General features: G+C 42.5%; 1 protein-coding gene and 1 pseudogene across 1 annotated transcript; one reads left to right on the top strand and one right to left on the bottom strand.

Annotated features, from left to right (window-relative positions):
* Nucleotides 1-36,725: 36,725 nt before the first annotated feature.
* SUB1 (SUB1 regulator of transcription) lies at nucleotides 36,726-55,607 on the bottom strand. The gene is made up of 5 exons (XM_054583917.1): nucleotides 55,511-55,607; nucleotides 52,348-52,420; nucleotides 49,804-49,926; nucleotides 38,682-38,790; nucleotides 36,726-37,049 (listed from the first exon to the last, which is right to left on the bottom strand). The coding sequence occupies exons 2-5, from the start codon at nucleotides 52,417-52,419 to the stop codon at nucleotides 36,970-36,972; spliced, it is 384 nt and encodes a 127-aa protein (XP_054439892.1). The 5' UTR covers nucleotide 52,420; nucleotides 55,511-55,607; the 3' UTR covers nucleotides 36,726-36,969.
* Nucleotides 47,670-47,951, top strand: LOC129078976 (acyl-CoA-binding protein-like; annotated as a pseudogene).
* Nucleotides 55,608-72,089: the final 16,482 nt, after the last annotated feature.

The following is a 72,089-nucleotide window of genomic DNA, read 5'->3' as shown; positions in this document are numbered from 1 at the left end:
TCATGAGATATCCAGGGGCCTCTTGTTTCTATTCAAAAACAATAAAGCAAAATAACGGATTAATTTTTTTAAGATTTTATGTATTTATTTTTAGAGAGTGAGGAAAGAAAGGAGAGAGAGGGAGAGAAACATCAATGTGAGAGGGAAACATCAATCAGTTGCTTCTCCTACATGACCTGTCCAGGACAAGCCTGCAGTCCAGGCTTGTACCCTCACCAGGAACCGAAGCAGTGACCTTTTGCTTTGCTGGACACCACCCAGCCCACTGAGCCACACTGATAAGGGGGATTTCTTCTTTTATGAACATGGAAAAAATATGAAAACCCGGTAAAAAAGAAAAAATACCAGAAAATAAAAACAGGTTGAAACAGGCAAAGAGCATTTGGTATTATGGAGGGGCGGGGGGGAAAGACTCGTCCGCAGGTCCTCCAGAGCCTCCAAGGCACACCGTGTGGACCTGTGTCCCTGCTGCAGTGGACTAGGAACACGTGCGGAGCACCGGCACAGGATGGGGACCCCAGGCAACTCTAGAATGTTTATGATTGAGGAGAGATGGATCTGTTTTAATCAGGAATGGTGAGGCGACAGACAGAGACAACTGCCTTTGAGAGAAGAGTTTATGACTCACATTTCTCAAAAGAAGGGTGCCGGCCACAGCACTCAGGGCCACCTGGGGGAAGCACCAAGCTCCGTGGGTCAGGAGGCAGAGAGAGCAAAGGAAAAGGTGTGAACCGGAGCTTTCACTGTGGTTTCTGAAGGAAGGAAAGGGAAGGACAGGGCAGAAAAGTTCGAGCAGGTTCAGGGTTGAATTGTTTGAATAACTTTGTGAGGCTAGGGGCTGTGGGAGCGGCCTCCAGTTGTCTGGTACCTGATTTAGGGCAGGGGGAGCCTTGGTTTGGTGCCTGAGAACGAAATAGGGCTTTGGACTGGTTGGTTGGCGATGAAAGGTGTGCTCGCAGGAGAGTCATTTGCAACCTCTAGGAAGCAGCTGGCCCTGGAGGCGCCGCCTCTCCCCCACCCGCCAGGCCCTCTAAGATGCCCAAGGGTTATAAAATGTAGAGAGTGAAGCACGTGATTAATAGAGAAAGTAACAGTTAGACAAGTTGTTTTTAGGCAGTTAACCAAAACAAAATGTCATAGTAGAACTTTATGGAAAACACAAGAGGAAGTCTGTACAACCTGTGGATTTTCCACATTTCCCTGTCCCAGGCACTGCTCAGGATGATCGGATGTGTTACTGAACTAATCACCTCAATCCCCCCATGAAGTGGAATGAGGTTCAGGGGGTTGTACATCGTTGCCAGAACAGGTAGATGCTTCACCATCCTCCTCCCCGATTACAAGTATATGTATATATTTCTTTTCACATTAGTATTTTTTCATTTGAAGATATACTTGTATCACTTTTCAGATAACAGTTTTCTTTCTTTTCTAGCATGTGGTTTTAGTTTATTAGAATAAAAAAGAAAATGTGTTGGTCAGCAAAGCCTGCCACAAAAGCAAGAAAGTAAAAACAATCTAAAGATCCAAAACTTAGAGATTCCGTGCATCATGAAATATACACACAACACACCATGAAACAGGTATTTAAAATAATGTTGCCAAAGAATGAGTAAGATGGGAAGTGCTTTCAACATACTTAATGAAAAATGTAAGTTATAAAATTCCACGTTATATGATCTGCTTTTCTGAAGAAAAAAGAAAAGTATTTACAAACATAAAGAAGAAAGTCTGGGAGGATGTGCCCAAGATAAGAACCATAGTTATATCAGTTGTGGGGTTATAGTTGATTTATTTTCTTTTTTCCTCCTCATTTGTATTCTAAACGTTTCTATAATAAGCATGTATTATTTTACAAAATTGAAAAAATAAAAGTATTTATTTTTATAATACTGGAATTTCTTTTCCCAAAGAAATTTTCTCTTACTGTTGGTCCTGAGGGGTCATAAGACTCCAGTCACAGGGCAGCTGGGCTCCGAGCTTCGACCTGCTGCAGAACCCTTTGCTGCTGCAGGCCCCGCTCCCAGCTGGCGCCCTCTGGGCTACGCAGGCAGTGAGGGAAAGCAGCATGCCCAGACGGGGTGTCTCCGCCTCCAAAACCCCAGCAGGCTCCCCATGCTGTGCACTCATTCTCAGTGGTAGGCAAGGCAAGCGACAACAACACGTCTCTCCCTTTAGAGGGACTATCCCTAAATGCCCCGATCACTGGCCTCTAGAAACTCACCAAGGGGGCAAAGCCCTGCACTGTCTCGGGGCTCACTGTCCGTCCCGCAGCACGCCACGTGTCTTGCTAAGGCATCGAGGAGTTTGCTGCTTCCTGACCAAGTCCCCCTGGCACAGCTCTGTCAGTGGCGGGATAGCATAGATGATCGGTGTTCCTCCCAGCTATACTGTAATAGTGAGCAAATGAAGTGCCTTAGCCCTTCAGTGGGATATCTACTCCAGACACCTTGGGAAGTACAATCTGCTGCCCCATAGCTGAGTGCGGATTTGGATTAGCCCAGTTAGCACACCAACGCCAACGCATTAGATCTGGAATCCTGGAAGAGCACGTCAGAGTTAGTAAATTCAGGCCAGAGAGCTTTAAATGCGGTCTTTTTTGGTCTAACACCTTTAGAATCTACTCCCACGTGTGCTCCTCAGACACCTGCCAGCACCGATCATTGACATCTTGGAACAGGTGTATGAGCTCCCTTTCCCCGGACAAGCCTTTGTCCCTCTCCATCGGGGGACTAGAAGCAATGAGCAGGGAAATGAGGTTTGGGAGGCAACTGTCAGGTGTTCCCACTTAAAAGGCTTGTAGCGGAGGGAGGCTCCTTCCCTGGGGGGGGGGGGGGGGGGGGCTTTTCTCCACTCCCAAGGGAGTCGAGGGAAATGGACAAGTTCAAAGTTCTCAGCCTTGTTCATGTCACCCCAAATGTCTTCAAGCCACGCCTCACATCCCAGTCCAGCCCCACCGGTGCCCTGGCCCTCGAGTCAGGCGCCCAGCAATTTTAAGCACTGAATTGGCTCTGTAACTCTTCACCCCTCAGCTGCATCAAGCCTGCAATTGCGAAAGATGGATAAAGCTGTCTTTGGTTCCCTATGTGTACTAAGTCTACATTCAAAGCTTTTCATTTCTCTTGGGTCATCTAGGGTTCTCAGAAGCAGCCAGGTAACTCTGCAAGTTTTACAAACACTGCTGGCACTATAGCAACAGAGTGCCACAGCCGTGTGATCTCCCCCACACCTTGTCTGCCCCGTCACCTCACTTCACTTCTCAGCAGGATGCAGCGATAGTTTTGAGGGGTCATGATGCAACCACATTCCAGGAGCTGCCCAGGTCCCATCCTCCCCTCCCCCTGTCAAGGGAAATCTCTGTTTCTTGAAAATAGGCACAACCCAATAGCAAAATCCCATTTCAAGGGTCTGCTTTCTGAGTATACAATGAACTAACATAAATTAAAACTAGGCGTTGTCCCTTAATCAATAACCCCACACAGAAAGCCAGAAGGAAAGCACAGATGACAACTGTGCCCTCATTTGACACAGATTGGATTATATTACATCACTTTTCACTCTAAAATCTCCAGTCTGTCATTCTTTGGCAGATTGGAGATTTCTCTTTTCTTCCCATCTTCACTTAACTACTAATTGAACATTTCCTTGCAGGTGCTTACTTCCTTGTTTTCTACCTGAGGCAGAACACCCATGTAGTTCTTCAAAGTCAAAGTGTTTTATAAGATTACAGGTGGATTTAATTTCTTTTCTCTTATTCCTTTTGCATCACCAGAATATAGCTCAATGATTGTCATGTGGAACATATCAAAATTATAATAACAAAATAATACTGTATACAGAGTAGGGCAAAAGTAGGTTTACAGTCATGAGCATGGGAAACGCAGAGTTTATTCTTGTATTATTATTTATTAATGGATTATTTTCCATATGAAGAACTGTAAACCTACTTTTGCTCCACCCTACATAGTTGAATGTTTACTATATATATTTATATGCCTTATTTTAAATCATCACAATACCACATGGCATAAACTATTCTTATTATTACTCTTATTATTCCCAATTTATCTGCAAAGAAGCTTGAGCCTTCAACTTTAAGTAACATGCTCAAGGCTACACATGGCTGGTAAGCAGAGAACCAGCTCTATCTGACTCTAAAGACACCAGTGCCCACAGCTGTTTTCAATGTGTTTATATCATGAATAGCCAGGTGAGGAGTCCCGATAAATCCTACAGGTCTGACTTGATTTCTACATTATTTTGTTGACCCCAAACAACATTTCCTGGCCTTGTCACTAACCAGGCTGCGTTCTTATGACTCCATCAATGGTTGCATGTAACAAATCGGTACTGGCTAAATTAATCAAAATTAAAGAGATTTGTTGAAAGATAAGGATTAGCCCACAGAATTAAAGCAGCAGCCAATCAGCTAACAACGGGAAGCAGTAGGCAGCCTCTTTGGGCCTCCACCATGGGGATGAATCAGCGTCAACTATTTCCAGTCCTGTGTCCCTCTGCTTCACGCCTCACATGCCAGCAGGAGTCTGACTGAGAGCGTTTGAATGCCTGACCAGCCCTAGGCTGGGCGGGAGGGTGGACCAGGGACAGGACACCGGGAGAGACAGTCCCATCAAGAGTGCACTCAGGGAAGGAAGCCAGAGAGACAGCAACGAAACGGAGGCCCCGTGGGTGCTAGGCAGGCAAATGCAAACGTCTGCTACTATGACTTTAACACATTTGCGACCAGAGGAGAAAAATGCACTCCAAGGCAATTCTTAAAAGTCCAAAACATGTAGGGCACTCTTTCTTCCTTTTTAAAGAACAAATATAAATTTTTATTGACATCATTCGGGAAACTTTTGTCTAAAAAATAGATCCAAGTTAAATATAGTATATCCATTACATATTAGTAAACATTGCTATGCATTGTATAGGATGGGACAGCTTTTCCTGTTATGTGTTACATGTTACGTGCACGTTGACACTTAGTGTCAAAGTACTTACTGACAGAAAAAATAATGGTGTGTCTTTTCTTTTAGGGAGTTCTGTTGCCATCCCATTTTTTTTATTATGTAAAAAAGATTTTTAAGGATCACTTTTAATTTAAAAAAATAAAAGATTTCCAAGAAAAGCTCTCACAAACCATCTAGCATTATCTAAAATTACTTTTTTCTGCAACATTACTTAGATATGTACAAACATAACATTAGGGGGATAAGAAAAAACTTTAGATTAATAGCATCTATTAAATTATAAAGCCCCAACAAATTTTAAATGTCAATTCAAGTGAAATGACGTAAGCACTGTAATTCAAATCACTTACGTAACTTGAACTTGCCAGATGACATTTTTCTGGAACTGAGCGGCTGCTCCCAGCGTGGCTGCAGCACCGAGCACCGTGTGGCAGGCACTGCTGTGCATCGCATGCCTTGTGCTGACTCGACTCTCCTGCCACGTTTATTCCTTCAGTCCAGTGGGAAACCGCGGGGCAGCAGGGCCGGGTCATGACTGCGGCAAGTTTAATTATTTGCACAACTCAAAAGGAGTTAATAGATGGGTTTAAAAAAATTTTTTTTAGATGTTTCTACACTACCCATCACTGCAAAATGCCACCTTTTATAGTACCTGATAAGAGAAAAATTAAGAAATTGTACCGATACAGTATCAGAACACCTGTGGATTGTCCGTTCCCTGCAGAAAGCGTCGAGCACGTCTGGGTCCTCATTTCCTCACGGGATGTGAGCTAGCTGATAAGCATCGCATGACAGAATATAGAGGGTGAGCTTTGAAACCAGCCAGGTCTGGGGTTGAATACAGGCTTTCCCATTTGTAAACTGTGTCATCGGCATGTCCTAACCACTCCGAACTTCAGTTTCTTGATCCAAGAAAACAGGAGAGTAAAATTTACCTTCAGGAGTTAGAGGACTCGGTTTTTTTTTCTGGCTCTCTAATTTTCTCTGTAATTTTGGTAAGTCATAGGACCTCTTCGACCTACATGTCTATGAGTGCAAATGAAGGTTTTAACGGTTCTCAACACAATATTATTTTTCCCACTCCAGGGACATTTGGAAATGTGTGCAATGTTTTTAGGTTGTCACAAAAATGAAAGACACCAAAAATGCTGAATGCCCAGTCACAGCGGGGCCAGTCCCATAAACACATCATTGCTTCATCCCAAAAGCCAACACGGCCTTATTGTGAAACTAACCTGAATCACCCCTGAAGTTCTTTTCACTTTGACGTTTAATCCTTCTACTCCATGTCATTGTCTCTTTACAGTGATGCTGGATGACCCAGATAACCAGCTGCCCTGAGCCACCACGGCACGCACGACCGTGTTTATCCAAATGGAACACGTGGAGGAGGGGTTGGCTTGCTTCGTTGGAGTGGGGTGCTCGCGGCAAGCCTCAGAGCGTATGAGACGGAGGCTTCCCTGGAAATAGCTCCGAAAGTGGCTCACTGCGGAAAGCGAAGGAGGCGCCCACTGAGCGAGTGCAGCTGCAGGCCCCTGCCCTGGGTCACCCCACGTAACCCACACAACAACCCTGTGTGCGAGGTCGCATTTTCCTCCTTTTGCAGGTGAGGAAATCTACCCAGAGCTCCAAGGATCTTTTTTTTTTTTTCTAGCCTAGGTGACTTAACTTGTGTGTGTGTGTTTACAAAATCATGGAAAAGAAGTAAAACATAGAGGACAGATTAAAATCCTGCACCTTGTCCCGGATGCATCCCCATCTGCCCTTGGGCACGTCTATTTGCCAACATCCAGGCCAACCTGACCCTAGGCCTCAGAGGAAAAAAGGATGCCTCCCCCCCAGCAGGCTCCCCCTTCCCTGGGATCGCCCTCTTCCCAGGACAGCTGGTGGTCGGCTTGGCCTTTCATTGGAGGGAAACTCCAGCCTCCACCCCCAGGACAACAGTATTGTTCTTCAGCCCCAAAAGACGTCAGAACACATTTCTCTACAGGAACGTTTGCCAAGTGGGCTATTCAATTTTTAATAATACCATGTAGGATCAGCCATAATCCCACCCTGTTCCCTCTGCTCCCAGCCAAGTTCCTTGGCACAGTCTGTCCTCCAGCGTAAGGGAAGAGGAGACGGTGGCCTATGTGGGTTCCCAGACTTTTCAGGGTCTCAGCTTCTGATACGGGAGCCAGAACATGCACGGCTCCAGTGTGTGGAGCAGTGACACGCAAGACATCCCGGCCTGGATCTGGACCTGGGAAAACCTCCGCTACCGGGAAGTTCACGGCGGGAGACAGCTCTGCCCGTGAACAGTGCTGTGTGCGTAGCTCAACAAATCACTTGGCTCGCACCGCTCCCTTCTAGAAAGCCATCTATGCTCCACTTTTCATTACTAAAAACCTGTCCTGAATGGTTCCCCCGGGACAAAAGAACAAATTAAAAGCCAGGAGACTGAAAATGGCAGTGTCTCTAGTTTCAGCTCTTCAAGTGCTCAAACGCTGTTGAGTATAATATCCATCAGCACCCTTTACTACGATCTGGCAAACATATTCCAATTGCCTATTTGTGGCAGGTAAAATGCCAAGTCATACAACCAAAAATAATTGTGGAAAAAAGCCCCAGACTCAGGAATAAACACAGAAATGCAGCCACAAGTCCCTGATAAACAAATTCTAGCAACAAACCTGGACTACTGCTATACATCTCTTTGGCAAGCCTGAGAACTTCTATTCCGGTAAGCAAGCCTACGTTGTTCCTGACAGGCATATTTAGAAAAGGAAGGCCAGGGGTGGAAGTGGGGTTGTCGAAAATAGAAAATGAAGGTAAATCATAGTACATTTCTGCGGTGAAGGCTGAGGAAGGAAAGGAAGCTGAGAGAAGCCTACTTCCTCGAGATTGGGCTCGGCCTGCCCCGAAGGAAGGAACTAAGACATACATAAGGCGGCTTGACAGCCAGGGCGAAGCCGAGACACCACGAGGCCCGGGAAGGCCAACAGTGTAGCATGTTTTCAAAAAGCTGTTTTTAAAAACGGCTCAACATTTATTTAGTGGGGTTAAGATTAGGGGCTTTTCATTATTAAAAATTACCAATAATTCCTCCTCCTCCACCATCACCTCCTCCTCTCCCTACCTCTCTTCCACCCCCTCCACCTCCTCCTCCTCCTCTTCCTCTTCCTCTTTCTCCACTTCCCTCCCACCCCGTCCTCCTCTGCCTCCTCTTTCTCCTCCGCCTTCTCCTCCTCTTCTTTCCTTCTCCTTCCACTGCCCTCCTCTTTGCTTCTCCAGCGGTTCAGCCCTCACGCCATCCCGCGGGGCCGAGCCAGGCAGACCTCAGCACCGCGAGGAGGAAGAGCCGTGGTAGGCAGAGCAGAAAGGGTGGCGCAGCTCGGCCCGGAAAGCCCGGTGTTTGCACACGGGCCCAGCCCGGGGGTGCGTCAGGGTGGAGCGACACCAGGTGCGGAGCTGGGGCAGAGGTGAGAAGGGCCTCCCTGCGGAAAGGCAACCCAGCAAACAGGGACAGCCTCGTAGGAGAAAGGACATCCGGGCGGGGAGGGGTGGCGGCCTGGTTACAAACAGGAGGGTTCATCAAAGGAGTAAATAAGGTAAAGGTAATGGAGCAGATTTCTCATGCAGATAAGAAGACTGGAGAAATAGCAGAAGGTGATAGATACTTGCAGAGTAAAGGGTGTACAAAGCACTGGATGACTAGAGAGAAAGGGGCAGGATTGAATAAATTCCTAAATGGCAGTTACTTTGAAACTTGCCTGTAACATATTGTATAAGGTAGAAAGGTGGACCTGGTGAAGCTGGAGTCTCATATCATTATTTGGATATTCAATATTATCATAGTAAAGAGATAATTCTGTATTTGTTATAAAAAATTTCTCTAGCACATATTTCCATCTAGTTCCACAGAGAAAATTAATATCTGTTGCATAAGTCCCGGGGGGCGGGGGGGGGGGGCGCGGAGAGAAATTTGGAACATTGACTTCACCCTGCAAGTTCATGCTGAACGTATCCAACCAGAGAGGTTTTTAGTAAGAATTGGTGTTGCTATAAAATCCCGTTCTCCCCTTTTCTAGTGACTTTCATATAAAAGGAAAATGAGAGAATACATTCTCATTGACCATGCTGTTTAGAGAGACAAGGAGGCAAATCTCTAATTACATAACAATTGAAGAGCTTGAAGTCTGAGTGCTAATCAATTTTTAGTTAGGGTGCAGTGTTGAAAAGCTGTAACTCATTCATGGCCTCAGTATGTAGTTTGGCTCCCTAATGGGACTATTTCAGATTTCTTTTTAACATTAAATTATAGAAAACAATTGCTTTCTTAAATAACCCAAATAACTACACTACATCTTATGCTTAGAATTTTAAATTAATTACTACTTTATTATTACATATTTCAAAACATGCAGGGGAGTCTAGAGAATGACATAATAAACACATAGTCCCTACCACGTAGCAATAACAAGTATTTTCATTTTGCCATACTCACTTCTACATTTTTGTTACAAAAGTGAAAGGTATAAATGTGGCTGCTGTTCTCTGCGTGGCCTCATCCAACGCCATTCCCACCCCTCCAGCCCAGAGGTGGGACCCACTAATCTGAAGCTGGAGCATCTCTCCCAAGCACATTTTTACACTTTTACATCCTATGTATATAAACCATATAATTCTATTGTTTTCGCTTAATGTTACATTTTAATATTTTTCCATATCAACACACATACTTCTAATTCATTCATGCTGATGGCTATAGGGTCCATCAATAGTTTATTTATCCATTCTACTAGTGAAGACAATTTTAGCTGTTTGCAGTTTTGCACCATTGCAAACAAGACGGCAATGAGCATTCTGCCTTTTCCCCAGAGCACAGGCATCAGAGAGCTATATCCAATCCATTTGTATAAGGGGCTCTTCGGCTGTTGCTATGGACCAGAGGTTGCTGAGCAATCCTTCCCCTTGTGAAGGAAGATGCAGTGGCTGGCAGGGTTCTCTGGATAGCTTGGGCCTCCAGCACGTGCAACAGCCCCGACAGGAGCCCGCCTCCCTTGGGGGAACAGCGCGGCCTTCCAGACCTGGCGTCCTCCACAAGGAGAGCCAGCACACCCAGGCACGCAGCCCTCGCCCTGGACATACCCAGGCAGGTGCTTCTAAAATCTGGAACAGACCAAAGGAAACATTGTGGAAATGATGTGTGCCTATGACAGACAGCCAAAGCTGTTGGGAGGTCTAAAGGTGAACAGGACAGCTAGGGTAAGCTGATGAACAGCCCCCCAAAGATTTCCACATCTAATCCTTGAAACCTCTGATCATGTTTCCTCACGTGGCAGAAGGAACGTTGCAAGTATGATTAAGTTAAGGGCCTGGAGAAGAGGCGATTATCCTGGATTACCTGGGAGGGAGCGAGGAGAGGGCAGCGGGCAATGTAATCACAAAGGCCCTGATGAAGCAGAAGGCGCAGTTAGAGAGATGCTGGGAGATGCTAAGCCGCCACCTACGAAGATGGAGGAGGGGGCCATGAACCGAGGAATGCAGGTGGTCTCTAGAAGCCGAAAAGGGGAAAGAAAGGGGTCATCTCTAAAGCTTCCAGGAAGATTGTATAGCTGGCTGAAGTAAGTCAGTGTGCCCTTTGTGTTGACTTTCCCTTCTAGGAATCGGAGGAAATTCTCTCTGGCATCACTTGGCTCCATAGTCAGACCCTGAGTCTGGAATCCGAGGCATTGTTTTCTGTCTCCTGTCCTCTGTCTGAGGGCTGCTCCCTGGCCTCACCTCGCTGGGCTACTGCTCTCCAGCCCCCTCGCTTGAGGCTGGACCTCCTGCCTGTTTGGACTCCTGCCTGGGCCCTCTCACTTAGATTGGCCCTGTGGATGTTGTCGCCTGGCCTCTTCCATCTGCACATGTCTGTGCTGTATGACAATTTTGGATCTTGCTGCCCCATTCCCTGGACTTCTGACCTGGTTTTGTTTGCATCCAGCTTGGTCTGGCCCCTGAGACTTAGACCTTGCCCTAATAGGCACGTCTTGTTCTAACTCTGTGACTTTCATACAAAGCACACTTCCTAGCTGGTTCTTCCACCTGCTTAGTCGAGCATTCCTGAGTAAAAGGAAGGTCTTTTGCTTCTGCAGCCTGAATAAGAGAGTAGCCATGATGAATCCACAACTTCCTCCCATGCCAGAAACCCTGCTGGCAGCTCTCCTTACACATCCCATTCAATCCTAAAAGATTCAGGGTATATCAGAGTTTGGAATATCACCAGTGCCCAACGCCTCCTCTGGAAAACACACCTTCTTTCTTTCTTTGCTCCCCATGACCCTATTGAGGCCCTGTTGATAGAGTAGATGCAGCCAATCCTTAGTCTCTGCTCTCCCAGCCACTGTAGTGACATGTGAACTGAGCTGATTAGAATGCCCACCTGCTCATCAAGATTGGGCATGTGACCTCAAGTCAAGGCTAGTCATAGCCTTTCTCCAAAATGTTTTAAACAGAACATTAAGCAGGAGGAGCCCTTTCCTGGGAAGGAGGTGAGGGGGCAAACTAAGAGGTGGGAGCCAGGCCTCGAATCTCATGGGGAAAGCCAATTGAACAGAATGAAATAAACCCAAGGACACGAGAGTCACACAGAGAAAATAAACTTTGACAGCATTTAAGTCCCTGGAGACACACAATGTACAGTGGTTCCAAGTGTGGGCTTAGAGTCAGACTGCTTGGGTAACCTTGGGAAACAACACCTCTAACCTAAATGTCCATTTTTGTAAAAAGAAGATAATAATAGCACTTAACTCTCTCTCATTCATTCGATGATCGAATGAATCAATGCGTGCAAAGCATGTTGAATGGTGCCTGTACATGGTCGTTGCACAATGAATACTGTTGCCACTCCAGTTGGCCGAGGCTCTCCCCATCCTTGTCCTGCCCTTGACCTGATTACCAAAAAGAGCAAATGTTTTCCTCTTTTTGCCGTAACTAATGTTTGGTCTCTATTACTTGCAACCTGAAGAGTCCTGAGGAATATAGTAATTATTTCTCAAATTCCTGAACTCCATGTGATGCTTTATGGGGAAAAGTATATATAGATTAAGTCTCGGCAACTCTTGGATACTCACTGTGTTTTAATATTTATATGACTTCCTCTCTGATAGTTTCGTTGTACTTGAATATACTAAAGGCTCTGTATGACCCTTCTGCAGAGCCAGTTGAACTTTATCCAACCTAGCACTTCCCATACTATTTAACTTCAGTTCCCATTTTCCTTCCTGGGATCTTCCTTTCCTCGTCTACAAAATCAGTATTCCACAGAATATAATCTCCTGTGATGAAGAGAACATAAATATGAGATGATTGAAGGATCTTCTGAGTGACAGGTTGGAAACTTATACTCTTCCCATAATTCTGTGCACACATCCACAAATACAACACAAGGATTATTAACCATTTGGAAAACAAGTGTTAGGCCTACTGATTTTGAGTTTGCTTCTCTGCTTTAAGTGTTACCTTCCCAGAGAACCAAGTTTTAAGTCTTTGCTCTTGAAGATTCATATTTATCAAGTAAAATTAAGTAGAATTAAATCTTTTAAAATGATTTTGAACAAAACTTATCTGAGGCATGCAATGAATGATCTCTTTGAAAAATTACAAGAAATACAGCTTTGCTTTTTCTGGTTGCCAGGGCCAACTGTGAAGAACACTAGCCTGGGAGATGTTTTCATTTGAGTTCACACTGTCAAATACCTTTGTCTTCATTTGTAGGTCGGCCAAATTGTTGCACAAGTACTCACAAGTCCCTCTGGGCCAAATTCTAGCTTCTGATTATCCAAAGCTGCGTTTCTTGAACTGTAGGTCAAATCTAGGCAATGAATATTATTATTATCCTCATCAGCATTATTATGGATGGACATTGATTGTTGGGTCCCACGTTCATCAGAGAGGACTTTTGGACCAAGGAAGAGACCTGGTTCACTCTGGAAGCCTTACAATCTAAATTAGACTGAGTTGTATAACAGTTTTCGGCATCTGATATGGGACTTGCCAAATTTTATGGCTTCAGGCACACGGAATGCACATCCCTGTTCCAGGGAGGCTAAATATTTTTCCAAATCAGTAGATAAAACAAACTCCCTGACCTCAACTTACTTCCTGGCGCCTGGAGTCCTGAGTAGCCGATGAAGAGTGTCTGTCTGCTATCAAGTGACAGGACACATTCAGACTGGCTCCTACGTTCAGGACCATGTGGTACCTGATCCCATCTCCATCCTCACAGCTAAGATTTTGGCTACAACATAAAGATCTAAGTCCAGAGGGCAATGGGCCAGGGGTAGATACCATTAAATGCCATTGAGTCAGCCTGGAAGGGCAGCTGTGGCTTCTTAGTACATGAGGCAATGTACTGCCTCCAGAGCCAGCCAAAGCCAGCTAGCGTAGACCCCGCACAAACACGTCTCCAGCGTCACATCTAAAGTGAAGAAGTGGCCACAGCACTGCCTGAAGTAAATACTATGCACAGATTTCAGACTTTACAGAACCAACCAAGTAGGGAGCAAATCCATCAAAGGGAACCTGAAGCTTCTGGCCTAAGAGCTTGGTTGGATGGACACCTTAACTATTCGACAGTGACATCTACTGACTGTGTTCGACACTGCCACCTTACAGATAGAAGAATGAGCTGAGCTTGGAAGACTCAAAAGAAAGTTAAATGAGATGGGGAAATGCCCATGGATGGTCTGGAGAGAAATTAATAGCAGAAGTGAGAACCAGAGACTTCGAAGTGTTATAGAGCGTTATAGGTGATGAAGATTAACTTCAGAACACCATGACGTCCCTTGAGTTGTTTTCAGGAGAAACGCTCCAAACCCACCAGGCACCCTGCCAGGGACTTTCTGTCCTCACCAGGGCATCCCATCGCCCTTACCTGGAGGTCCCCCTTCCTACTCAGTGACATTGGCCTGCTGGACTCTCCCGCACGTGCCCTGATGTTCCTACTCTTGCTTTTCTCCCCACTTCTCTCCCTGCCCCATCCTCCTGCCAATGAACCATGTTTGACCAACAAGCCAGGGTTCCTGGCTCCCCTTTTCATTCAGTCATTTAAGTCATTTGCTGATGTCTCCTGCTGAACCTGGGGAGTCTGCTGCTGTAAAGCAGCCATCGGCTCGGATCCTGAGAAACACACAACCTCGCTCGTTCCAAACTGCTCTAAACCTCGCAGCTCCCCTTCTCTCCACCAAGCTGGCTGCTCTTCTGCAGTGGGCTCCTTGCGGGAACTGTTCACCCCACCGGAAGTCCTGACTGTTCACTCTCTGGAGGTGAGGAGCACAACACGCCCCACTTCTGCGTTCCTCAGGACCTACCCGATACACTGCTGCACATACAGGGGGCCCTTGGAAAAAAGCCCACTGCAGGAATGAATGGTTGAGAGGCTTGTTTTAATTCAAGGACATCTGTGGCCTGAAAATGTTTCTCTCATAGCTATCACAATGCCCTGGTAGTCAAAATGGGAAACATGGAAATTAAAAATTTTCAAAGAACAATTGAGTCTGTTTTCCTGCTCTTTTCTATCTTTATTTAAAAAATTACCTATATCTCTTATTTATCTATTAAAAACACACACACGCACACACAAACCTCCTTTTGAATGTGTCTCAACAAAGATCACAGCACAGTGCTCTAAGTTTCCGTAACTTTTTCTTTGAGGAATTGGGCTTAAACTTATTACTCTCATACAGATATTAAATGAATCTGTGTCAAAGATTTTATTTAACTCATCGACTGAGGCAACTAATAAGATGATATCACTTATTCCAAAGGAAAAATCCAAGGACCACACCTACATAGGCAAATAAGGGACGCTGAAGGCAACCTACAAACAGATGCAAAGTGGATCCATCCACTTGGTCATGAGCCTGTGTGCTGAGAGTGAGGCGCTGGGTATGGGGTTGGCACCGTCTCCCAGACCTCAGACCCGGGAACTGTTTTCAAGAGTGAGAGCAGAAGGCTGAGAGGTATACGTTCAACTGATTTAGGGAAATAAATGAAACCTTGGTTGCTGTTGCTAAAATTCTCCTTCCCTGGGGGAAAAAAAAAAAAACATTTTCCATCAATTCTTATTTGGTAGATAAAAATGCACATGTACAGAATGGTATTTTTGTAACGTACTCCCACAAAGAGCAGATGCTCCCAGTGGCTGAGTGTGAATATGGATTTAATCCTTTCATTACTGCTCTGTGACTATGGGGGATCCCATCAGGTTTCAGCACAGGTTTTCATGTTGTCTGAGGTTGTGTAATGATTACAAGAAATAAACTCTCCAAGATCTGATCTAAGTACTTGGTCTTGTCCCTTTTGACTTCTACACTGGGGGCATCTGATGTCTGTTGGTTGGAAAGAAGGATGATGCCCTAGTGCCCAGATCCAAGTGCAAGGCAGAGATCAACTCGGGCGCAGATGGAAAGATGGCCTGTGTGCAATCCACTCCACGAAGGTGCCTAGCGCATCTTGGTACTTAACCTGGAGCACTGAGAAGATTAAGGTGACTCATCTTTTAGCCACATTCCCAGATACACGGACGCCCATGAATAATGTCCTGTTATGAAATGCTGAGGGGCTTTGTGACATGGTTTTCATGTTGGGGCTCTGCCTGCATGACTTTCTCTGCAGAGGCGTGGTCCCTGCTGGGGTGACCAGCTGGGGGGAAATGGAAAATAGAAGAAAGGAGCTTAGGAATTCTCTTGGGATCAAATATGGAAGGTTCAGGTATCTTTAATACCCTAGGAACTAAGACGCGAGGCAGGTCACTGCAATGGGCCATACAGAGAAGAATTGGCCAAAGAATCATTGTGCTTTCTATTGGAGAAAGTAATTCCTTGCCTTTTGTCACTTCTTAGCTCTTAGGAAAGCCTCCTGAAATGACCTGACGTTGGCTCAGTGGTGAGGCAGGGCGTGAGTGGAAGGGCTGTGCCTCCCTGCTGAGGCTGGTCTTGTTGGAAGGAAATGACACTCCCCACTCCCACCTCGAAGCCACCCTGAGTGGAGGTGGTGGCCAGGGTCCGTCTGAAAGAGTCCCCCAGGACTGTGGAACTTGGGGCCCAAACAACAGGGCTTCTAGGGTCCCACTGCTCCTCCTCTCCAGAAAATTTTCTTTCCAATGTTCACCTTGAAGGATCTGGTCGTGTCTTTATACAAAATTGGGGGTGGAGCATAATTACTTACAGGCACTACTGTTTCCTCGATGCAATGATCTTACATGTAAAAGAAGTTATGGATTGAATTAAGCCTTCCCAACATTCATATGTTAAGCCCTCCCCCTACCCCTCCCCAATTAACTGTATTTGGAAGTAGAGCCTTTAAAGTTCAATGAAGTAACAGGCAGGGGGCAGAGGGGTTGGCGGTGTACCTAATTCAACAGTACTGGTGTCCTTATTAGAAGAAGAGACACAAGAAATCTCTCTCCCTCAGCCCCCGGAGAAGAGGCCATCCGAGGACACAGCCAGAAGGTGGCCATCTACACGCCAGGGAGAGAGGCCTCCCCAGCAACCAGCCCTGATGGCACCTCGGTCTCGGACATCTAGCCTCCGGATCTGGGAGGAAGTAAATGTCTGTTGTTTAAGCCATTCGGCCCGTGGTATTTTGCCAGGGCACCTGAGCAGACTAATACAGAAGGCAAGACCCCTAGCTCCTGGAACACTCTTGCCCCTTGCTAAGTTGCGTGTTAAAAGTTAATGTATTCACAGGCTGAGCAAGGTGTCTGAGGACCAACCACTCCAGGGAACAAGGCATCTCCACACACTCGCTAACAGTTTGAACAAAGTACACAGCACGTCCAAGGCTCCAACAGGAGGGACTCCATGATCAAAGGACAACAGCACCGTTGTGGTCGAACAACATTTCCTTTTCCAGAAAACATCCGCCTTCTCAGAGAGAATCTAATTTTCAAGACTGTAAACACCTTGCTGGTATTTTATGGTCTTACTCAGTAAGCTACGTGTTTCCTGTAGGGACTTTCACATTCTGAGCCTGTTGCCTGGACCACAACAGGCCTTCCGCCATTATTTGTCAACTTCAGCTGAACTTCAGAAGAAAACTATCAATGGCTATATTTCTGAATTTCAACTCTGTTGAGGGCAAGAATGAGTGTTGAATTTATCCCTGCGCCCCAACCATAGGGCACTTCATAGAGGGTATGCAACAGTCACTCAATAGATGTTGGCTTATGCTGTGAAATTTAACAAAACAAAAGCCCAGCCATTTGAAATCTCTGCTGGACCCTGCAAGTTCTTTCTCACTTGGATGAAGTGTGCTCGCGTTTGCCTCAGTTTGACTAAGGTTTCTCAATCTGGTTTTTCTTTGCAACATTCCTGGCATCCGGTCAGAAAAACATTATAAAACAGAAGTTTTAAGACAATCAGCAGAACATGAGTCATAACTAAGACATAACCCAGGAATGTGAAATGCAAATAAACCATTTTTTCCTTGAAGTATCTGAACCAAAAATACATAGTAAATACAATCTAAATACAGATGGTTACAGAGACTGGAACTTTAAGCTATAGTTTTGGGGGGTTTTTTTGCAGTGTTGAATTCGTAAAACAGATACTTTCCATGTGATGCTCGTCAATTTTGGTAATTTGAAAGCTGTCTGTCCACCGTCTAAGTCAGAACAATGCGTTGAGTTGGGTGTGCGGTAACTTTCATCACGGAACGGCAGAGTGATCACTCGTTAAGATAGTGGACATCTCTATAAATACACTAAACCATTCCCCACACATCCATTCCTTTGACTGAGATGTTTGGATTGTTATCTTGAGGTGGCTTCCATGCTTTAACCTTGCATTTGTACAGTGACGTTTTGGGGGCCAATCACAAGGGTCAGTGCCCTGGGACAAGGAAACCTTTCCTCTTCCTCTCCTGTGGACGAGCAGCACAGACGAAATGTCAACACAGTAAAACTTAAAAACTTTGGAGAAAATCGTTGCCTCTCCTTAAGGCTCTTCATATTTGGGAATCAATCCCCCACCATTGCTCTCTATCAACCTGTGTGTATATTAGAAATTTCTGTGACTTTTGACCCTTAAAAAAAAAGATAAGGATTAGTTGCTTTTGTTTTCTCTCTCTTACCTCCATCCTCTCTACCCAGCCTGCCCATGGCTGAGGCTCACACCCAAGATCTGTCCCCCTGCAGCCCGGCTCCTACCGCCTCTCACCGCACCGGGAGCTGGTTCCCCAGAAGCTGTTCCGAAGGACCTGGTTTGGGTCCTCGTCAGAATTTGAAATTTGGTGCTTCCTGGGCCATGTCAAGGCTCCAGTGTGGTTAATTTGGAGGGATGTTTTTGGCTTTTGTTGTTTTCTAACCTACATAGTATTGAATTTTTCAAAATTCACTATTGAGATTGAGAAAAGAGAAATGATCTGGAATTCCTGAGCCTGCATTTCCAAATGGCCACAACTGGCTGCAGGCGAGCAGCAGCTGCCCTTTGGACAAGGCGCGCTGTCCTCGGTCTTACCCAGTCCCCACCACTCCCGTAGCCCACCAGGCCTTCCACACGCATTTTCTTGACCTGTCTGGCTCCTCGCAAGCCTTCCTTTGGGTGGTTATAAAACAAATTCCAGCCAACATGGGCTTGGAGGACAAGCTCGTGAACACAGGTGCAGGCGGGAATATGACCGGTTGCAGCACGCAAGGAGCTGGTCTGATGACTGCTTGTCTTTTTACATTGCCCTAACCTCCCAGAAGCAGAAGAGTGAGAATAATCGTATACACACCCCATGTGAGAAAACAGTAATTTCACTTCGACAATGCTGTTTCCAATGCCATCCTCTTTCCACAGGTGAGAAAATTGAGGCCCCGAGAACTTAAGCAAATTGACAAAGACCCTGCGGCTACAGAGTGGCACACCTAAGACTGAAATACGGGTCTCCTGAAGCCAAATCCTCTGTGTGTCCCAGTGAGGACATGATCAAGAAGGTGACACTGTACAACAAGCACACGAAGCCAACCTCTTGTAAAACACGGAGCCACTTCTGAAAGCAAACACCATTGCAGCTATTCAGATGAATTCTAAGGCATTCCACAACCCACTGGTGTCTTGAAAGGCAAGTTTAGTCCATGCGATGCACCACGGTGGACATGTGGCTTCTGTACTAACCACTGGGCACTCATACTACGTCCGCAATCCCTGGCAATTGAGTCTACCAGCACAGACCTCAGGGAGGCCCTGCGGCTTGATGTGAAGCACATGCAGTGCCTGAGTTTTCCATTCAGGGGCTCCCGTCCTTCCTTCAAAACAGTCCCCCTGCTGGGGGGAGAATTCGTGTTTCATGAGTTCACCGATGCACAGCAACAGCAACAGTCTGTAATTCTTAGTTCTCCTCACAGCCCAAAGCCCAGGACTCTGAAAAACCCTCACCCTGTGCACACTCGGAGGTGTGCCATGCATTGTAACATGTTTGAGGACTTCCACGAAATTCCCTGACTCTTGAGACTTGTGAGACATTGCAAATTAAGGATCCGTTGCCAGAGGAGTCTGCGGAATCTTGTTCAATAGAAACAGAATGACAGAATTTTAAGGCTGCAAGAAACCTTCCAAGTCCACTTCTGCCAAAGGCAGGGAGGAATTCCTATCGTGGCTGGTAGATGCCACGCCTATTAACTGCTGCTCCCGCCAGTCCGAATCGTTCACTCCCTGAAGATATATGTAAGAAGATATGGAAGTATTTTCCTTACTCAGTCCTCTTCTTCCTCTTTTCCTTTTGTTATTTCTTTTTGTTTTCGAGACAACAACTGTGCCATAATAGGTTTTCTCTTCCCCAATGTTTTCCTGTTGGACAATGTGTTGAATGTTGTAATTGGATACCAAATGGCATGCAGTTGTGCAAATTCATAGAATGCAGTGAACTTTATTAATTTACCATTCATTTTACCTTTTATTTTTGACCTCTTAATTCAATAGAGAGTAGTATTAACAGGGTAGAAATTTAGTTTCATAAAGAGGCTTGGACTCAAATAACTTTTTAATAATCATTCATTTCATCAAACTTAAGGAGTAACCATCATATTTATTTTATAGTTTTTTCTTCCAATAATACTGAGTTCTAAAAACAGGATTATAAGTTAAAAATCAAGTAGTAAATAAGCAGGTGACATTTCATTGTTTTCCTGCTTTCTCTCCCTCTCTCTCTCTCTCTCTCTCTCTCTGTTTTCATTGAGTGTTGACAGTGAAAATTTTTACCCATGGTCTGATTGTAACTTTGCTACCACCTTCTGGCAAAATAATGAACAGCTTATGATTTTTGAGGAGAATGAGATTCCACAATTTTTCAAACTTCCTGTTGTACACTTACTTCACCTGCCTCTATCGTGGCTAAAAACAGGCGCTGTTGAAAGGCAAAGATGGCAGAGGAAAATAAGAGCACAGTCCCCCTTCTGCAAGACCTGAAGAAATGATTTTTCACATGTTTTTAACACCCAATATTCAACAATGGCAATACAATATCAAAATGGTAGCCAAGAAAAGAAGCAGAAAACCCAGAAGGAAAAATTTGAAGTGAAAATCCATATTGTAAGTGTATAGACAAATGAAGGAAAAGCAACAGCCAGCGATCCAGCTGCCATCCCAGTGGAGCAAAACAAAGGGTCTTAAACTAGTCAAGGACGTCAAGGAGGATTTCCCTGCTCACAGAGGAAGAAACAGATTTGAGCAGAATTGCCCATATTGAATATAAACAATGTGCAGACAAAGAGGGCAGGACAGAAGACTAAAACAATGAAAGTGAGCAATTTCTAAGAACTACACACACAACATGGATGAATCTCATTAACCAAATGCTGAGTGAAAGAAGTCCGGTGCAAAACAAAGCATGCTGTTCAATGCTGTTTACATACCATCAAAAACCTCCCCAGAAAAACCAAACGCCACTGGTAGAAGTCAGCACAGTAATTATTGTGTTCAGAGCACGAGAGTGCAGGGGGTTTCTGTCTCTGTCTTTGTGGTCGTCTCATTGATGTTAAGAGAATAACAAATAACTTATTACAAAATACAATTATTTAATATGAAAATGTAAAAATTTTATATACAAAAATGGCGCATGCATATATCAACTCTGCAACAAAATATATTTGGAAAAAATATAAGATCACTTTATTCACTCATTATAATAAAGACATTGTGCAGTATAAACAGTATTGAGTCAAGAAAGTCTGTGTGGGAGCAGCTGTAGTAGTTGTATTAGTCAGGTTAGGTTATTATAACAAACTCCCTTAGCCTGGGGGGCTTAAACAGACATTTATTTCTCACAATCCTGGAGGCTGAGAAGTCCAAGATCAGGGTGTTGGCAAGGCAGGTTGCATTCCTAGACCTCTTCCTTCCGCTTGCAGGTGACTTGTGTGGCACTGAGTGCTCACATGACCTCTCCTTGAAGAGAGAGGTGGAGGGGTTGGGGGAGAGAGAGCTGGCTGGTGCCTCTTCTCAGAAGGACTCTAATCGTATTAGATCAGGGCCCCACCCTTATGACCTCATTAAACCTTAATTACTTCCTTGGAAGCCTCATCTCCAAATGCAGCCACACTGGGGGTTGGGACCTCAGCATGTGGATTTGGTGAGGACACATTCAGTCCCTAACAGAGAGGCCAGCTCATGGATGGAGTTCCGTGGTCTCCAGCCCATGGATTTGCTACATCCCATCTCTCAAATTCCTCCCTCCAGGGAGAGGAGAGAGGTTGCATTAATCACTAATGGTCAATGATTTGATCAATCTCACCTACAGTAATGAAGACTTCATTAAAATAAATAAATAAATACATTTTTAAAAATCCTAAATGTAGGCACACGGAGAGCTTCCGGGTCAGTGAGCAGGTGGTAGAGATGCTGGGAGGATGGAAGCTCCAGCCCCTCTCCCCATCCCTTGCCCTAGGCATCCCTTCCATCTGACTGTTCCCAAGTTGTATCCTTTTATAATACACGGGGATCTAGTAAAGTTTCCTGAGTTCTGTGAGTCATTCCAGCGAGTTGTTGAGCCTTTGACTTCTAGCCAGTCTGACAGAAGCACAGGTGACAAGCTGGACTTGCCTGCTTCGGGGATGGGAGATCAGCCCTGGGGGCTAAGCCCTTACTCGCCTGTGGTGTCGGAGGCTAACTCTGGGTCGTGTCAGGATTGAATCGAACCTGGCATTCACAGAGAACTGGAGAGTTGCTTGGTGTGGGGAAAAAACCCACGTGTCTGGAGACCACAGTGTTGTGTGTAGAGAAGGAACACAGAGGAGTTTTTCCTGCAGTCAGTGTCCTTTACACCCGTGCCAGTCTAAGGTTGGTACTGGGCCACACTGAGTGCGGCACAGAAATTGAGAGTGGGTACCTAGGAACACTCACAGGAGCCTGACATTGGTGCAGCATCCAAGCATGGCATCTGTCCCCAGCTGCACAGTCCACGCATGTGCTGTCCCACTCACGTGGTGACTGCGCGCCACGCAGGAGTCAGGAAGAGCAGGGCCACATCACAGCACGTACTGTTTTACATTTCTTTGTCAACAGTGACCTAAAGCATGTATAGAAATCTTAGAAAACGTAAGCTCTTCTTATTATAACCTGTAATTTTCACATTTATTTTATTCTTTAATCAAGTTAATTTTTTTTTAATTTATGGTTGTATACTACCAGCTAAAGGAGAGAAGTAATTTATATTATTTATTTATTTTTACTGTATGAAAGGATTTAATAATGTTCACAATCATGATAGTAGACAAACTTTTGGCAGTTTGGTTACTTCCCAAATAGTTGAATAATCGTCTATTTTTACTGGGTTTTTTAGTTTTAAATAACTTCAAACTTTCAGAAGCATTGCAAGAATAGTACAAAGAATCCTTACATATCCTTCCTTTACCAAGATTCACCGATTTTTAACATTTCACCAATTTGCTTTATAATTTTGTCTCTGTGTGTGTGTGTGTGTGTGTGTGTGTGTGTGTGTGTATAGATTCATTTATACACAGTTTCCCCTAAATCACTGGAGATCAATGCCTCTTTCTCTCTTATCCTCTTGTATGTTCCCTTGCAAATCACTACAATGTATTCCTCCCTTCCCTGAGAAGTTCTTGCTATTTTTTTTAAAGTTGGATGATTGTAATGTTTATTGGTTTATTGACGTAACAAATATTGTGAATTACATAACAGCTAATCCTTTGACATCAAGAATGTTTCTCTAATGTGTGCTAATTAGAGAAGCTGATCACAAACAACTAGTCTCACTTGCTGAAGTACAGTGGTTGCTGAAGAGGGGAGTTCTGTTGAGAACATTTATCTTGTATTGTTATATTTAAATTATCTTTTGATAAAAGAAATGAATTTCAGATCCATCCCTAGCTTTTGATAGAAAATAAAATTCAAAACATTCTCTCCTGTATTGAAAGTATTGGTAATTATTGTTAAATTATTGAGAAGTCAGGAAGAAACTTACTTTAAAAGTTGGTTTCCCTTTTGCACTGCTGGTGGGAATGCAGACTGGTGTAGCCACTGTGGAAAGCAATATGGAAGTACCTCAAAAAATTAAAAATGGGTCTGCCTTTTGACCCAGTGTTTCCACTTCTAGGAACATAGCTGAAGGAACCCAAAACACTAATCCGAAAGAACATAAGCACCGTATGTTCATTGCAGCATTATTTATAATCACCAAGACACAGAAGCAGCCCAAGTGTCCATCAAGAGATGAGTGGATAAAACAACTATGGGACATTTACACAATCAAATTCTACTCAGTCATAAAAAAGAAGAAAATTTTACCCTTTGCAACAGCATGAATGTACCTGGAGAACATTATGCTAAGTGAAATAAGCCAGGAGATAATACCATGTGATTTCACTCATACGCGGACTCCAATGAACAAACTGAACTAACAAGCAAAGCAGAGATAGAATCATAGATGGAGAGCAGATGACAGCTACTGATGGGGTGGGGGCGGGGTAGGTTAGGGGGTGGAGGGATTGAGCACAAAGGAAAAAGGACTCATGGACATGGAGAACAGTGTGGAGATTGCTGGGGGGAGGGGGGCAGAAGGGGACTAAATGATAACAGGAAAAAAATACAATAAAGGTTATATACTTAAGGAAAAAAGTGGTGTCTACTTTTTAAAGATGTTGCTTGAACAAAACCATATATTCTTCTATGGCAAATAAGATCTAAGGGCAAAAACAAAAGTTATCATTTGGAAAGGCAAAATTTATATATGTAGACTATAATAACATTTACCATAATTTAACAATAATTACCAATACTTTCAATACAGGATAGAATGTTTTGAATTTTATTTTCTTTCAAAAGATAGGGATGGATCTGAAACTCACTTCTTTTATCAAAAGATAATTTAAATATAACAATACAAGATAAATTGTTAGAATTTACTACTTATGAATGATCAAAGATGACTTCTGAAGATATAATGTCACTTAATTCTGCATAAAAATTAAATTAATATCCTGAATGTGCTGAGAATGATTTAAAGTATCCTCTCCCTCTTCCACTAATAGGCCTCTGTGAGCTGGTTTCTCTAATCTGTATGTCATTAAAATGAAACTTTATCCCTTGTGAGTAACATTTTCATTAACTCAATCTACATTAGATGTTTTAACAGGCAAGAAGTTCATCACATTAAAACTTAAATTTTTACATAATTTAAATATTGGTATATATTTGTACAAATATTTGGTACAAAACTTAAATATTGGTACATATGGTGTTTGTTCAGAACTGTGTCTAGGCATTTAACATTGGGAAATAGCTATTTTACTCTAACTTCTTGTTTAGCTTTGTTTACACTTGCAATGAATGATGGGCGCAGTTTTTATTCCTTTTCCCTACATGTTGCTCTTTCTGATTATATTTATTAAAATTTTATTCTTTCTCTGTTGAACCTAATAATAAAATTGAGACATACTTCATGTGTATTTGTTTGTTACATAATTTTTCTAATAATTTTTTGTTGTATTTTACAAAAATATTGGTCAAGAATCACTTGAAAATTACGTCTTTGACCACAGATGATTTGAGTAGCACTGCTACTCCCTAGGTGGCCACTAGGTGGTGCCCAAGGAGCCTACAAACTTTCCCAGAGCAACCTGGCAGAATTGTCCTCTCTTTCCCATTTGTCAAGCCCACACAACTCAGTATCCCTTGTATGGGACATTTGTAAATACTGAAGTTGACTTATACAAATGAACATGTTTTGCTAATTATTGATCGGTTTCCCACATGAATAGAGGCCATCTACGCACCAAAGCTGTTAGCACTGCTGCCATCAAGAAGACTCTATATGAGCCATGGCTGGTGTGAGTCAGTGGATTGAGCACCTGACTACAAACCGAAAGGTTGCAGGTTCAATTCATGACCAGAGCACCTGCCTGCCCAGGTTACCCAGCATGTGAGAGGCAACAAGTCAACGATGTTTCTCTCCTTCTCTTCTTTCCCCTGCTTCCCTTCTTTCCAAAAAGTAATTTAAAAAAAAAAAAAAAAAAAGACTATTTGAGATCCTTTGTCCAATAACAACAACAGGAGCCAACTATACCCAGGCCAAATTATAAAGGAAGTCTGTAAGTCCTTTTCAATGCCCACATCTCCCAGAATTCTGAAACTGTGTGGCTGAAATCAGCCCATAGAACAGACTCAATCAAGAGGCCAGGGGCCTTGTAAGAACCTCTGCATGAGATGCACAGCCAACAGAAGGACAGTCTCCCTAAATTAACACGACTGTGAGAGGCCACACAGTGCAAGAGGAACAAACACACTAAATAGCTGAACATAGCTCTTTGCAAGGCCAAGGACAGGATACAAGACACACAGTTGATCTTCCTTTGACTTTAATCTTCAAGGCCAGGTAACAGATTTCTCATCCTGATAATAGTTTTCTGCTAATCCTATTCGCCCATTATCAGGTTCCCAATTTGAAAAGACATACTCAAAATAAGTTAATTCGAAGACTATGTTTATTAAAATGTTATTTCCAAAGATGTGAGCAAAGGCTTAGGAAAACCAAAAGGTAATCATGCCATAACCCTGGGGTAGCAATAATGGAAGAACTGTTGCTGTCCCACAGCCAAAAGGCAAGAGGAAGGAGCAGTTACTAGAACCCAAAAGAAGAAATTCACACAGAAGTCACCTTGAGTGGAGCAGAGCTGAGAAACACTGTCAGCCTGACTTGACCCTGCTCCACTTCACTCTCCCTTCACCATGGACCAAATCCAATGAGAAACTAGAAAGCACAGCCCAAGGATACAATCCATACATGGAAGCTTCCCAGGATAATGTATGACAGATCTGGAGGGATAGACAGAGTATATACATGGCACCTAAGCCTTTGCATTCAGCATCTTCTCTGGTCTTTCATCGTTGGGAACCGTCCTGCCTAGTTTCAGGGACTGTAGCCTTACCAACAGGTGAGAGGGCCCCAAGGCTGGAGCTGAGCAAGGAGGCCTTGGGAAAATAGGCCACTGAGGAGACAAAACCTGTCCCCCTGGCAGGGGTACAGCCCCTGCCTCCCTCCCATCACCCTGTTTGGCCCCAGAGGATAGCAGGTTAGTCAATGACGGGTAAGACCCCTCGATGGCAGAGGCAACCTAAGACAGGCACAGTCACAAACGGGCCATCAAGGAAGGACTTGGGGGACATGAGAAGGGGGAAAAGACCCTCATCCCTTGGCTTTGATATGGCCGGAGTCATTCTCTCTGAAAGAAGTCTCCTTGTCTCTTGGTGGCTCTGTCCCGCCAGCCTGGCTCAGGCTTGAAACAATACTAAAGGCACGTACAGCCCTAAACTGGATTGGGCAGTTCCTGGGGCAATTAGGCCTGGCAAAGGAATGCATTAGATCCTATGAAACTTATTTTGCTAAGAACGCCCTCGAGTTAATGACTACTGATGTCTAGGGTTGAGCATAGAATGTGATTAGTTTCCCAGGTTTCAGGGCTGAATGGACACCACCCTGTCTACCAGACCCTGACTTGAGGCAAATCTCTTCTGTTCCTTCAGCTGTTATCTGTCATTTCTGTAAACATAGCCTTTTGACATTGATTGATGAGCTTTGCAACCATGCTGTATATCCCTGAGCATAGGTTCTCAATAAAAGCCACTTCAAGAGACGAGCTCAGGGCCTTCTCCACTAGAGCGAAGTGCCACCCCTTTCCCTGGCAGACCAAGAAAAGTGGCTGGGGCGACTTATCTCCCCATCCATGACGACCCCAAGCAGCCTCTGCAGGACAGAGTCCGCCATCCACCTCAGCTGGTGCCCAAACAGGGACCTCTAGACTCTGCCTCGTTTCATCTGCTGAAGGACTGAGTCCCCAACACAGACAGGCATGAAGTTCTATCACCCACCATGTCATTGCATGTTGGTATCAATTTTCTCATACTCTCACCTAAACTTAAAACTTTCGGAAACATTGGTGTTATCCATATAACTTATTTCGAAGAAAACAGAGGGAGAGGAGAAACAATTACATTACATAAAACACAGCTGGGACTTCTGGAAGGGCTGTGCTGGTCGCTGTAGCTGCCTTTTCCTTCTGCCCATTCCCCGGACTCCTGAACCTCTCCCAGCATATTGGCTGGACTAGGGTTCTATACCAGGTAGGGAGTCCAAAGTCTTCTTTGTGAGTTGTCTTCTTTGTGAGTTGTTGCAGTTTTTCACTTACCAGGACAACTGATTGAGGGAGCAAAAAAGATCACCAATAAATCCCCCAGTTCCCAAACATAGTTTTCCACAGACCAGGCTCCTCCAGACAATCCAGGTTGGTGATCCCAGTCCATACAAAAACTCTGCCTGTTGGTTCAGTGGCCTGAGAAGCCTAAGGTGGCCAAAGGGCCATCTCCACTGCCACTTCATAGGAACCATCCCTCCCTTCCGCCCTGGGTCTCCAAAACTTACATGTTTTTCAAAGAATTAAATGTAAAGGGTAAGGGAAGTTGTCTTTAAAATGGCGAGATCTGGCAGTCGCCAACCTTAGCTGACCTGGTGACCAGACAGAATGAAGCAGCCTGGCCTCACGTGCCTCATGGTGTCACGCAATAAGAACTTCACTTCTGTCCCTGGCCCGTGTGGCTCAGTTGCTTGGAGTGCCATCCCATACACTGAAAGGTTACAGGTTTGACTGCCAGTTAGGGCACATACCTAGGCTGCGGGTTCAATCCTTGGTCCAGGTGCATACAATCCTTGGTTCAGACGTGTACAAAAAGCAACCAATTGACATTTCTCTCTCATATCAATGACTCTTCTCTCCCCTCCCCCCCCACCTTCTTCCCTCCCCTCTTCCTCTCTCTCTAAAAGCAATGAAAAGATGTCCTAGGGTAAGAAATTTTTTAAAAAGCAGCTCACCTCTGTAGTATTCTTGCAAAAGACATGTAATATGATTTGAGTCATGAAGAAAGAGACAACTCCAGAATGTGGATCCTAATACTTGGTTTGGACTCTTTTAAAAAAGTCGATGTTATGGAAAACAAAAATAGTCGATAATTATTTCAGATTAAGAGACTAAAAACCAAATGAAGGGCGTGAGCCTTGATCAGGTACTGTATCAGGGGAAGAAACAAAGGACATTTCGGGGAACACTTGGGGAAATTTAAATATACACTGAATATTAGATAAAATAACTGAATTTTTCTCAAGTTGTGATCATTGTCAGGTTAGGTAGAACAAAGTCTTCACTCTTGAGAAAGGTGGAAATGGCTGCCTCGAGGAAAGGCATACACATAACTGTTTGGACTGTGAACTGACTTGTTTTCTCCCACAGAGTGCCATTCTTACCTGTAGGAATGATTGACATACTATGACAGACCTGTGGACCTGGCAGGCATTTCTCCGAGGTGAACAAAACAAGCCTGTCACTTCAAGGAGGACAACTGGCAACTTTTGGTGTCAGGGGTAGAAACTTTCAAAGAAAGTTCTAGTGCAACTAATCCTTAAGAAACTATCACTTGTCAAGTTTTGTGGTTATCAAAATTAACCACAATTACCTGAAAAGCCTATTTTAAAACACTCCTTCCATTTCTAACTGTATGTTTCTGTGAGGCTGAATTTTCTTCACATACTTCAACCCAAATAACATATTATAAAATGGTACCTGCACAAGCAGATAGGAGAATCCAGTAATCTTCTGTTAAAGAGATTGGTGATAGATAATGTGACTCTTCTTGCTAATTTTTTTAAAGTATGATTATTTTCCATTACAAGTGTTGTGTTAATGTCTATTCCTAAGAAATGCATACTGAAGTACTGAGCAATGAAACAATGTCTATAGTTTACTTTCAAATAGGTCATCCAAAAAGATTTGTGTATTATGTACGTATCTTCGAATGTGTTTATGTATGTATATATGTATATACGTTATGTACCTATAATTTACTTTCAAACAGTTCAGCAAAAAAAAGAGAGACAGAATGTCCTAAAATAATAGGTGAAAGATATAAGGGTGTTCTTTTATTATTCAGCTTTTCTGTATTTTTGGAATTTTTCAGAATAAAACATGTGGTGGGGGAAATCAAGTTCAAGACACTGAGATGGAATGTAAACATTCTTCAAGTGGTTACTAAATTGAGAGAGACCATGCTCATCTCTGACCCTACTGGTCTAACACACGTAGGAGCTTCTCCCACAAACGTCCCCTGGGCTCCTCCAAGAGGTTGGAGAAGTCTTACAATTCCTTCCCTTGTTTCCAGGCCCCCTCTGGGGGCGGGCCCTGCCACCCCCACGGGGAACGCTGGTTATGGGCCTGCGGGCAGTAGGGAGGGGGCGGCCTGCCCCTGCGGGCTGTGGGACTCCAGGAAAACGCGGAGGTCCCAAGTTCTGTGGCCATCACCCCCTTTCCCAACTCGTGCCCTTCGGGCTCTGGCGGGACTGAGCATTTAACTGGAGCTACAACTGCACAGCCCTCACAACCAGGCACGGTCTTCTCCCAGAACTGCTCTGTGACCACAGATGAGACCCTGTCAAAGCTGCAATGGAGGCTCTCCAGCTTTAAGTGTCGTACTTTGATGTCGATAGCTTTTACTTTTTCTTTCCCATGCACCTTCCTTCTTCAGGCTGTCAGAGTAAGGTCTGCAGAATCTTTGAAGCCACAACTTGCCCTGATGATGAAGTGCCCCAGCCAACTGGCCTGTCCAGTCTTGACCTCCCACTACACTTCATCCACACTGCTGCACTCGAAGCACTGGTGGCACCACCGCCTACCAGATTCCTCATGTGCCGTTGCCCCCACACCGGCATTAGCCCTGTCCTCTCCGAAATAAGGGGCCACCACACCAGAACGCAACCTTAAGCATCAGTTTCGTGGGGCCATTTCTGGTACCTACTGCTGTAGCAGCCACGGAGCCAACAGGAAGCAGATGGCACGCTCAGATTGTAACTTGCAGGTGGTTTAATAAAGACCACTTAAAAATACATGTGTAGGAAAACCACAGGGACAGTGAACTCATTAGGCCCGAAGGGACAAGGTTAAGGGAGTGACCATTGGAAATCAGAAGAGAATTGGGTAGAGGTGCCCTTAAGAGGTCACCTTTAGTAGAACACAGAGCCAGGCCAAGGTGACCTTAAAGAGAGGGAGCTGGGGGAATAAATATCTGACCTCTGCCCTTCCTCACTCCAAGTTTCCAGCAGGGCTCCGCATGGGCCCAAGCCAGCAGGGAGGAGCCAGAGAGCAGAGGAGCGGGCTGCCTGCCGCTCCGGGCCAGGGCTGAGGGTGGAGCGCAGACCTGGGGGCGGGGGCCCGAAGTCCAGTGCAGAGACTCTACACTGAGCACGAGATTCCTGTTCAGTTTGAACTTCACTATACCCATTAAAAGGTCAGGAGGAGGGAAGAGAGAAAGGTCAGATTTTATATAATTCTTTTTCATGGCATTATCTTCATTACAAGTTTTTCTTACACAATCACAAGGTCCATCCATGGCACCTGAAAGATGGTAGCAATTAGGCCAAAAGGAAATCCTAGTCCCTGTCCCTCTTTGTCCCTCCTTTCCTTTCTCTCTGAAAATACACTAAATTTTTTTAAAAGAGTAAGTCAACCCACCTTTATTTCAGGAGTTTTTGGCCAGGGGCAAAACTGAACTGGTAAAACCAGTACAGACGTTCTTAGAATTTAGCCTTGATGGAAGGGTTCAGCAGGTGACGAGCACGCAACCACGCACTGGGGATGCAGGTGCGGACAACTGCCTTCCTACTGCTGCTGGGAAGGGGGTGCAATGCTTTTAAGAAATTCTGAACGAGAGGCGCTGGGTCAGACACTAGTCCTAGCTTACGATGCCAGTAAAGATCAGGGTGAGGGTGGCTTTGGTAAGAGTCCATTGCTAAACCAACAAACCAAGAGAGAACTGCCCATTGTCCAAGGTCTGTATCATGGGCACACAGTGAGGACTTTTTAAATATGGTCTCAGGTTTGAAGTTGGCCAGATGTGGATTCCAATTCTGCTTCTGCCATTCGTGTTGCTACAACCAAGCCAACTGCTCTGTGGGAACTTCAATTTCCATTTGTAAACTATGAATAAAGAGAGTACCTCCTCGTGGAACTTAAAGCACGGTGCTTCTGCCTTTCCTAAGATAAAAATTCCCAAAGATGAGTCTAACCCAAATTCTTTTCAGTACTTACAGAAAAAATTCGTAGTCCTTGAGTTTTTCCCCTTGCAGATTGCTGGAGTTGAAAGTTGCAAAACCCAGACGTCAATGCATTTTTAAATTTCCTTCAAAGGCACCATGCCGATCAGCCTTCCGCAGGCGGTTTGAGCAGCTGCAGACAACGTTGCTCTGAAGGCCTCTTACAGCAGCAGCTTGCCCTCCACTTCAGCACTCGGGAACCGCCGTTCCAGGGCTCCGGTGTCCTGAACATGCGCTCAATCGTTTCTGAGGGCTCTGACTACTGGTTAATGACTGTAGTGAGCAAGAAGCCTTTCCCCATATTCAGAAACAGTCACAAATCAATTAAAAAAAAAAAAAAAGCTATTTATGAGTGCTTGGATACCAGAAGACATTTGTTTCTAAATAGAGAATTTTAGGGAAAACCACAGGCTTCTGAAATTACTTTTCAGTTAACACAATGCAAAAGGGTTAGTCCTCAAACCTGAATGCCAGATTAATTTTGATCCTGGATTGAGGCTAAAATCCGCAAATTCCTCAAAATCTTCAGGGTTCTGCTATATGTCTTCTCACCACCTTTTGCTCCTTTTGTATCACTGAAGGGTAAAAAAAGGAAAATGTTCTTTCTCCTTTTCCGCTTCCAAGGCCACTAATGAAAGGAAACAAGGCTCGTGCCTCAAAAAAAAACCAGGCGGCTCGTGACTGGCCCCTGCGCCACGCGCACCCAGCTGCCCACACGCACCGCTGGGCGAGTCCGTGGTCTAACCTGGAGCAGCTCAACTGTAGGAGGGAAAAGTGGTTTGAGAACCAGAATGACCCGATTCTTGATGTTACAATGAAGTAGGTATATATTTTCTTTAAAAATATTAAAATATACTCACGGTTCCGGTGACACTTAGGAAGAAGTCACCAGGCAACAGAAGTGGGAAGTGATTGAAACCGCAGGGGACACTTAGGTCAGTTTAAATAGCTACCGAACACAGCCAAATCCACGCCGTCAACTACATGTTGCGCACTGTGTTTAAATCACACCCCCTGCTCTGTCCGTGGACCCAATGTCCTCCCGTAGCAACCATCTCATCCCTCTTTATTCTGCACAACCAAGCTGCCGAGTCTGCACACCTCACTCAGACTCTGCCTTCCCCGGCCATCAGCATCCCCAGCGACCTGCCAATTAACGAACTTCAGAAATGTGAATGTTGCAAAAATTAAGGAAAAACGCATGACCTGTGTCAGACTTAAGACTGGAGAGATGTAACAATTAAATGGGTCGAAAGCTTTTGCTATAGATACTAGAACAACTGGCAGAGTCTGAATGGGGTCTCTGGGTGAAGAGATATATGGGAGTTCTCTGTACCATTCTAGCAACAGCTAATTATTTTTAAGGAGGAAAAAAAGCCAGAGTAGGAGCTATCAGAAGACTCAGCAAAAAACAAAAAGTGCAACTTTACATCACTTTCCAAGACGCCTGAGCTACTACATACACAATTACAGGTTAGCTCTGACTTTGATGGAAGGAGAACTCTGTATAGTGTTTTTCTTACCCAGAAAGGTTAGTTATAATATCTAAATGTTGAAATTCAGCGTGATTTTTTTTCCTGGCAGTTAAAAAATGGAAGTGGCCTAAAACACTTCCAACTTAAGTTATCCAGCAGAAAGGTCATTTAAAACTCTCAAAAGCCACAAAGTGAAATTAGAGGAGAAAGGATGTGTTTCACTTTGGTCAGAAACAGCAGGTCACTGTTAATCTAGGACTAAAATGGCTGTAAAATCATGTCTGGGAAGGTCTGAACTCTGTCAGACTTTTATATAAAACAGTTGGGGGAAGGGGGGAGTCCTGAGTAATACTATCATTTACACAGACGGACATTAAGTCTTGTGTATACTGTTATATAGTAAGTAATTCTATATAAATTTTTAAATGCTTCATGCTTCTAAAATGCCTTTTCTAATCCCATTACACCTTTGAGCTATACTACAAAACTGTAAAGTTAGTGATTCCAAGTACTTTTTTTTTACTGAATTTTTGAGTCAACGTTTCACAGTTCAGTGGGTGGGGCAAGTTGAGAGGCTTAAGTGGTGTCCCATGGACTTTTCTATCCCTGCCTGAAGTTTCCCTAAACAGACATGTAAACAGTAAGAGATCTCAATATATAACTAAGCAAAGGTACTGATCAAGAAAGGGAAAATAGACACTTTATAAATGAAAATGTGCGTTTGAAAAACGCAGAGAAGTCTATTATACAGCTAGGTATTCCACAGAGTAGCAGACTGCACAACGTTCACGGGGGGAGGAAAAAGGAGGCTGTGCACACCTTCGTGTTTGCATCTCCCTTTTGGATCGGGCGGACCGCCCAGTCCCAGGGATGCTCCAAGACTTCACCGGCCAAAGCTAATCCACGTGCCAAAAACACTCCCACAGAGAGGCGCTCTGTCTGTTAATAAAACCCACTCAACAGATAACTTAGCCATTCACCTTCAGGTGTGTGAAACTGGGATGACACAGAGGGCACATTTCTTATTTTTTATTTCAACATTTAAAATATTCACAGATGGAGTATTGTAGTTGTTGACATCTCCATGGCAGAGGCACCAAACAAAGCATACAGGTATTCCACAATCACAGAGTTACGTACTGGTGACCACGTAAGTGTTTACCCCGAAAAGTTATCTGGAAAAACACCACTTAAAAAAAAAAAAAAACCACACACACACACACACACACACACAGTTTTGAGTGTTTCACTGAGTTAATTTCCATAAAAAGTGAATAGCGAAAAATAGGAGAAATACGTAAATATTAGCCAGCACTTTAATATTTCAAGCTTGTGTAATATTCTCACATATCCATGTCAGGAACACTTAATTCTCAATTCTTTTTCTTTTCCTCTCAATAGCCAAAGCCAAGATGTACCTACTTTTTATTTTCAAAGTCTTTTTTCCAAAAGCATTATGTGGAATAGGTTATCACAGGATCTTGACTAGCTAATGAGGTAGGAACAGTCTTCAAAAGAAGTTCTTAAGCACTTATGAAGCGAAACAGAAGAAAATAATCAAATTATATACAGTATTTCTTTTTTAGTAGTTGTTCTTTTAACAACATGCCAAGAGCACTGGAAATTGGTCCAATGCTGCTTGTACTTTAAAAGACAAAGAGTAAAACCCCACGGGAAAAGCCCTGCTGCTGCTGCACATTCAAGGGCTGGTTTTATTCAGTCCCTTCTGGCCTTGTTTACAAGGTGAGAAACGGCTGCTCCAAAGTGCCTCACTTTCTTCCTGAAGAAATCTTACCAAGAAGGTAAAGTAAAAACAGAAAACAGAAGTACTCTTTTTTTCGGTACAAGTTAATTTGGCTGTTATTTTAACTCAGTTCTCATCCTTTCCTACACACAAAAATAACCAATAATTTCTATATATTGCATATCCAGTAACATTATTTCAATGAATTTAGCAGTCAACGTACCAAATTCTGCCAGAAAAAACACTCCTTATATGAAGGGTTTAAGCTAAACAGCTAGAAAATGCCTAGGTAATATAATAAACTTCAGCACCATCTCTTTATTAGCAGATTGTTTCAAAATGTATACACCCCTTAAATTCATATAAACCTAGGAAATTCAACCATTAGTCCCTCTCCATTCTACAACAAAATCAATGTTCTGTGTTCTAACTGTCCTTTTTGTGTATGTAGGGAATACTTTACAATCTACCCAATTAAGCTAACAGGACACGTTTCCAAAAATGGGGGAAGTTATCAATAAAAAAAGTTATTTACACACTTTAGTACCTATTATTTGCTGAAGGCTAAAATACCAGAAGAGAATTTATTTCCCTAATTAAGTAAATATTATAGTGCTAAAAACACTTAAAGAAAACCCTAAAAATGAAAAAAATATTTAAAATAGAACAGCTGTCAGATAACTGATAAATTATATGTGGACTGGCAGATGGTTTTAAAATCAAGTCCTTGACAATTCCATAAAATGTTCTACACATCGTTAGCAATCAAACTTGGTATAATAGTGCAACTCTCTGATAGGGCAGTAACCATTTTAAATTTTATTTTAGCTACCAAAAATAATTTGTCAACAAGAAATTTTTACATGTCTAGTCTAAACCTTTCTTTTTACTATTCTACCTAGAATTGTATCCTACCAAAGAGATCAAAATATCATTTAGTTTGAAGAGAACTGCTTCATCTTCACTGCCTTCTTTAACTTCAGTAAAAGCTCCCTTACATTCTCTCCCTAAGGCCACACACCACGCCTTATTTATTGCTGCCAAGCCCCCTGAAATCTATGCTTCTGTCCGTGTCTGCTTTGTCATGATGGTTCGATGAAAATCATTGTGAGTGCCTGCTAAAACTCAGTATCACTGAAGTCCAGTAGACTAACTGCAAAAGAACTAAGTCTACTGAAGCAAAGGCCAGAAAACACAAGTATATGCTCTTTCCCCTAAAAACTGACATTACCTACTGTAACAGTAAAGCTCAATAATTCCTCTGGCTATATATAATTCATACTCAATGTTTATAAAATAAAATGTTAGGCCAGTAAGCTTTCACAATTTTTATTAAGTCCTAGTCTAATTTAACAATTTCTGCTTTTATAGACATCATCCTATGATGAACATGTTTTGTAAGTGAAAACAAATCAGACACCTAAGCCACTATCCTCTGCAAACTAAGCAATGAGATTAACTACCACACAGAACACTACAGGTAATGACACATACTTACTTGCTCAGAGTTTTCATACAAGCCATGTTGTTTATCAAACTATATCTCCTAATATTTTATACAGTAGAATTAGTGATTGTAGTTTTCATATAATATTTTTATTACAGGTACCTTATTGAGATAACTAACATTTCGACAATTTCACTGACTTTCCAGATTAGCATAATATATTCAAGAGCAAAAAGAAAGAAAGAAAGAAAACTGAACATGACAAGTTATTAATGGAAAACGAAGTAAAGACAAAAAGGGGAAAGTGAAGTGTCACTGGACATTTGTTTAGAAGAAAACAGAGCAACTACGGATTTCACAAATTAAAAATTTATCAGTTCAATACAATACAAATCCTTTTGAATGTAAAAGGCTGAAATTAAAAGGTCTGTAAACTTTTGGCCTTAAATAGTACCAATTCTTCTGATCAAAGAAGGCCACAACAGTTAAGATTGTATTACGTGATTTTATTTTACACTAGGTGGTGGGCACAAAGCGATCCTCCTTAATGAAGTTGACAATGAGCTTCACTTAGATCGTTTTTAATTAATGCACATTAAAAAAAAAAAGTATTCTTACAAATTGTTCTGCAATCCAAATATACAATAGCTTGGGAAAAAAGTTTAGAAAACAAAAGCCAATGTAAAAAGACAGGTTAAAACAACTAGACTAGTACAAGTTTATATGGCTCTGATTTTACAGTTTTCTCACTGCATCGTCAATGTCAGAAATCTGTTCCTTCAGCTGGCTCCACTGCTCGGGGTTTAAAGAAATACCTAAAATAAAGTTTTAAAAGTAAAAATTGAGAATCTATACTTTCTTGAGGAGTTTTACACCTTCAACTAAAATACTGTTTTATCAAAATGATCATTTTTGAAGGGTACAATGATATAATATTGATATCTCATAATTTGTTAATTACACAGTCATCACAATTACCTGAGATCAATCTGATACCCAGTTTCACGTTCAGACACTGCTTCCTACATGGTATCGATACATACCATGCCCAGTGAGAACAAATGACAATCTGCAGATGTATCTCACACGTGCTTGCAAACTAGCAACCTAGGTGGCCAGGCCCGTTATGGTGTGTGACACCCCAGAGCTACACCCCGCTGGTTCCAACAGGTGCTCAATATTTCCACAGGAACTCAGGGTGAGTGACTTTGTGCTGAGTTCCTCCAGAAGCATTCACTGAGCTCTGGAAAATCCCTGGGATATGGTCCACACTGGAATTCTTGGAATTACACTCTTCAGTCATGCTGTCAGAGGGTTCAAATCCCATCCTCGCAGGCACTAACTTTAAGACCTTAAAGCAATTGCATTACTTAGGAGCTTCAGTTTCCTCACCATTAAAATGGTACTTATACTTCAAAGGGCTGCTGTGAGAGATTAAATCAGCTAACCTGAATTGAAAGCTTAGCAGATCTCTGGGCACAAGTAAATACTCAGAGTGTTTGCTTAATGACATGCCTGTCCTACATAAGGTGCAATACTATGAACAGAAAGAACTTTGTACTTTAAACTTTCAATATTCTAATACCTAACCCATACACACAGAAATAAACTAAAACTGAAGAATTAATGTATCTCAGGAAATTGCCGGAAGCCATGAAACTGAGAGGAAAGAGGAGAATGTACTGGGCTTTAAAGCTAATCTAATTGTTTTAGTAAACTTCTGCAGGAACAAGAAAAGAAATCTGGTATCAGCCACAATGGAACAACTGGAATGACCAGTCCAGAAGTAGGGTGAACACGAAAATGTAGACTATAAAAACAAAGAGGGTTAAGTTTAATAAACCTAAAAAGTACTGAAGCAAACTACCTTTTCAAATGGCATGCAGGCAGGATAGAAGAAAATAAGGAGGTATTTTTTAAGAGCTAAGGATTAACCTAAAGCAGCTAACTACCCAGATATATGATTTTATGTTGGTACACAATGCTCTCTAGCTATTGGGTCAATTAATAACATATGCTTCACTGGTGCTAGATGAAGCAAAAAGAAGACAAAAATCCATTTAAAGAGCACCAACCTAAAAAATATCCAAAAGGAAACACTGTGGGAACCAGGATTTTCCATTCTTGATTTACAACTTCCCAGACAGTGCCTACTCTACTTCAGAATTAATGTTAAAAAAAATTTTTTTAATTACATTCAAGTAAATTAGCAGCCAACTGGAGTGATATTAGGGGTACTATTTTTTCTGGGTTTTATTCCAACAGCTATATTTAAAGTACCTCATTAAAAAAAGCTAAGTATCATACCCAAAAAAAATACAGAAGATAATGAATCAACCAAGTAAGAATCACTGCAAACATTATTTCAATTTCAAGCAAGGTAGGTCACTTAGATCATTTTTTATTCAGTCCCAGTATTAGGACAAATTCAGAAAATTAAATCTCACCTTTTCTTCCTGGTTTCATTTCACCTTCTGGATCCATCCAGTATTCTCTAATATCAATGAGGACTTTTCCTTTAAAGTCCCGAACACTGACGTACCTCATTTTCCCAATCTGCAAAGAAACATTAAAACATATTCATTTCTACAGTCCATATTTATATTCATAACTTACGGCATACTCTGCTTTTAATCACAAAAATTACTACTCTCAGTTTCAAAGCTGTAACCAAGGGAAATGTCACTATTAAAATCTTTCTAAAAAGATGGAACAAAACAAGCACAGTTCACATTTCCAATCATTTTATATTAAAAGAATCATTAGTAAAACAGTGCATCTGCTACGGAAAACAGTATGGACGTTACTCAAAAGAGAGAATAAATGATCCAGCAGCCCCACTTCTGGGTACGCATCTGAAAGAATTAAAGCAAGATCTTGAGATAATCATTTGCACACCCATACTCATAGCAGCAGTACTCAGAATAACCAAAAATGGGGCAACGGAGTGTCCATCTTCTGATAAGTGAATAAACAAAATACAATATATACATACGATGGAATCTTATTTCAGCCTTAAAAAGGAAGGAAATTCTGTTAGAGGCTTGTACAAAATGGATGAGCCTGAGGCCATCACGCTAAGTGAAATAAACCAGTCACCAAAAGACAGATACTGTATGACCCCACTCACACGGTGCCTAGAGCAGTCAGATTCAGAGACAAAACATAGCAGGCTGGTTACCGGGGGCTGGAGGGAGGTCAGGGGGTGCGGGGAAGCGGCAGAAAGGGGAGTTATGTTTAACTGTGTAACAGTTTTGCAAGATGAAGAAGTTCTGGAGCTTTCGCAACAGTGTGAACATATGGTTAAGATAAATAGTAAATTTTTATGTTGCATTTTTTACAATAGAAATCATTAGAAAGCAAACTCTTGCATATAAAACTACAACTGCAGGAAACCACAGACCTTTGCTTTAGCAACCATTCTGAATATAAGAATCCAGAGTCAATAAAAACATGATAAAGCTTTTCCCTTTACACATTCATTTCAAATAACATCTTTAATACATTTCACTCACAGTCTAATTGAGAACTTAATACTATCCACAGAAAACTCTTTTTTCAAAAACTTTATGCTGTTCTTTAACACAAACTACAAATTCCAAAGGAATAGAAAACACTTTACTCAACAAAGTACTGTGAACACTCCCCAGGAAGTCTGCCACTACTGTAACATATTGTCTAGCACTTACACTACAAAATCACACTTTCTGTTGAACACCTCTAATACCTCTACCCCTCTCTTACTCATTCCAAACCTACTCTTCACTCTTACTGACTTAAAAACAGCTATGACTGTTGTGCTTAAAACACCCCATCGTGTAGAAGCTCCGTGTTTGGCTGTGTTCCTCTCCCTACTGCCCTGGGCCTTTGATTATTACACCCTCTCCTCTATCGGGTGCTGCAACAGAGCTGTACGGCCGCAACCCGGGTACAGCCGTGCAGTGACACAGCACGCGTTTATGACTTCCACCTCGCCTATGTCCCCTTAGCCTGCTTTCTCTCAGCTCCGTTTCGTCTATTCACTTCCCTTTAGTTTTCCGTTCTCAAGTTTCTTGTCCTGCTGGTGTGTCCCCTACTTCCAGGGCACGCCCAATGCTTTATGGAGAAAATAAAGCCCATTAGGTACAAGGCACAGGTAAGTGCCTTCAAATCTTTTTTCTGTTATTTACCCACATCATTACCAATTCTTAACTTCTTTCCCTTTCATATACCATTTCTTGCTTATGGATTCTTTCCTTTCTAATGGTTCTTATCCACCATTTCCAAACATGTTATCTCCTCTTTTCTATAAAGCATTTCCCCCAACCTGCATTTTATAACTTTCCCCGTTTCCTTCTTCCCTGTAGTGCTAAAGTCTGAAAAGAGAGAACTTCTGTTTCTATCAATTAATTTGCCACTGCCTACCCTAAAGTCTCCAGTGATTTCATCATCAGTTTTAATAGTTCATTTTTCACTCAGTCTTCATTGTATCCCCAATGCCTGTCATACTGGAATCCCGATAAACTGTTTTAATAAATAAATTGAGTAAGAACAAAATAATACTCACAGTGAAACTGTCAACAGTGACTTATAATATTGATTTAATATTTTTAAAAAATTTTAAGTATCTTAGGCAGCTATATAGCACCGAACTAAACATTTTCATTTTGGTTTTTACCGTGAGCCCAGAAATTGTTAAGCAGATAAAATTAAAACATATTAAAAACCTACTAAAATAATATTGATTATGTAAGTCAAGTTTAGTGTGGGCTTGAGCAAGTGTGAGAGACTTTAAAGGGTGAGATTTGACCTTGAAATATATTGAGTATTAAGTAAAAGGAAGTTTTAAAAAGTGACAAAAACATAGAAGGGAAAAAGCAGAATGATACAATGCTGATACTCAAGGACAGGCTAAACAGACTGAGTCATACTGAAGAGGACTTCAAGTATCACAGGAGAATTCTGAAGCCTTTATGGGTTCTTAGACCAAGAGCAAAAAACAAAAACAAAAACAAAAACAAAAAACAGGCTTAATACTGCTGGGGCTTGTCTTCTGCAAGGCATATTCCTGAGAAATCTAGAATCTGAAAACAGGGTTAAATCTTTAAAAATCTCACGAGGAAAACAGTTTAAAAGTCAAGACTGAAAGCAAACTAGTTTTAAAAAATAGACAAGCACGTTGTAAGTATATTAACGCACATTTTTACCAGTCTTAAAGTAGAAATAACAAGCACTCAATTCTTTTATGTACATAGTGCAGAGTACAACACACTAAACACACAAGAAATGGTTAGCTCATGCTTTTAATTTCTACCCTTGCTCTCTAGAAACTTCTTGGAAGTGCCCTCATCCACAAGTTCAATGAAGTGTGTTGGAAACATTTTTGTTTGCTGCAGGTTAACATAAGAGGCTCTTTCTTCCTCCCAAACATGGCTGACCATCTACGTATTCAAAACTTTGTGAATTTACAATTTGAGGTCCCTCATCACTTTCAAATGACTTGTGTATAATATATAGTAAATAAGAAACTACTCAAAGTAGAGAAAAGGTAGAGGTCAGTAAACTAACACTAAAATTTGGGAACATTCTGGAGACCAGCTGTGGGTTAAGAAGAAAGGGAAAATCTAGAGACACAGACTAACTGCTGATCCACAAAAATCTGAGTCACTTACAACCTAAAACTTACTGTGCATTTTATACACTGTCCCTCAATACATCGTTTTAGCATAAAAAGCTGCAATGCGAATCTCCAAGTAAAGAGGGGCCTGCAGACAAAGGCACCGTGTGTGTCCCTCGACTGTCACTCCCGCACACAGAGGCAAAACCAGCACGGGGAGTGTCCTCCCGAGTGTAAGGTGTAAGCGACAGCACAGGGAGAGAGGACGGCCCCTCGGGTCAGCGACAAGGCCCGATGGCTGCTCTCACCGCTTCCTTCCAATACTGCACTAGAAACAGTAGCAATAAAGCAAGAAACAGAATGGTACAAAACTCGACAGACATAATCATTAGCAACTTAGAAAGTTCTAAGAAGTTTCAAAAAATACACGTAACATATAAAGTAAATATATAACAATGTTTTCATGTTATATAATATTACGCATATTTTTCTTGCAATATACTGGAAAATGAAATTAACAATACATTTACAATACAATCAAAAAATACAAAATACTTAAGAATAAATTTAACAAAAGATATTAAAGACCTCCCCAGTGAAAAAATCACAAAACAGAGATTCAAAAAGATCTGAATAAATGGAGAGAGATACCATACATATTCTTGAGCAGAAGACTCACTATTGTCAAATTGCCTATTCTCCTCAAATCAACCTTTAGATTTACCCAATCCCAATCAAAATCCCAGTAGGCTATTTGGTGAAAATTGACAAGCTGATTCTAAAACGTACATAGAAATACAAAATATAGAGAATAGCGAAAAGAATTCTGAAGGTGAGTAACGTTAAAGAATGCGTACCCTGCCTGATTGCCAAACTCACTGGAAAGGCGTGGCACCGACGACAACGCTGGGCTGCAGACAGGCTGCAAATGACCGGAATGCGATGCAGAGACAGGGAACGTGCTCACGCGTTCACCGGTTCTCATCACAAAGACCCAAGGTAATACAGTGGAAAGCAAATAGTCTTTTCAACAAATGATACTGAACAACTGGCGCTCTGTGTGCAGGAGAGAAAAATGAGAGCCAACCCGCCTCAGACCATACACAGAGAAACTACGTCGACATGAATCACAGACCTAAACAAGAATGTTAAAACTACAAAAATTCTAAGAAAAAAACACTGGCTAAATTTTTGTGGCCTTGGGGTAGAAAAATATGTCTTCACAGGAAACAAAAAGTATTAAAAGGAGAAAATTGTGAAAAACTGACTTAATCAAAATTAAAGCTTTTAAAGATACTTAAATAAAATGGCAAACCACAGACCCAAAGGAAATACTCACTTTACTCATGTCAGTCTGACAAAGGCCTTCTATCTAAAATATATGAAGAACTCTTACAACTCAGTAAATCAAATGACCTTCTTTTACATGGGCAGAAGACATCAACAGAATCTTCAAAAACAGGTACATGAAGCCCTAGCTGGGCAGCTCAGTTGGTTAGAGCATCATCCCAACACGCCCAGGCTGCAGATTCGACCCGTCAGGGCACATACGAGAACCAACCAATGATGCGTAACTGGGTGGGACAACAAATCACACTCCCCCTCTCACCCCCACCCCTTCCTGTCTCTAAAATCAATACATTTTTCAAAAACATTCTTTAAAAGCAGGTATATGACATTAGGGAAATGCAAAGTAAAATTATAATGAGCCACCACCACTAGGCGTCCGTGAACTTCAGTAGATAAAATTAAAAAGACTGCCAATACCCAGCGAGAATGTGGAGGCAACTGGAATCTCATCCATTGCTAATGGGTGTGTAAAATGGTACAGTTAATATGGAAAACAGTTTGGCAGTTTCTTATAAACTTAAACATACACTTAGCTTATGACCCAGCAAATATATCTGGTATTTATCCAAAAGGGAAAAATATCCACAAAAAAACCTGTACAGGAACATTCATAGGAGCTTTATTCCAAATAGCCCTTGAGAAATAATCCACTGTCCATCCAAAGTGAATGAATAAACAAACTAGTATAATCATACAATGGAATACCAGTCAGCAATAAAAAGGAACAAATTTCTGATAATTCAAAGACGTAATGCTGAGAAGCCAGACACAAAACAATACAGACTGCATGATTCCATTTATGAGAGTTTCTAGAACAGAACTGCTAGCCTCCCTTTACTATCACCCCCTGCCCCACAGGGAGAATTTCCTGGGGCACTAGAAACACCCTTTCCACAAGAGTGTTTGTATTTATCACAGCTCATCAAATTATACCGTGTGTGCATTTTATTCTATGACTAAATGATCTCAATAAAGTTCATTTTAAAAGAAAGGAACTTACCCAACAGTCACCTCCTCTCCTTTGAAAAGAATTCTGAATAAAGCTAAGAAATTCTTAAACCCTACCCCCACCCAAAAAAAAAGAAAAATGAGGTAGTACTATACAGATATAATTAAAGTAGAAAGAGTAAAAATCACTACAATCACATGTCAAAGGAGCAAGTAACAGAACGCATACAATTTTCATGAATATAATTTGGAAGTTAGCAGGAAAAAAATACTGTGTACATCATAGGAAACAGTGATTCTTAAATTTTTTGATTCCTTGTCCCCTTTGGGGATCTGATGAAGGTATGAATAGTCCCTTTAGAAACAACAAAGAAGTTTAAACAAAAAAATAATTCCACAGACTCCCTAAAGGACACTCATAAAGTCTCCACTCCACACTACCCCTACAGATTGAGAACACATGACTGGACAATGACATAATTTAGAAGTATCAGTTTTATCCTTAACTCATCAAATCACCTAAGGTGGTATTACTAACCCTCATGCCTACCTTTGAAGAAAAATATACAGGGTCAGGCAGAAGTAACACCTATTTGAATGTGGTTGGTAGGGTGATATTAATAATTTATAGTTTTAATTTGAACATTTCATCTAAAATGTTATATGGGGGTGCTTAAGTGTGATATTGTCATGTTAAAGAGTTACATGCTTAGGATTCTGTAATAAAAGATTTTGTATAAAAAGGGGGCATTATTTGTGACAGACCCTGTAGCTCAAGTCCCCTGCGCCTCAACCATTCTAACCCTTAAAACACTAAGTAATTACAAGCCAGTTCCCAAGACCACCTTTAACATCACACAAGTCCTACCTCAGGTAACTTATATCCCTAGGGAAGCACACTCTTAAAATTCAGAGCTGAAGGAACCAGACAAAGGCAGCATCTAGAAGCATTTCCTCTGTAGCCAGAATTCTGGCCAAATCATTCTAGAGTTTAAAAGGTTAGTGCAGTGACATTTAGAGAGCTGCTTATGTTTGGTGTACACTGCTTTACTAAAAAATAAGTTTATTTCCTCTAGCTCTATTCTCGAGAGAACTATTTTTTAAAAAACTGCCATATGGTTACTAACCAATACCCAAACAATTTTAATTTAAACTTTAGATCTATTCGTTAGTATATCTGGTAAGCTGGATCCTGAAAGATTCTAGCAATGTCTAAAAAGTTCCACTCTGTGGGAGCTGTCTTCAAGAAGTATAGAAAATATATATCCCTGTTTGGGCGCGGGAGTGGCGCGCACTACTTTACAATGCACAATGAAAGTAACTGATTTTCCTTCCAAAAACCCTATCTTTCGTCTCTTTCTAATAAAATTATCAAACCATCAGTACGAATAATAAAGTCCTTATTTTATATTATATAACTAATGTACTCTAATGTGCTCTTAGGCCAATTAAAATTCAGTGTTATCACCTGAATACTTTTCAATGGCCAAAATAACATTTCATGGAAAAAGCTATAATGGCAACAAAATTAAATATATTATCTCTTAGAAGGCCTACACTATGGTCTGTGAAAAATTGCTTTAAAAATAAGGCCTATGCTCCTCCTAGAAGCATTTTCAAAAGTGTAAGGAGCCTAACAGCTTTATCAGGCATGGGAAGATTTCCAAATTAAGTTGAACTCACTTTTTTCAGTGCGCTCACCACCCCTAAAAATAGATCTCGGTTTCCCAAATCTGCTCTAAGAGAATAAAAACTCTAAATATGGGTCCTGGTCTCTTTTCATATAAAATTATGGGTTGAAAAACAAAATAAAATCCATTAATAGGCCACAGGGGCTCTATTTATCACACAGGTATAGGTAGGCATACAGTGAACAGAGCTAATCAGAGAAAAGCCCAACATAGTTGCCCAAATATCTGAAAGTTTTTACCTGCATTGCAAAAATTAAGTTAAAATATTCCAAAGCAGCCCTTCATTCTACACAGGCGGAAAGTGAATAAAAGGAAAGGATACTCTTTTTGCAAATTTTATATTTCATTCTGCCCCTTAAGATAGCTTCCCACTCACTGCACTTTGAATAAAACTCAAACTCCTAAAAATGGCCTCCCAACAGGAAGGTCCTCCAAGATCTCGCCCTTCACCCTCCTCACCAACTAGATCCCCAATCTGCACTCAGCTGGACTTTCAGGTTCCAGTCACAAGGGTTTTAGGATTCTTGCACAATCCAAGTTCTTTCCTATGTCCAGGTATTTGCACAATGTCCTCTACTTTGAAAACAAGTCCCTCCTCCCCCATATACTTCATGTAACTGGCTCCTCCTTTCCTCCTTTGCCTTTTTTTTTAGAGGTGGGGTAAGGGGTTCTTCCTTGTCTGTGCCCTAACCAGGGTCTAACGCACAACCCCCGTGTATCAGGACCATGCTCTAATCAACTGAGCCACCCCTCATGGGCTCCTCCTTTGTCTTACGTGTCAAATGCCACTTTCTTCAGAGGATTCCCAGAGCATGTACTCTCTCTCTCATAATTATCTGCCCTTTAACTTCTCAGCCCTTCTAATTTTAGAGAGGAAGGGAGAGGGAGCTTTCAAAAGAGGGAGAGGGAGAAAAAGAAAATGAGACAGGCAGACAAAACACTGATGTGAGAGAAAAACACTGATCCGTTGCCCCCTCATGTACATGCCCCAACAGGGGTGGAACCTGCTGCCTAGGCGTATGCCCTGCCCTGGGAAGGGACACAACCTTTCGATGCACAGGACGATGCTCCCACCGAGCCACCCAGCTGGGGCATCAGATGATTTTTTTTTTAATTTTAATTATGTTTATTGAATTGAGAGAGGAAGAGGAAGGAAGAGACAAGACAGACAGGCAAACACAGACATCAATGTGAAACAAAATCCCCAACCGGGGATTAAACCCACAACCTAGATATGTGCTCTGACCAGGAATTCAACCCTTAACCTTTCGATGTACAGGACGATGCTGCAACCACGCCACACTGGCCAGGGCAGCCCTTACGATTTTAATTATACCGTGGTACCTCGGTATTTGTCGTTAATTCATTCCAGGACTGTAAGGAGTACCGAAAGATGAAGCATTTCCTCTTGTGGGGAGTGTCATGACTCACACAAGTTCTAACAAATGCAACAAGCCCCAAGCAAGCATCAAGTGCGGAAACATTTTTTTCTCATCAAAATGCAACAAGTATAGGGTCTGACGAGTTCTGAAGCTGACGACTACCAAGGTATGACTAAATGTGTTTTTGTGGACCATTTTTATCCCATGAAAACACAGATCCCATATGCTTGGTTCATCAGTGCACATCCAGAACTTAGCAAGGTCTAAGTGAAATACAGTACACGGTCAACTTTTTATCCACAGAAACAGTGCCCTTTCCTAATTCTTACAAACAGAAACTTATATTCTCTATCAAATTAACCTAATCTGCTCCGACTTCCTCTATGGTATGCATAAGTCAGGGAACTACACCCATAACTAAATAATTCATCTCTGACTTTACCCAGCTCCCCGCCGCCTCAGCCAGCCGCCTGTAATCCCGCCGGCATGTCTCAGGCTGACTTTGACAAAGCTGCTGAGGAGAGGAGGTCAAGCACCTCACGACCAAGCCAGCAGATGATGAGATGCTGTTCATCTACAGCCGCTACAAACAAGCAACGGTGGGTGACATAAATACAGAAGAGCCGGGGATGTTGGACCTCGAAGGCAAGGCCAAGTGGGATGCCTGGAATGAGCTGAAAGGGACTTCCAAGGAAGACGCCATGAAAGCTTACATCCAGAGTAGAAGAGCTGAAGAAGTACGGGATCTAGGGACAGGGTCTGGCTGCCAGCCACGCATTTCACCTGAGCTGATGATCTTCCCTTGTTCTAATGCTGTGGATGGAGTAAGATATGGAATGGACCCTCTTCCTGAACACTGTCCAGGACACGGCTTTAACAGATTAAAGACCTGAAATGGTTATTGACCTTGCTTAGTAGTTTTTGTCTCCAGGTCAATTAAAACTGAATGTTACTTTAAAAAAAAAAACCTGCATTTTGTCTACTTTATGTATTTTTAAATAAAAATTATACATACTTGAAGTGTACAATACGATTTGATAGAAATATTCATAGTGAAATGATTATTACAGTCAAACAATTAACATCATCGTCTCAGTGTTACCATTTTGGGTGTTTGATCAGCGCACCTGAAACTTTAGCATATTTCTAGTGTTCCGTATTACGTACAGTAACCATGGGGCTATCTTCTTTATCCAGACATGTAACAAAGCAAAAGCGCATAAAAAACATCAAAATCCTACTCCCCTATTCTCACCTTAATCCTGTCACTTCTTTCAAGACTTTTAGTAAATTGTGTGTACGTTTGTGCGAGTATAATGATATAAAGGTGCAGTGTGTGTGCATGTGTGCACACACGCGAGCCTCACTTTCTAATCTAACACTTGCACATGCACTCTGTCCGACGTTTTGGCTTCAAACATGCAGCGCTCCTCCTTGGGACGCTTCTCCTGTTCCTGCTCTCAACACGGCACTCTTCCGTTCTTCGTTCTCCTCCGCCTCCTTCGGCCTACAGCCCTCTTCCTTCTTGAACAGCAACCAACAGGACCTGTCCTCAGTCCCCTCCTCTTCTCTCTCGGATTTACACTCCCTTCAGTCAACCAGGCTGCTCATCGCCTGGGGCACACTCCCAGCCAAGCCCTCCAGGTGCCAGAGGACACTCTTACTTAATCACATTGACAGTCAGGTCCAAAAAGCCGAACTTAACCTTTGCCATTAAAACTGATTTTTCCACATTTCTATCAATTAAACCTGTGTTTCTAAGGTCTCCCAAATTTACAATCAGTCTTCACTGATTATTTCATTCCTCTAGCCCATTTTTCCTCATCAGTAATTTATAATCATCGTTTCTTCTTTGGGATAAACAATCTAAGCCCCTATTACGGCCTACAATTAATTACCCAAGAGATTTCACCTACATTCGTTTATCCCTACCGCCTCTCCCCACAAATCCGTCCTGAATTGTACAATGATGCCACTAACAAGCCTCCCTAAAACAAGATACGACACCCCAAAAAAGAACTTCCTTCTGATGAACTTCCCTCACTTTACCTCACTATTCCACCTTATTCTCTACAATACGTAAACGGAGGGCCTATGTTAGTAAACCCACTCACCTTTTCTGTTCTTAATCAAGCCCAAACTGGGCAGGTCTTTATTGCTGCTGCTCCCTCTCCAACACCACCCTATACGTACTGGATACTTCACAGCCCAATACCAGACCTACCTTCTCCAAGCTACTTTCTACTGTGCAATTCTCAATCTCTTTCTTTGGATTTCAATAGTTTTTACATTCACATTGTTTTAAATATAGCAAAACTACAGCCATCTAAATTTTAACAATATAGCATCACACAGGGAGGATTTGAGATCTTGCTCCCAGGCATGTTTTCAATTTGGCTCAAATTAAACTCATTAAAAAAATTCCAGTATCATATAAATTACTTTCATTCAACTAGTTCTTATATTTCAAAGAATATCCTTAGTCAAGAGGACTTAATGCATATATAAAAGATTACGCATTGTTAGATTAAGGCACTTCCATCATTCTTCAGATCAAGCCAGACGGTCAATCCGCTGGACCTAAGAAAATGACCAGCTTTACCTGAAACATGTTGTCATCCCTGCTGCTGCTGCTCTGCTTAGAAGATGACAGGGCTCTTGAAGTTTCACCAGTCTTTTGCTTCTTTACAGGTTTTTCTGAAGTAACTTGCTTTTTCCTCTTTAACTTGAAATAAAAACATGAATATGATTAAAATTTGCACACTAAAGAAGAAAACACATCTCAGGTTTATGGGCAAGAAAAGGGATATGTACAAGTTCAGGGACCAAAAGTCACCACACAGGACGACCTGATCATAAATCCCTCGCTGGGCAGGTCAGGGCAGGGAGTCGCGCCCCAGGCATGTGACCTTATAGTGAAAGGTCTATCTTTGCATTAAGCCCTGTCCACTGTTTCTGTGCACCTAGGTTAACACACCCTTGAAATGTCTTTTTCAGACATCTGAAAAGCTTGACCAATCACCCTCAAAAGAACACATGGTCTTGTTAACTATCTGGTAATTCAACTCCTGCCTCGCTTTCTCCCTCCTTCATGGAATCTTTACATTCCCTTCCTACAAGAGAAACTACAAAACCATCATTCTCCAGCATGTTGGAGATTTTGGTTCCTGGCAATGTCATCAGTTTGACTCAGATAAACTCCTATAAAAATTCTCTACAGATCTGGGCATGTCTTACCTTGACAGGTTCAAAAGATTCCATTACTTTTTAAGATTTAAATAATCAAAAGACATTTGTTCATTAAGTAAAAAATCATAAATACAAACATAAGCAAGCTGCACCTGACAATGAAACTTTGAAACTAACCTAGAACTGATATGTAACAGTGTTTTCAGGTTGTTCCCAGGAGCCCAAAAATACTTGAGAAATTAGAGTGGTATTAACTAGAAGAGTTATTTTGTAGACCAGGATCCCACCTAGTCTTTGGGAGGAGCAACAGTAACAAAAAAAAAGATGAGGAGTCTGCTGCTTTTAATAAACTTCTGGAAACCAGTCTACTAAAGCTACAGAGGGAATGCGCTAATTAGGAAGAATATAACCAACTTACTCTGTTTCTAGGATATGATTTTTTATTTATGCTGTCAATTCCAAGAGACTGAACTGGCTTAGGGAATTTGAGTAGACAAAGCTAAGAAACCTATTTTGTACTGGGCACTACAAGTTAACTCAAGAACTTCATCATCACAAAAAAATCACTGAAGACAGAGTAAAGTTTGACTAGCATTCAAAATCAAAACAATGCTTTAAAAGTAGCACTATTGCAAAAGTTTTCAATATAGCCTCATTCTCAAAATGAGCTAACGGCCCATGAAAACCAGCAGAGGGCAGTCATGTTCTTTAGTGGAAAGCACAAGCTAGTACAGGGTAGGCAAGACTCAGTTTACAATTGTAATATGAATACAATTAATAAATAGAACAATAAACTGTTTTGTGTACTCACAACTGTAAACTTTTTCCCACCTTTATAGTTTAGGCTTTTCCTAATTTTGGACAAAGCTAGGTAAAATATAATGTATATAAGCCAAAAAAAAGGGGGGGGGCGGTATTTAATGTTAGGTCCTTACAGGATTATTAGTACTATTTGGAACAAACAGCAAAAATTTACTCAGCTCAATAAGCAAAAGCAATTATTCATTACATCAGGGTCTGTCTAGCTACGCCCTGTGGACTGGCGCATAGCAGTTCAATAAAACTGTGTTAAATGAACATATTCAAATGCTACACTATGTGCAAAGTTAAAAAACTGAGAGATTTCCTTCTATAATATATATATGTTCTTTGGAGTCTTGTTTCAACCTTCCAGATGATATTATATTCCATATTTCCCCATAAAGGTCCATCTTCTGCAAGATTCTCCCTTAAGGTCTCTTTTAACTAACAAGCTAAGCTCAGAGACACAACTCTGTAAGCTTCTAGGAGATAAAGCACAGGTCTGCGCGGAAGCAAGCCCTGGCTGAAGGGTCAGGTGCTCACTTAAGGGGAATCATGTACCACTTACAGTGCAGTTGTCAACTAATGCAGAAAAAGTCTATTCTGCCTAGGTGGGTAATTTCATGTCTGCTTTGCTGGGTTTTGATGTAACTAAAAGGAAGGGACCAGAGTAAATAACATTCTAACTTAAAATGTACCAAACTTAACATTTTAAGTAACACTTGCAGGCTCGATAAACACCAATGGCTGAGAAGGCTGTCAAAACCGACATCTGCATTCCAGGGGTTCGTATAATTTGGATCAACTAGTTCATACAATAGCTGCTGATGGACAGATTTCTAAATAATGGCAGAGTGGCTTTGGCCTTATTCTAATGCTATTCCCCTGGGGTCCACGGTGTGGCCCTGCAGCTGCAGGGCTCCTCTTCAGAGGCCGGCCAGAGTGCAAGTTAGGGGCTAGGTATGGCCCTGTGCCAGCAGGCACCCGAGGCACATTAGTGAGGTGACCCACCCGGGCCGGCCACACCTTCAGACACAGCCCTCCAGGCTCTCCTTCTGAAATGCTGACATGCCTTGCAGTCCTTCAGAACTGGATACGGACAATACCCCTGAATTTATTAAGTATCACAGAGATGATTTGGTCCAGTAATAGTCACCTTTTTGTCAACTTCACTGTCAGAATCACTGCCAGAAGAGCTCGAAGAAACAAGTTCCTTTGATTTAGGCATTCTGAAAGAAAACATATTATGTAAATAATTTCCAAATTGCTCTTGTTACCCTCAATTTAACTCTCCCACAATCAAAAACTTAAGGAGTTCCATGGTTCCTTCTACCATTTTGTGGTACTGGAGTTGCTACACTGAGCACAATGCTCTAAGTTATCCTGTGATTTACGCTCTTTCAGGTTGAAAATAATACGCAGAGTGAAGTGTTCTGACCCAACAAGGAGAAAATCTCTTACACCAATGGATCTTTTTATACTTCATTTTAGCAGGGCTAGATGCTTATAAGCAGGGCACTTTGCAAGCAGCAGTTGACAACAATCACTCTGAAAGCCAGAGAGAAATATGAATAATTCCTCTCAGTACTGCTTTCCACTTCTCACTGATGAGACCTAACATAAAATTATTCACTGCAGGAAATGACCACAACATTCACACAACACAGGAAACAGTGGTGTTTTACAGATGTTGATGTATAATTAATTTGCCATTGTAGTACTATTTTTCATATTTTGTCTATGTTCTTAATTTTATTTGGCTTTTTGACCGTGCTATCAAATAACAAGCGCTAATTCAAAGTTCACAAAGTTATACATAATTCATAATTCATTACATTTTACACTGATTTTCTACTCTGAAACAGACCAAAATTTAAAGAATCTGCTTATAGGAGAGGTGAAACCTTTCCTCAAATTCCCACTAAGACCCTAGTTCCCCAGGGTCCCCAAGACAGAGGTACTGGGTTGGCCAAAAAGTTCATTTAGTCTTTTTCATGCATGGCTCTAGTAGTGCCTTTAACTTCATTCTAAATAATTTTGTTAGGCTGTATTGTGACAGCTACGATAGCAGCATGCAATTTTTTAAAAACTTATCAAGATTGGACTTTTTGTGCAGCCACTTTAATACTGAAAATGGAAGAAGATACACAGAATTTTTGGCGCATTACACTATTTCAAGAAAGATAAAAATGCAACTGAAATGCAAAAAAAGAATAGTGCAGTGTACGGAGAAGGTGTCATGAGTGGCTGAACATGTCACAAATGGTTTGGGAAATTTCTTGGTACTACTGACATTTTGGCCAAAGAATTATTTACTGTGCGGCTGTCTTGTACATCAGAAGATGTTTAGCAGGACCCCTGGCCTCTACCCACTAGAAGCCAATAGAAGGAGAGAGCCAACATACTCAAAATATCCGACTCAATAAAGTTATTGGTGAAAATGAAAAATGTCTTTTATTTTACGGAAAAAACTGAACAGATTTTGTGGCCAACCCAATACATAACCCAGTGCCTTCAAGCAGATGTGTACTGAGTGACTGAGTGCAGCAAGGCAGAGTCTCGCTGCATCTGTTTTTACAGAGTTGGGTTTTTTTTTTAAGCCCAAATCGCAAATTTCAAGAAACTCCAAGGGATGTTTTACCTATTTTCAAGGCACTTCTAATACCAGGTAATAAAACGCGTATTATCGGAGTATCTTTAGCTCTCTCCATCTCCTCTGATGAGACTGAGTCATATTAATTTTTTATGCCCTAAAGGCCCCAGTATACACAACACAGACTGTAAATGTTTGGAAAAAAAGGAAAAAAAGACTTTGCTTTCTCCTTAAAAAAAAAAATCATAATCTAGCTCCAGACTTGAATTAGGACTGGCATCCCACGTGTACCACAATAGGAGGTCAAGGTAAAAGAAGGGGGCCATCCCAACCCTGGCCACAAAATTCGAAAAGCTCACACCGCGCCCAGCCCAGCCTGTTGACTCTAACTGGTCATTTCTTGATGAAAGATTAACATTCCTGGGAGCAGCAACATTCATAACCACGTTTCACACATTATTCCTGGGGCTGCTCCATTTTACAACCTCATCTCCGAATCAATTCAGTTCCGTATGCTAGCTGCTAATAATGCCAAGAAACATCTTTTAAAGGTAATTACATTAAGCATAACCTATTTTTCGCTTTGAAACAGCCTAGCATAACTGTACCATCTGTTAAAAGCTGCCTGGGGGCCCAGGGTCATTTCAAAGAACACCCTCCTGTTTAACCAAGTCAGCCCATTAAGAAGAAACAGGTAATAGTAACTAAAGCCAGTCTCTAAGAACTTTGGACAAAATATGTATTTATGTTTACTTAATGTGCCTTTACTGTCTTCCCCACCCTCACCCCCGCAAAAAAGGCAGGCTCGTAATTCAGGCAAATGATACTAAAATCGCTAGTGTAAAATATACGCAAAAACGCAACCTAAGAAAACTAAAGCTTCGGTCATCGCTAGCGTGTTGGATTAGAAAAGACGCTGTGAAAATAAACTAGGACTAAAGGGCACATGAATTCCGTACAACACGAGGGTGACGAGCACCAAGACCGGGGAAGGGGGTCGCGCGGAACCAGCAAGCCTGCCAGAACCCCTGGGCTGGAAACGGCTGGAGCTGCCTGGGGGCAGGTTGGTCGGAGGGGGCGTGGGAGGCGGCGAAGTGCGGAGGAGACTGTGCGGGAAGAGGAGGGACTTGCACCAAGCGCCATTTTCTTCTCTCGAAGCACTCGCTACCCCTGCAAACCAGCCGTCCTTCACCCTCAGCCCCCTCCATCACCCACACGCCACGCTCCCACGATGGGATCCGCTCGCTCCCGCCCCTAGAGCGCCCCCCACCCTGGAGCCAAGGGTGGGAGCCCAGCGAAGCCTTAGGGGAGGAGCGGGCCCGCACGCGCCCCCGCCCGGGCCAGCGCTAGAGCCGCAGCCACCGCTGCATTGTCCCGGGGGCGCCCGGGCCCCCTCCCCGTGGCTCCTCGCCGGGCCGCGCCCCGAAATCCCGGGCCGCTGCCCCGCCGCTCCAGGGCTATTTCCGGGGCCTGGCTTTTGGCGCGGATGGGATTGCAGCATGAGGGCCACAGGGTCGTAGAAGGAAGAGGGGGGTCGGAGACGGAGGAGGGGGTCCTTGGAGGCCGAGGCAGGGAAGGGGTAGGTCAGGCAGCGCCGCCATTTCCCACGGCCTTCACTGAGGAGAGGAGCGACGGGTCACGGCACCGAGCAGCGCAGGTGGGAGGGTAAGGGGGTCAGCGGGGTAGGGGGGGTTCGAGGGCTGGGGGCAGAGTCCCGCGTACTCACGCTCCGCTCCTGCTTCTTAACAGCCCCGTGCTCGCTCGCTCACGACTGACAGAGAACCGGACGTGACGGAAGCCAGGAGACACCGGCTCCGCCCTGCTGGGACACGTGATGGGGCGTGGCTTCGCTCCCGAAACTAACACCCAAGACCCTTTCCAGGGCCTTAAAGGAACCGCCCCTCGTCCTCAACAAGTTCCATTGAAAGTGAGATGCAGGAAACATTGGGTCTGTAAATGAATGAGGGAGCTACTAAGTTATGAAAGACAACCACCGATGCACTTGTTCCATAAATGTGTCTCGTATGAAAGTGAAGTGTCCATACTGGAAAAAGATCGACACTGCTGGCACATTTTTCGCAGAAATGACCCTCTGCCGCCAACCCCCCAGTATTTGACTGCCTGGTAAAATCCAAGTAACAGTACAGAAAACGCAAAGAATTTTTGCACAGATCTTGGGCCACACACACCTTTATCCCTAAACTGAAGTCCCGGAGGTATAAGATAGTTCACAGAAGGCAAAAGAAATCCATACCACAAGCAGGAATATAGCTAATAGATTCTTTCAACATATGTTTAATGAATGCCTACTATAGCTAAGGATATATGTAAAGTTATATTCATCCAATACATTTAGCAAGGCACTGCGGGAGGCACTTTAGGTATATCAGGAACTCATCTTAACAAGCACTTTCCAAAGGAAGAATGGTAATTCCCTCCATTTTATAGATGAGGAAACCAGGGGTCAACAAGGTTAAATAAGTTGCCAGAGGCTCTACATGGAGTGAGTCATGATGCCAACCCTGTAGAGCCTGATTAGAGGGCAGCAGACTGAGGGAGGGACCATGCAAAAGCTCTAGCCCATTCCCTCACCCAGTGTCAGGCCAGCTGCCGGCTTTTTTAAACTTCCTTTTACATGACCTTCCAAAAAGGCGAAATAAGCTATGAGGACCAGGTTACCCTTGAGGGATATCACCTGGGAGCAGGTAGGAAGGAACCTACTGGGACGCTGGATATATCTTGGCCTGGGCGGTGCCTGAGTTACCAGGGAGAGACCTGAGTCAGCCCCCCACCCCCAGCTTGTTCCTCAGTTCTTGTCTCACTCAAAAGACAAATTCAAGCAAGAGACGACATGTACAGTAGAAATAAGATAGCAAGGTTATTTATGAAACACGTGAGCATGAAACTACAGGCAGGCACCCAGCTAACCTAAATGTCTCATGTGTAGAGTAAATAAAGTTATTAATAAGTTTGTTCTGCACACATGAGCCAAGACTACAAGTGTGGATCTGACTAATCTGACAGCACCAACTATTGGGGTTAAGGGGTTATATATCTCAGTCAGCTTCTAGGTTTCCCCCTTTTCTCCCCTTTCTAAACCTTGGGTATAATGTACAGTCACAAAGGCTTTCTTTTTCAGCAAGTAAAGACTCTTTGTCTTAGTGAAATTGCTGCAGAGGCTCCCTTTCGCAGCACAGAGCCTCGAGGACTCCCCTCCTCCGGCGCCGTCCCTGCTCGTGATGTTTGGGATGCCCACCATCTTCTTGGACCAGGCTCAGGACTGCTGAGTAGTGGATAAGACACGTCTCCCTCCTCCTCCCTGCCTTAGTTTACTACCTATCCTACCTCACACTGGTACAAGAGAATACAGATGTAAAATTTAAATTAATATTTATGCATTTTACAGTATATGAGATACACTTCAGTGAGAAAGTTGAAAAAGTAAAAAAATAAAAATATTAAAATTGTTATAAAAAGATGAAACACACCCAATGACCACTGTTCTAGCATGGTAGCTTGCTAGCCTGAAGTTTGCACACCCAAATCAGCTAGAGACATTCCCCAACCAGCACGACAACCAACTGAACAGGGTTCCTTTGGGGCCACCTGTGCCCTGGGACTCTGGGGGGTGGGGGGTGTCTGGTTGGGCTGAGTCATGTTCTGTGGTAACTAGAGGATCACCGGGCTGCCTGGGCCCTGGGAGACACAGATGTGGTTCTCCCTCAAAACCTGGGTGCTGCCTAAGGAAGGACAGGGTGCAGAGCACTGGTAGGAGCCATTTGACATACATCCTCCCCTCCCCCTCCTCCAAGATAGAAAGAGCTACATGTACTCTATTTACTCAAAAGCAGGAACCTTCCCAAAGGTCCTTTCCCAGTTTATTCACTCATTCAATAAATGTATACTGAGCACCTACTCTATCCTAGCACTGCTCTAAGTGCTGGGAATTCAAGAATGAACAGGACTGACAGGGTCGCTGTAAGCTTATAGAGCAGAATATAAGCAACTGAAGAATCAATAGTAACTGAAAAATAAAATTTAAAGTTTTTTTTAAAAAATATTACTAGACCTTATAAAAATTTTTTTATGAACATCTAGGCAGTTGTTGGAAACTACCTACTTTTTATCTTAATTCAAATAAAAACTTGGAATATGTACAAATAAATAAATAAATAAATAAAGACAGGGTGATGCCTTAGAAACTGTTGGGTTGAGGTTAATTTAGATACAAAAGGGCTGACATGGGAATATCTAGACAAGATGCTGCATTAAAAGAGACAGCCAAGCTAAAATTTTGGTGCTGGAGGTTCCAGGCAGCACAAGGAGCAAGCGCAAAAACGCTAAAGTCCAGATGAGTCTGAAGAACAGAAACCCACCCGATGTAGAAGCCTACTGGAGATCAAGGGCTGCACACAGGTGGGGCCCACACATCAGCCCCCCAGGCTCCATCCCAAGACCGTCCAAGCTCCAAGAAGTGCTGGCTCGGCAGAGCTGCAAGAGCCCCGTTCTGGTCTTTTCCCAAGATGCAAAGCAACACCATTACTTCTTCTTCACCCATCACTACTACTGATCAGCACCAAGGAATCCCACAGCTTCCCTTTGATGGTGCTTGTGCCCAGAGAAAGAGATCTGTGTTGGGGGGTGGGGGAAGGGTTGTTTTTTGAAACCACTATACATGAATATGCATGTCTATAAAGTTATCAAATGAAAGCTGCAACCACAAATACTGTAAGATTCTGCAGAGAGCTAGGATTGGAATAGGGAATGCTTCAAAGAGGAAGACAGCCTTGAGCTTGACCTAGGGACATGAGAAGAATATTTAAAATGGGAAAAGAGAAAGCCTCTGACCTAAATATGACCACAGTGGGAAGCTGCAAGTAGTCAATCCAATGGGAGTAGAGAGTTGGCACAGAAAAAGAGTAAGAGATTCATCTGGAAAAACAGGGTGAAGCCAGCTGGTGAAGAACCCAAAATGGAGTCCAAAGAGCTCCAATTTGAGGCCTTCTGACTTTATCCCATGTGGAAAAGAAGAGTAAGGTATGGCAGGTTTTTGAGCCAGGGCAATGAAATGTCTTAGGAATGCCTGGGGTGAGAGAAAGATTGGGCTGAAGAAAGAAGGAAGGGCTGGCAGCTGGGAACACCAGAGAGGAGGTTGGTTGCTCTAATCACCCGGGTAAGTGATTATTTCCTAGAAAATCAAAGTGACTGTCATTTGGGATTGGCCCCAGCTGAACTCACTGGGCACACGTCTGGTCCAGCAGAGGAAGCACTAAGAATAATGAGAAAAGAGATCTATTCTTCTAAACTTAAACCCGGTGAGTACAAGCAACTTTGTTTTGAGACACATTCACCGGCGTTGAATGCAGCATCTTGTCTAGATATTCCCATGTCAGCCCTTTTGTATCTAAATTAACCTCAACCCAACAGTTTCTATGGCATCGCCCTGTCTTTATTTATTTATTTATTTATTTGTACATACTCTAAGTTTTTATTTGAATTAAGGTAAAACGTAGGTAGTTTCCAACAACTGCCTAAATGTTCATAAAAAAATTTTTATAAGGTCTAGTAATATTTTTTAAAAAGAACTTTAAATTTTATTTTTCAGTTACTATTTATTCTTCAGTTGCTTCAGTTGCATTGAAGGCAGAGGGGAGAGAACCAGCCTTCCTTCTTTGTCACTGATAATGGTACTGCTATGGAATCGTATGGGCTCAATTCCAGAATGAACTCCCAGGCTTTCATACGCAGCAAGAGTGGAGGCCTTACCCAGGAGAGAGGAGGCCATGGCCCGCACCAGAGCAGCATTTGCTAAGCACTGTGCTCAGCGCTGACCCCCAGCCCTGGGTCAGTCTCACTCCCTGAGTATGAGCTCCGAGAATGCATTCTCATGGCTGCCATAGCAGAGAACATACCCAGTGGCACAGAATCCCAAGTTATAAAGAAGAACAGCAAGTGGAGGACTGGGAAGGGATCTGTGGTAAAGTGAAAGTGGAATTCTATAGAAGGTCAGGATTACAGGCCTGAGCCACCATGGGAGGCCATGGGTGTGCAGTGGATGGGGTGACAAAAAGAGGAAATGGGTGGGTCCCTCTCTGTGGGGCAGTCAGACCCTTGGTTCCCGTCCATCTCACCCTCACAGGAGAAGGGAGTTATATTTTCTCCGGGAAAAATGGAGGAGGAGTGGTATGTGTGAAGGGGTTGAAGGGCAATTAGAATATAAGAGACTGGGTCAAAGCCTGAACACTAACGTGAAAGCATTCCTTCCCAGGCCCTCTCCCCCTCTAGCACCGTTTGACTTTTTAAAGATTAAATGCAGACAAAAAAAAATACAAATTAATTTCTTTTAAAAAAAATTTTAAATTCAGAATCATAATGAAATAAGGGTAGCCAGGAATACGTACACTGACAGAGCCGCTGCCTGGGCCCCCTGCACACCCCACCCCTCACACGACCTACCTAGAGAGATGGTGGAAGAGGCAAGTGTTCACCTCCACCTCCTCAGGGTCTTTGCTGGGGCTCAGAATTAAACTGACATAAGACAGAAAAGCATACAGATTTACTTAAGTTTTACGTGACACAGAAGAAGACCTCATAAGGAAATGAAGACCCAGAGAAGTGGCAAAACCTAAATGCTTTTATAGGCAGTGGAAGTAATCCTGAGAAAGTAACTAAATTATGTGAAGAGACTAAAGGAAGATAAGAATTATTTGAGCAAGATCTATTTGCCTGGAATTCTCTCAGTCGCAACTTCCTGTCTTGATAAGAATGTTAATTTCCTTCCTGTATAGGAAATCCCTCTTCCATATGGAGGTTTTAGCTCCTGATTTTAGATAGAAAAGGGGAGGAAAGGGAGACTCAGAGTGTCCTTTTTGTACCTGTTTTTTTTTTTAAGTGGCTTTAGCTGAAAAATAATTTTGATATCAATTTTGAGGCCTATTACGTCACAACATATTCTGGTCTCCTTCAGAATCATGCTTAACATTCAAGGTAAACCAAGCACACTTAAATAAATATAGTGTCCTTGGCATCTCCATCCCTTCCCCCTTCAACAAATGGTGTCATTCAGTTTCTGTGTCACTGAGGGAACTGGGCCGTGTACCTGTGGTAGGGTTGGGTTTCGATTCTCTGAGCCTCAGAGGTGAACTGTTAAGGAAGTAGGAATTTTTAGAAGCAGGGAGATGTGATGTTTTGCATATAAATTTAGTTGGCTCAGTTTTATTGGGTGGTGATACTCTGTGAAACTATTAACAAATCCATGACCATAAGTGATTTCATATTTTTAAAAAAGTAAATATAATTCAAAAAATAAACAAAAATAAATTTGATTAAAAGAGGAAGGAAAATTTTTACTCAAAGCAAAATAAGACCACAATTGCTTTTAAATAATGGAACAGGAAGCATTTTTACATCCCTTCACACAGCGTATATTGTTTACATGATATAGACGGGCAAGGTGTTTGACTTACGTGTGCAGATGTGTCGACATCTTGATTATAGATTAGTTTTCTCTTTGTTCCAACCAGCACTCTCTGGGCAGCCCAGCTCTCCTTACCGTGTGTAACTGACATAAAATGCATTTCTTTGGATTGTGTAGTACAGAAAGGCAAAAATAAATACTTAATAGAGGGGAGGTGTCATTCACAAACATTTGTTCAGGATGGGGTGGGGAATTGTTCCTTTTACAAGAAAATTTCTAGAGGGATTCTGGAAGAAATGGATGATACAAAAAGGAAGCTAAATAAATGAACTGAATTTGGAATAGCTGTAGGTAGACCAGAAAGGGAGGCTGTTTGGGAAGCAGGGAGACAGAGACACTGAGCAAACGTCTCAGTTACTGCAAAAGACCAAAGCTTGAGGAACAGTCATCTAGTGAGAAATTCCTGGAGTCCTGGTGGGGTTGGGGGACTTTTAAGCAGTTCCCTGTGATGCATTATGCTATGAACACCCTCCATTACTCATTTATTCCAACACTGCAGAGAGAGTTATTCAAGACGCAGGACATTATTTGGGGGGTCATGTTCCCAGCACATCTGCTTTCTCACCCATTTTCTCAGCCACAGCATTCCACAAGGAGAAGAGGTTTATAGAAGAGCAAAGGGATCAGATTCTTGGCCTTTGACTTTTCAAATCTCGTCATTAGTCAAGACCTGTTCATTTTGCCCGTATCCCACCACCCTCCCAATATTCTCCAGGCCAGTGAAAGAGGGAGTCAGAGAGAGAGGAGATGAAACTTCTCTTTAGGGTCTTTGAGACGTAGCTCTGCTCTCTGTCCTCAGCCCAGCCCTGGTGGAAGACCCCCAGAGAGTTTGGGGATCCAAGAGCAAAACAAAACAGATCTTGCTTTGCAGGTAGACAAGCTCCCATAGGACGTGTGGCACATCAAGGATTGTAAGCCTGGGGCAGCTTTGCTGAATCCCGGGACTCCCAAGTGCTGCGGGATGCAGCAGAATGTCTTCCTCACTGGCCATCAGTAGCACAGATGTAGTCCTGACAACCAACAGGCGTGAGGAGGCCTTGCCGTCAGGGCCGGGATATCTCACTGGCCATGATCTGAATAGAGTGAACAGAACAAAGGACATCTCCATAACACCGGTGTGAAGAAGAAAGTAGGAGAATCACCAGACAAGAGGAACACGTAAGTGAAGACCAGCATCAACTGATGGGAAATAGGCTGGACCTCTACCCTTGATGCTCTGACACCATATAAGCCTGTCCCACCCCTGCCTGGAATTTAGGTGGGGAGAAGGAGGGAAGGAGAGAAATCATGAGTCTAACGTGAAATTGGCTGAGATCAAGTTTCTGCCACTAGATGCAATGGTGATCATTAACCATAATCACAGAAAATCAGGAAAATTACATTTCTCCCGAACCTCAGTTTGTAGCACAAGAGCCATACCTGAAATGTACAAAGAGGGGAGAACAAGAAATAAAGGAAAAAGCCATGCAATGTGCCAGGGATGGTGTGGGCACAGAGGAAGGACAGGAACCCCTGGCTTAGCATCCAGGCTAAAACAGGGAAGCAGACCACAGCCTAGAATGACTAGAACATAACTCCTCCAGAAAGGCTTAGAAAACTTCGGGAGAATGCTGGAGGTCCTGCAGCACAGGGAATGGTAGCAACCACCATTCCATTGACTATTAAAGAATTGATGGCTCTGGATGTCAAGAGGTCTTGGGGACACTTAGGATGGGCCATTGGGATCACAAATGCAAAAGGGAAGACAAGCGGAGGGGAGCCCTGGGCATCCCTCCCAGTGCCGTGATTCTGGAGAGGCAGGAAGGGAGGCGATCATGTGAGGGGGTGGTGCACCCTCTTCCTAGGAAGAGACCCAGAAAGCACGCATCTTCACAGGTGTGGGCTACAGCCCTCAGATGCAGGGAATGAGAAAAAGCTAAGGGGAAACAAGGCGTGCTTCATAGACTTTGAAGAAGATGGTAAAAGTAGTTTTCTTTCTTCTTTCCTATCCTACTGTCTGGAGAGTTAGGCTTAGACACAGAAAGAGAAGGTACCAGCAAGATAGTCTCCTGATTTTATATGGGCGTGGCTTTTTTTTAAGTTGAGTTTTGTTTTTCTTTTGTTTTTTTAGAGAGAGGGGAAGGGACAGAGAAAGAGAGGGAGAGAGACATTGTGGTGAGAGAGAAACACTGATCAGTTGCCTCTTGTACGCAGCTGCCTGTTGTATGTGCCATGCCTGGGGACCTGAACCCCCAACCCAGGCATGTGCCCTGACCGGGATTGAGCTGGCAACCTTTCACTTTGCAGAATGATGCCCAACCAACTGAGCCACAAGAGCAAGGGCATATGGGCCTGACTTTAACAGGACATGACACCAGATCAAAAAGTCACCAGCAATCAAAAGGAAAGAGAACAAAATTTCTCTGTTAGCAGCTGTGGGTAATGCTGGTCATCCTGAGACCAAAGAGGCCAAACTGATATAAATGTGGAGAGAGAAGGAAAGGCTGTATTTGATACCCAAAAGTCAGGGCTATGAGCTACCCACTAAAATGTTCTTCTAGCACACAAGCTACTCCAGGCCTTGTATTTACCTGCTGAAATTAGTTTTCATAATACATTAAAAAGTTAATAGTTTGTAATTCCAAAAGTTTAATCCACCTTCTCACTCAGGTAATTATAAATAAACATGAATTATATGTAAGGTCATATGCAGTGAATTACAGGAATACATTTAAGGAAGCTATTTAAATACAAAATGCTAACCATTTTTCTCCTAGGGTGACTTTTTTGAACTTGGTAGTAGAGCTATTGTTAGATACAACTCTCATCAGAAATGCTACCTCACCTTTTATAGAAGAATGCATCTGACAATCGCAAAAAAATGTATATTCCATTTTTACTAGGTGAGTAGCATAACTCATCATTCAATCTATACTTGACTTACTTAATGTTCTATAAAATAGTATGATTAGTTTCTAGTAAATATGCCATAACTTACATCCAAATGAGTGTTTTGCCCTTCAAAAGTCATTTTCTTTGAAGCTATATAATCATTGCAATGGTTCTGACATTGGTCAAAGTGAACTTCTAGAACTCTGTTTTCAGAATTGCTTTCAGAGCTTGAGGCTTGGTCTTTCAAATGTCCCTCATGACAGGAAATCTTTAGCTTTTGAGGTCAATTTCTATTTGTAAAGAGCAAAAGAACTTCTCAGAAATTCTCTGATCCATGATGAGTAATATGAGTAATTAAGACATTCATAAAATGATAGTCCTATACAGATCACTAATTGTCCTGATGGCAATGTTTTTAAAATGTTGAATATAAATGTGGTATTTGTGTTTGAACAAGTACATAACATTCAAAGGAGACTACCGTAGAAGACATTTCTTTAGGTTTCCTCTTGTTTAGGTAAACTTTTTTGGAGTGTTCAATACTTAACATGCATCTCATGTTGCTATGTCTTCGATTGGTCAGTGAAAACAACATGAGGATTCAACCCAAGCAGTTTCCTCTTTAGCCGGGACCCAATGCTAGGATCTTCCTGACTGGCCGACCATCACAGCCCCCTAGGGAGGTTGCCCAGAGGCACGGCATGAGTTGTATCAGCAGACAGATTAAGTGTAATGATTGAACAGGTAATCAATTACTGTCACGGTCCCTGCTGAAACAAGAACTCAATCTGACAACAGCCCTGCAAAGTCACTTAACCAGAGACCGCAGCTCTGAGTGACACTCTGTGGAGAAACCCAAACAACCCAGCCCAGCAGTACCTCAGGATGCTGGATCTCAGGATAGCTGTGCAGGTGGGACGTTTGGCTCTGGGCCATCACGCAACCAACAGCCCAGCTCAGGATAAAGTTGGATGACAATGCCAACTTTATCTCATTCAGAACTGAGGTCTTTTCACATCACTATGTCTTTAGTAAACGCATGTTGTTCGAAAGCAATCAGTTTATTGCTTTCAGTTCCAAAAATTTAACTATGATTAGCAGACCAAGACAGGTTTATAGACTGTGTTACTTCTGTTTTTTCAGAAGGCCATTTTTTAGTAACACCTTATATGGACATTCCTCAGTGACTTCTGCTAGATTGTCAGGCCTGGACAGCAATAATTAAATAGTTTTGTTCTTTCACAGTAGCACCTAGGTTATTGTTGACTTTTTGTCCCCAAGTATGACAGTGCTGAATTTGGAAAGTCATGTAGAATTGCATCTAACTAAGTTAGATTGGAACATAGGACCAAATAAGGAAAACACAGACGTAAACACAGAGGGACCTAGCAAAGTAAACAAGCCAAAACATCAGGGATGAGTAATTTTCCTCACTCTATGTAAAAGACCATTTTACATGATTTAAAAATTATTAGTAAGTGATTTCTCCCCAGATATTTTTCAGTGTATTCCCTAAAAAAACTTCATCTAGTTAGAATTGTTAAGCAAATTCCTCAACAATTCTCCTTTCTTCCACCCTGTTGGTTTATTTTTCTGCTTTTTCTTAATTTTAGCGGTTGCTCAACATTTACATTTAAAGAAAATTCTAGAGATGCCTTACCACATTAGATTCTTCTAAAATATCTTCTCAATTTACTAATTTCTTTGTTCTGAAGATCTAAATTTTTAAATCAAATTTGTTGGAGTGACATTGGCTAACAAGATCATGTAGGATTCACGTGTACATGCTAGGTCTGTATATTGTACTGTATGCCCACCGCCTAAAGTCAGACCGTCTTCCATCACCAAATATTAGGCCCCCCTACCCACCCACCCTCACCCCGTTTCCTCTGGCAACTACCACACTGCTCTCTGTGTCCATGAGTTTCAGTTTTATATCCTGTATATGAGTGAAATCATATGGTTCTTAACTTTTTCAGACTGATGTATTTCACTTAGCATAATATTCTCAAGGTCCATCTATACTGTTGCAAATGGCAGTATTTCATCTTTTCTTATGGCTGAGTAGTATTCCATTGTGTATTGTACCACATCTCCTTTATCCAGTCCTCTATGGAAGGACGCTTTTGTTGTCTCCATGTCTTGGCCACCATGAATAATGCTGTGATGAACATAGGGGTGCATATATCTTTGCAAATACATGTTTTCAAGTTTTTTCAGGTAGATTGAAGATCTAACTTTTTTTAATGAGGTATTTCTTCTATGAGTTTCAGCCATTCTTCTCCAGGACAGTTTTCTAATAAAACTTGTCCATTTTAAATATTCTCTACAAATTCACATTTCTTAGGTTATTGATGCAACTTTTATAAATTCTTTAGTATTCTGATCCAAAGTTTACATATGAAGCTGAATTAGGAGCCCTAATTTGAAAGTGCAAATGTCTTTATGTCAACTCTACATAGAAAGTGGATATTTATTCCCCATTAAGAAATGTCCAAGAGTTGCTGCTGTATCCATATAGAACCCTATGTGTGCAGAAAAGATTCTATATCATAGAGGTCTGAGGGAGAAAGCAAGTATAATGAGAAAGTGTATCTCAAACAATGATTCTTCAAGAGGAACTGGTAGTCATGCTTTCTGAAGAGACACTTAAGGAATGAATAGCTGGTCCCTCTGTATACACTCTGGTGGCAAGCCTAGAGAGCATTTATCCCTCTGATCTGCAAAATCTATCACTAATAAGCTTACCAAATATTTACTATGTGTAAACCACTGAGCTTCACTCTAGAAACAGAGATCTGATGGGGAGTGGGCATCATCTATAAAGCATCTACAATATGTCAGGCACACTACACATGGTATCTCATTGAGCATTCATATTAACCCCAGAAGGATGGTATTTTATCCCAATTATACAAAGGAAGAAACTGCAGCCACATTGACAAAGGGAAGTTACCCAAATTAGTGAGTTGAGTTGTGTCTCAAAAAAAAAGATATTTGAAGTTCGAATTGTCAGTACCTATGAATGTACCCTCTTTTAGAAATAGGGTCTTTGCTCATGTAATCAAGATGAGGTCATACTGAATTAGAGTGGGCTCTAAATCCAATAACTGGTGTCTTTATTTAAGAAAGAAAGAGAACAAGGAAGAAAGAAAGAAAGAAAGAAAGAAAGAAAGAAAGAAAGAAAGAAAGAAAGAAAGAAAGAAAGAAAGAAAGAAAGAAAGAAAGAAAGGAAGAGAGAGAGGGGAAGGGAAGGGAAGGGAAGGGAAGGGAAGGGAAGGGAAGGGAAGGGAAGGGAAGGGAAGGGAGAAAGAGAATGGTACAGAGATTGGAGTGAAGAGTCTGCAAGCCAGGGAATACCAAGGATTGCTGGACATCACAGGAAGCTAGGAAGAGGTAAGAAAGGATTCTTCCCTGAAGCTTTCAGAGGGGCCATGACCCCCCTGACCCCTTGATTTTGGACTTATAGCTTCCATAACTGAGAGAGAATAAATTTCTGTTGTTTGAAGCCACCCTGTTTGTGATCATTGGTTTTGGCCACCCTAAGACTAGTTAATACACCAGCATCATGCCGCTGGTGAATAGCAGTGCTAGAGTTTGATCTCAATTGCCTGCTTCTTCAGTATCAGGCATAACACATAGTCCATGCTATCAAAGAGGGTGTTTCTTGCCACCTGATTCCTAAACTTATTTGTGGCTGCTCCAGACTTCATAAGCTAAGTAGAAGTACAGAACTGGTTAAATTCAAGGTAAGAGTTACAGGTGCCCAAATTCTGCTGTTATTTGGAGAACTGATACACGGAGAGCTATATAGTGAGTCAGAAAGAATGCTGAACAGCTGACTCCAGGCACTAACATTGATATTGAAAAGGGTAGGGTTTGAGGAAGGCATTTCGACTCTCTGGGCTGCAGTTTCCTGCTCCTTCAGGGATCAAACTGAATATTCCACATCACCCCAGACAACTCTAATCCGTTGGCTGGACCCCATCAAGGGCTGTTTTTATTTTCACTTTTTTTCTTTGGTCTATAAGTTTTATTTTGATCTTCTTTTTTTTTTAATGTTTTGCCAGTGGATTTGTCACATCTGCATTTAAATATTTCTTCCTAGTATCTGTTCACTCTCAGGCATCAGTGGTGAAAACAATGGAACTATTTTGACTTCAATGCAGTGTACCGTATTTCTTGTTCCTTCTGAGTTGAGAGCAGCTCACACTTTTAAAGAAGGACCCAAGCTGAATGACATCCTCATTAGCCACAACAGGTGCAAAAGAGAACGGGGCTGTTTCAAAACAGGGGCAACGAACCATCTCCAAAATAAGTATAGAACTTGACCAACCTTTTGAAACCATCAATCATGTAGAATAACCCAAATACTAAATTGGGTTGTCTTCCAGGATGACCCTTCTTTAAGAATGTAAAGCAGGCAAAAATGCATATGCTTCTGCAGCTGTGTCTCTGAACAGAACCAGGCAAGCTCCCAGGGACACATCCGGTCCAATGCGACAGGTGTGGGAAGTAGGCATTCTAGCTAAGAGGAACTAGGCTATTTTCACTTTGACTTGCCCTTCTTTGTGTGAGCCCAAAACAGTGCTATTTATAAAACGTCCTGAAATCAAAGATGAATGCAACTGAGGAGCTTTCGAGGCACCGTCTAAACACTGGTTCAGCTTCCCCTTGCAGCTCTGCGAGCTGCGGTGACAGCCAATGGAGGAGAAGAAGGTTATTGCTGTGAGAAGAACCAGGGAACTGGAGCCCCTCCTTCCCTCCCTCATGAATTCGCTCCCAGAGGTGCAGGTGGAGGTGCAGATCCCCGCAGCCTCCCAACAGCGCAGCAGCATTCTCGTGTCCTTTTAATGCTCGGCCAGGACTGTTGTCAACGTTATTATTGTTGTTATTGATGTCTTCTTATTATTCCGGTGTGAGGAAATCTGATTTCCTGAGCTTAAATGAGGATGTCTATGATTATACACACACACATATTAAGTCAAGTGACCGATTGTTGAAGAAATAGGAGTGTTCCTCGAACTCTATAAGAAATGCCAATAAAATTACTAAATACTGAGTGAGTCCTATGAGCCAGATACCCTCTGCCATTTTGAGACAAATATTCGTTCAAAAAATAATTAAAGTAACTATTAATTGGGTATGAATGTTTGGCGGGGGGGATGATAAAATTGTCCTGGAATTAGTGATGATTGCCACACAACCTTGTGAACATACTAAAAACCAATGACGGGTACTTCAAAAGGGTGAGTCTTATGGTATGTGAACTTTATCTCAATTTTTAAAAGTACAATTAAAAACTGGCTAGTATATGCCAAGACCCTGTGCTAGGCACTGGGTAAAAAATAGCTAACCCTTTTGAGCCTCCTACTATGTGTCAGGTCCTATGCTAAGTCTTTTACACTCATTATCATTAACCATCCTAAACTGCCCAGGGGAAGCGAGTATTTGTACCCCACTGCATGTATACAGCTGAGGAAATAGATTTAGAGAGTCTTTTGCTTAAAACCACACCTGTGAAAATAGGTGGAATCATGTGACACTGCCCTTTTGTAGGCTACTTTTGTATTCAAATGTTAATTTCTTGCAGCTCAATCTAATAATAGCTATATCTGTTCAAGTTCCTAATTGCGCGCATCAGTAGTCCACTCTAGTGAGTTTAGGCAGTAAAGAGCTCTAAGGTAGCAAGGGCCTAGTTCCCTGATTGACAATGTGCACCACAACGGCTTCACATGTACAAGACACATACTTCTATTGTGGGAAGCCACAAATAATTTGAGTTTCCTGTGGTATATAGCACCCAGCACCAGTTATCTTAACTAATATACCAGATCTATTGGACTTCAGAGCATGTGATCCCACCCACTGGTAATTTGCCTTTTTCAAGTTGTTTAGAACTTGGAGGTAGATGCATGTACATGTAAGAGGATACTAAAATCAAAGATGAGTTCCGCAAGAGTGAAACAAATAATGAATCATAGGGTTAATGAAACAGAGAACACAAAAAAGTAATGGTTTGACCAAAGAAGGAGGCTATTCTTCTCACAAAGCAAGAAGCCTGGTAGTATGCAGACCAGGGCTGGGACATTGTCTCTGCGATTCCATTAGTGACCCTTGACATCTCTACCTTTCCACTCCACCATCCCTAGCATGTGGCATTCTGAGAAGAAAGCACAAGTCAGAGGACAGAGGTGTATACCAGTCAAATCAACCAGCTTTTTAAGAGCTTTCTCTAAACTTCTTCCCAAAAATGACATCCTGGCAAAAACTGTCAGTGTCTGCCTAGAGCTTCAAAGGAGACTGTGAAATGTGATTCTTTTTAGGATGGTCATTTTTACCACCCTATGTAAAATCAGAGCTCTGTTAGTGATGGAAAGTGGAAAACGAACATGAGGAAGGCAACTAAGACTGTCTGCTTCATGCAGGAAGGAAAAATATTGGCAAATGTCTACGACAACGTCGGCCAGAATTTGAACCCAGGTTTAATTGCTCCAGAACCAGTCCTCCTGACCCCAGGCCATGCTGAATTCTCCATGGAGTGTGTGCTCCAGAAAAGCACGCACACTACTTACTATAATACATAGAGAGTGTATTAGTTTCCTGATGCTGCTAAAACAAATCACCACAAACTTGGTGACTTAAAACAACACAGTTGCATTCTCTTACAGAGTCCTGAATGCTGGGGGTCTGAAATCAGTCTCCCTGAGCTAAAGTCAGTGTGTGGACAAGGCTGTTTCCTTCTGGGGAGAGAATGTGTTCCCTTGCCTTCTTTGTCTCTAGCTTCTGGATGCAGCCCACATTCCTTGGCTCACAGCCCCTCCGGGAATCACTCCAATCCTTTGCTTTCATTGTCACATCTCCTACTCTGTAGTCAAATTTCTCTCCGCCTCTCAGCCTCTTCTGTAAAAGGACACCTGTGATCACAGTTAGAGCCCATCTGGATAATCCAGGATAACCTCCTCATCTCAAAATCCTGAACTGCAAAGTCCCTTTTGCCATGTACCAGTTCCAATGATGAAACCATCGGTCTCTTTGGTGGCTATTATTTAGCCTACCACAAAAAGTAAGTTAGAAATTAATGAGGATGAGAAAAAATGGATGACAGCATTTGTTTCTTCGGTAAAGAACAAGCTGAGAACCAGAGAGATTCAGAAGGCCAAATGAGAAATACTGCTTGGATAGTCAGAAAGAGGAGCATAATGGATTTAGAAATGGAAAGGTAACACACACATCTTAGGGAACCCAGTAAAATAATCCTGGACTAAGAATAGGCTGGGTCAGAGCTGGAAGGAAGAATTTGAGCCAAAGAGACCTTGTTAGGGTTTATAGCCAAAGCTGGACAAAATGAGATTCAAGATCATTCACAAGCCTGGGGATATCTGCTTATAAGGATTTTTATCCTCTCATGTCCTTTTCAGTGACATAAGGCAACTCCGGCCCCTCCTGAAGGTTGGGGAACCTCAGGGCCAGAATCAGTAGGAGGAAGAGAGGTCCCTGAGACACTCTTGGGTGGTGGCACACTGGCCCTAAACTTGCAGTCCCAGGCAGCGAGTCTGTGAATTTGTGCCCTAAGCCCCTCACTTTTCTCCCCCTCAAGCCCCAGGTCTGGGGAGCGTCTAGGCCTTAAGGAATACACCAGATCCTCAACAATGTCCAGAAAGACATTTAAGCTACATAATTTATCAACCTTTCTGCTATCATGACCCTTTGCAGACACTTTAATTTCAGAGTCCAGACAAGTACAATGAAGCAAGGCCTCCCTCACCCAGGGGGATCCCCAACAAAAGCTGAATGTCTCCTTCCATTTGCTTTAGGTTAACTTTCCTCAAAGTTTAAGTGCCTTAAAAAAAAAAAAATGTAAGAGGCGGCCCCAGCCCGGTGGATTCCTCCCTGCACTGGCGCCTGCTGGGCCTCAAGCCAGACCCTTTGAAGACCAAGGGAGGCACATAGGGGC

The sequence above is a fragment of the Pteronotus mesoamericanus genome, unplaced genomic scaffold (assembly GCF_021234165.1).
Source record: "Pteronotus mesoamericanus isolate MK-2021 breed Mesoamerican mustached bat unplaced genomic scaffold, CSHL_Meso_final contig_75, whole genome shotgun sequence".
In the NCBI taxonomy this organism is placed as follows: domain Eukaryota; kingdom Metazoa; phylum Chordata; class Mammalia; order Chiroptera; family Mormoopidae; genus Pteronotus; species Pteronotus mesoamericanus.
This window is presented reverse-complemented; position numbering and strand designations above follow the sequence as displayed.

Bases quoted from the DNA above. Each gene is read 5' to 3' on its own strand.
- SUB1 (XM_054583917.1), bottom strand. From the start codon at position 52,419: ATGCCTAAATCAAAGGAACTTGTTTCTTCGAGCTCTTCTGGCAGTGAT. The intron at 38,791-49,803 runs GTAAAGCTGGTC...GTTTCTTTGCAG, and splicing joins GGGATGACAACATGTTTCAG to ATTGGGAAAATGAGGTACGT. The intron at 37,050-38,681 runs GTGAGATTTAAT...ACTTTATTTTAG, and splicing joins AATGAAACCAGGAAGAAAAG to GTATTTCTTTAAACCCCGAG.